The sequence below is a fragment of the Schistocerca serialis genome, chromosome 3, assembly GCF_023864345.2.
Source record: "Schistocerca serialis cubense isolate TAMUIC-IGC-003099 chromosome 3, iqSchSeri2.2, whole genome shotgun sequence".
Taxonomy (NCBI): domain Eukaryota; kingdom Metazoa; phylum Arthropoda; class Insecta; order Orthoptera; family Acrididae; genus Schistocerca; species Schistocerca serialis.
In genome coordinates, this window is record NC_064640.1 from 356335273 (window position 1) to 356407361 (window position 72089).

The following is a 72089-nucleotide window of genomic DNA, read 5'->3' on the forward strand; positions in this document are numbered from 1 at the left end:
AAGTTGAAGCTGATTTGCCCCACAGAGGCAGCTGACCTAGAGGTGGTGTCAGCTGTTGTTGGACATCCCAGAGCCAATCATAGTATGAATAAAAGTGCTGGTAGGTGCTGAGTAATGAGTATGTATAGTAACACTGCACAGCTACGGTGTGATAGGGCCCCGTCCCTAGTCATGTAGGTGACCATGAAAGTGTAGAATTGTGTCATGACATGTGGAATTTCAGCCCACCACTGTGGCAGACTGTGGTCTTGCAGCATGCTGTGCCAGCAGAATTCTAGCACCCAGTAACAAGATTTCATATTCAGCTCACCTGCCTGACTCTCAATGGGTTGTGAAGTCTGGACTGTGTTACACAAAACATCTTCCTCTTCAGGAATAGTCAGTCCTCTGAATCCCTGGCTTGTTCTAAGCCTGTTAATCATTTAAAATAACCTAACACTGTAGCATCTCTGTCCTCTGACACCATTATTTACAATTTCTACATTGAGCGCCTTCTTTCTTTGTTCACTTGATCACATGGTTTATGGAGGCTGGTAGACCCACAATTGTTCAGCACTCTGGGGCTGACACACTTGATCAGTATGTAATAGACTGGAATTTTGGGTCGACAGTTGGTTCTCTAGCATTCATAGACAGAGGTTCGGACTGGGATTAAGATGGTGCCCCAGGATTAAATTACAATTACCATGACTCTGTGCTGGTACCTGCTGCAATATTACTGAATCTATTGGAACATCTGTTCCACACTTATGTGCCCCTTTCTGTGCAGCTATATGATCAATGAGTGATGTCAGTATGGAGTGATGTAGAGGATTATCAAGAAAACACAGCAGTAAATTTGTTATGTTCAGAGTCATAGCTCTTGTTATTGTTGCTGGGAGCTGAAAAGTCAGTCCCAAGATGTCACATTTTGTACCATTCAACAGTGGCCCACTGTTCCATAGCTCTAAGCACTCTGTTCCCCTTGAACATCCCTGCTCATAGCAAGTGCTGATAACTCTAATTAGGTCACACACAGATTGTGCCCAGTAGGGTCCTGTGTTTTGGAAATATGCTTGTGCTGTGAGAATGCCTGTGGGCATCTTCTTGCTCCTGTCCCCTTGAGAAACAGCTGTATCTTGCACATCTCTGTGACAGTTTGAACCATTGTCACAAAATCACTGCACACCACCCCATTCCAGTAATACAATTTCTCTAATGCTGTACCATGTACCAACTGTGTGGGTTACTTCCTCTCCCAATGTTCCATCTAAATCTACAACCTGAAAACATTAGTAGCTATACCTCACTTACAGTATATTTATAGAGAAAAATAAGCAAACACCATCTCCCACCATTGCAAAACAATAGAAATCCCCAAATTACTATACTAACAAAACACTAGAATCAATTCAGACAACCCAAAAGATATTTCCTGCACAGCTGTTAAAATATCACAAGAATGAAATTCATCCACTAATTGCAACCACCAAATTAACATCTCAGTCAAAATACATACAAATTAAAACAAAACTCATTCATCATGTGCACATAATACATTCAGACACTCTCATTATCATGGTACATGAAGCAATAAAATATAAGCACTGCTGTTCTTGCCACAGATGAGTGAACTGTGCCTGACCAACCACTGTGTCATGTATCAACTAATGGCATCATGTGGATGTGGTATGGAGGAGCGGAGTCAACACACCTAACCCCCAGCCATTGTTGAATAAATATGGTGTCATTATGATGTGGTCGAGTATCTCCTCAGTTACTGGCATCATGAACCTGCGTGTAACCTGTTCCAGTCCTCCCACCAATGAAAATTTTCTGGCAGCATGGGGAATCAAAACCAAGTCCTCTGTATGGTAATCAATCATGCTGACTTCTCAGCTATGGAGCTGGATGTGATACATGATATGAGCTATAAAATGCATCTTATAAAACTATAAGAAAATTTAGTACACTGTCATTTCCTCTATACATTTGCTTAACTGTCTGTCTTAATGTGAAAGTGACTTGTATGCAGATTGCACAGAAGTAATCCACTCCACTTGTGTTACATTCTCCTTCCTACATCTTCCCCTTTTTTGGAAATGACACCAGTAATGGCAGTAAAGAGTCGAGTACACCCTAAGGCAGATGGATATGCCCAATATGGATGTCTCGTGTACTTGGAGGAGGTTGTAGCTTCATGTTCACTAATGAAGTATGGACCTCGGTAATAAGTGAAGAATTTGGTACCTTTCCCTCTGTGGTGTAATAGCTTGTTAACATACCAGCTGTCCTACATGGTATTCAGGTAACTTAGCATTTCATTACCCCATCCACTGAAGATGTTCTGGGGCCTTTGTATTTGCTCTTTGCACTTCTGTAAGGTTGAGCCAAATAGTAGGGGATTCTATCTTTATTTTATTTCAAAAGGTTTATTTCATTCTCTTGTTATGGTCAAGCATAAGCCAGTAGTTCCAGCTGCCTGTAATTTTCTCGTCCCATGGTCTGGCAGTAGCAAGTCACCACCGAGGTGGGCAATCTCAATCACACACCTCCCTCACGTGCTGATGAGGTAATACCACTTAGGCAAAGCTGACCAAGTCATGCTTCGGAACTTTCCATGGTGCTGCTGTGGTTTTCTCGGCTCCTGGCCAATCAGGGTGGAGGAAATCGCATGGCTGCGCTGGAGGTACCCTGCTGCCCATCAGCTGAAAACGCTCTCTGCCACGCGCCCTGTGGCTGTGAACATCATCTTCTCTTCCCGGTGCTGCGGCACCGAGGACTTTGTTTCTGTAGCTGCCAGACTTGTCCGAATGGCAGCCACCACTTTTCTTTAACTTCACCTAAGTTTGCTGCAAATTATATTTTGCCCACCACTACATCTTGGCTCGCCCTCGCCTTCCCAGGCCTGACTCATGTTGTCCATTTGAATTCACATCTGTTGGTTTTTCTGCCAATAAATGGCCTCATTTCAAGAAAAGGTGTCAGAACAATTTCTTTCAACAAATTCGCCCACCGCCTTAGCCCCTCCTAGCAGAGCCGTTCCTGCACACTTCATTCCATACCTTCTGTAAAGCTCTTGTGGAATTCCATACCTATTCTCCATTCCTCCCTACTTTAGCCTTCACTACCTCAAATAGTGAAGGCATTTTCTGGCCATATACTACCTCACAGTGTGACAGACTTGTACTCTCAGAAACCTTAGAAGAGCCTAAGATCTCCATATCAATCATTGCAAATGATTTACTAGCCTCTGTTAATCTTTGCAGTGGAATATGCTGATGGCTTAATTCAACCCACTGTGCACATGATACATGTAAAGTCTTACATCTTCTTCAAGTGTCCACTGCCAATATTGTTTTGCTATATACAGCTCCATGGTTCTTCGACCCCCATGGCTGGCTAACAAATGATCATGTACCTGTCTCAACATTTCCTTCCACAGTGTGGCTGGAATCACAAGATGGGGGTCCTTGTTTTCTTTTCTTACATAACACTCCACCATGCTGAATGAACTGTAGCTGCATAACTTGCAGTCTTCATCGGATCTTGTGCTTTCTATCACTCTGCAGCTGTGTGACCCACTCATCATAATACACAAACCTTGAGACTGAGGCCGTCTGCGTTCCCTTGTGTTCTGTCTGGTCCATGGATTACCTCAAAATTGAACTCGCTAAGCTTCAGTATCCAGTGCATCAATCTGCTTGATGGATCCTTCAAACTTAATATCCATGTCAACACCACATACCTGTTATTACTTTTAGTATACTACAATGTGAGTAACATCAAAAGTATGTTATGTCACATATGAGGCTTAAGCATTTCCTTTTTTGTTTTAGAGTAAATTCTTTACAATGTATTCAATCAATGTGAGGAATAGGCAACTGCCTGCTCTGCTCTGTCCACTTCCTAACTCAATAAACAGCTAAGCAAATTATTGCTTGCATCATATGACAATACAAATTCATTTTCATAGTTTGAAAAAATCAACACTGTACAAGATCTTAACAATTCTTTTAATTTACTGACTGCATCCCTGCACTCTGATGTACAATGACACATCATTCCTTTTCTCAGTTGGTGAGTAAGTGGCCATGCTACCTCTGCAAATTTCACATTGAACTTTCTATAACAATTCAATAAAACCAAAAACTACTATAGCTCTTCCTCAGAACACAGTGCAGAAAATCTTGCATGGCCCTTACCAACTACCATCAGTCCAGACCTCTTCATGATTAATCACATGTTTCAATACTCAGTCTTAGATGTGCTGTGCGCAACTGTCAGACACCTTCATTAACAGTAGCACTTGTTCTTCCATATCCTGAGCAAGGTCAGCAACGTCATCCAAATGTACCGTACACTTCCTTGCTTTCAAACCTTGCTAAAATCCCTGTGGCAAATGCTGAAATGTGGCTGCCACATTCTTTAATCCAAATGGCATATACCAGTATTGGTAGTTACCCATAGGAACAATAAATGCATTTTTGGCTGGTCTTCCAGTATTGCTTCTAGCTGGTGATAACCACTCTTTAAGTCCATGGTGGAGTCTATCCAAAATTATCCATAGTTTCTGCTACAGTTGAGATCAGATAAGCACCTGTAATCATGCGACTACTGAGTTATCTGTAACTAAAACAAAACTGATATGATTTTGAGCTATCCATACACACTCTTTTTTGGGGATGATCACCACAGGTGCTCCACCGGATTGATACTTTCCTCAATAATGCCCATAACTGCTGATTAATGAATTCTTCAGTAGTTGGGCTAGGCCAGTTTCAGGATAGTCTGCATTTTTGCTAGATTTCCCCCTCATCTACATCATCGTTAATGATGCCATGCAACTCTGACAGATTTTGTCCCCTCCCCCATCCTTCTGACATAGGTAAACTGCTATAAGTGCAAAATGGTGCGAAAATCAAAAGGTGGTGGGAAACTCAAAAGAGCCAAATTTTGCTACACAGTTTTCCCCCACCCCTTTGACATCACTGTGGAAGTAGGACAGTTCTCCTAAGTGCAAAATAATGGGAAAAAAATATTGTGACTCGTCCATTTGGTTCTGACTGAGACAATACAAAATGGTTTCACAATAATTTATCGATGTCTTTCAGGAGATGACTTTGTGTTTTAGATTGCTTTTATGCCTGATATGCTTTGTTGAGTTCTTGCATTCACTTCCAAAGTGCTTCTTTTTTCACTCAATTTTCTTTGATGATCTCCCCAAGGTACTTAAATTTGTGTACTTTGTTATCTTTGTATTTTATACAAATTTGTGGTGCATCACCAATTGTACTGGTCATTACTTAAGTTTTCTACAACATATTTTTAAGCTAATATGTCCTAGAATTTCTTGTACTTTATCAATTTTGGTCCTAGTAATGTGTATGTCATTTACATTTGTACTCCAATAGGCACCACGCAGTGTGTGACACCATCATTAGCCAACCTAATGTGTTTTCTTTGGATTTGGTTCATTTTGATTTATGTACAGATTTGGGTGTTAGCACAGTGCATTTGTATACAAACTGCATGGCTGGCTCAATAACTTAACATATATGCATGAAGTTCAACAAGACTGGAACAGGAAAGGGAGGTAATGACAGTGGCACGTAAAATGCCCTCCGCCACACACCTTTGGGTGGCTTGCAGAGTATAAATGTAGATGTAGATGTAGATGTAGACATGTAAACTACATGTTTTTGGGGTACTCATCCATTTCACATAAATATTTCTGGTATTTATGATGCTAATATATCATTTATCCCATATCTCTTATAGTGTATACCATAGGTTGGTTAGGAACAACAATTTAAAAAAGTTTAGAATATGCAACAATGAAAAATGATTAAGTTAAAAAATAATGTATGAAAAGGGATAAGGAAAAAATATATTATGCATTCTAAAGCTCCTTGGGCTCATTCTGATACCAGAAAACTGCCCATATAAAGTACATAGGACTAACGCTGACAGCCAAACGCTACAATAAGAATTCTTTCTTCTTAATGAGAATGAGGCAAAACAATTTTCATATCTTTGTTCGATTCTATAGAACACACCACAGCAAATCTTAACAAATAGTCCAGACACAATTATTAAATATTTTGTTTCAAAAAATGAGCAAATCAGTAATAATGGTTAGTGAGTATGGGAAAGATTAGTTTAAGAATACCATACATGGATAATCTTTATTTCAGTCTGAACATGCTAGAAAATTATATCACATGTCATTTTACACTTCATAAAAAATAATCACCACTTCAAGGTCTCTAGCAAGATCCAAATTCTTCCATCCAAACTTCATATTTTGCAATGTCTCCTGCTGATACACTTTTTTTACATCTTGTTAATGCTTCATCAAAATCCTGCATAGTTACTGGTAGATCAACATCTTCTTTCTTGATTTTCTTAATTTCTTCTGGACTCCTGCCACATATTTTATGCCTCATTGCCATAAGGGCAGCATCCCTGAGAAGAGCACACAAAACATGCATAATTACACAAAGGTTTAATTTACTGTTTCAGGATCAAGTGGGGTGGTTTTTTTAGTAACATTTCATGCATTTTATACTGAGCTCTGGAATCTATAACACATTAGAATCCATAACTCAGTACCACAACATAGGTGACATTCTGCCATTTGTGTTTGAATCCTCAGCATCAATTTGCATCTGAGTCAATACTCAAATGTCTGGTACAACTAAACTGAGCAAGCATTATTTTCTCTGATCTTGCCCGCTTCAAGTTTCTATACCATTCTGACAACAGCAATGATTGTCACTGCAAAGCACAACAGGTAATTAGTACTGGTTCATAAGCATCATGTGTCAGAAATATCAAGTGCTACAGTCTGATGTGACACCAGTTACTGTTTGTTATCACTTATTGTGTTCACTAGAGGCTGTGAGATAGACAGTGATATATTACAACTGTCCAACTGTACCATTTATTGCTATTTCATTGCATGATATACACTGCAATTTTTCACCATTTTAAATCCAATGTTTACTTAACACACAGCTTGTTGAAAAGCTATGATCTCTATCCATTGGCCTGCAATGTCATCTAAGTTGTAACCCATTGAGAATACTTATTATGTGATGAGGAAAAATTCCTTTCACTGTAGATAGAAACTGAAATTGCCAGAGAAATAGTGGAATGTGTTTTTATTTATTTATTCTAATACACATTCCATTTATCCATTATTGTGTGATCACACATGCTTGTGGAATGACTTGAAACTGTTAACTCATTTTGTATGTTTATGTCAATACAGAGTTTAAAATGTAAATTTCAGATATTACCTAAACACAGCCTTTGATTTATAAAATACAGTAACCATCTTTATAACTTACAGGACACAATGTGATTTATAAGATCTAATGAAAGAAGAAAGAGACAATAAAACAGCAAAACACAGGTAGATATGGAAAATGCTCTTACCTGTGTCTGTTAAAGAATTTGTCTAGAGAACAGAAACTTTTTCAAGATGAAACTGCTCCAGCTTACTTTTAAACATTCAGTTACTGCCTTGTAGGGATTTAATATGACTTGGAGGTGAGTTCAAGATTTTTGTGCTAGTGCATTTTACACATTTTTGCACTAGAGAAAATTCTTCAAGTTTTATTGTATGCCACATTTCCTTCTTGTGTTATGGCGATGGCAGTACTCATTCATTTATTTCATATTGAGAAGTATTGTGACGCATGAATGGCATGATCAAAAAGAGATTTTGAGAGGTAGTAATTAATATCTCTATTTGCGTCAAAAGATTAGGACATGAAATTTTTAGAGGCAGTCCACACACCACTCTGACAATCTTTCTCTGGATGATAAAGACTTCTTTCAGTATCAGTGAACTGCCGCACAAGATGAGTGACTGGAAGTAACCAAAATAAGCAGATTTTGAGACGTTGATGTCTCAGAGTTGGGAGATTATCCTTTTCAAGATTTGAAGGATGTGATGTTCACAGTTAAACCTGTTATTCATTAGTATGCCTAATTATTTCAAACAATATGCCCACTGTATCTGATGGCTCTCAAGTGCAGTGTTAATTTCTTATGGGCTTTCCTGATTAGAATGGAGGTAAATATAATTGGTTTTGATGAGGTTTATTGTCAGGGAATTTACTGTGAACCAGTTCAGAACATCTGCAAGTAATAATATGGCATTAAACTCTACATCTGTGGATGTTTTATAGTGTATCACAATGATTGTGGATAAGAAATAGCAGGTGACTGATGACAGAGTCTTGTAGGGCTCCATAATTTACCATTCCCCATTTGGACTCCAGCCCTCTTACCTACATGTTGATCCCATCTGAGATTATTTTCTCTTGTCTGTCATGTAGGTAGGATTTTAGCCTGTGGCTCAATTGTCCTCTGATTCCATACTGGCATCCATAATTCATGCTTCATACTGCGCAGAATTTTTCCTCTTTGAAAGTTAAACAAGGCTGCTTGTTGTCTGTCGGACTTATTAACTCTAATTTGTTATATGATATATGAGAAAATGATGGTTTCATGAAGTAGCTTAAATCATAACAGTGAGCAGTGATTTATTCATATAATGGTCTATTATGTTACAGAGATAAGTGTGACCTGTTGTTATTTATGAAATGAAATTACTGTGTCAACCATTAGCAGTTGGGTCACTGTTACATAAGCTGCCATGCAGCATGACTGACAGTAGTACAGAATATTCAAAGTCTTTCAGTTAATACTATTACTAATATGTTTAACTACTTTATTTAGTATTTTATTAGTGACAGTCTACATTTATAAGCAAGAATATACTGATCATTCATGTAATTTTCTGTGAGTCAACCACTGGCATAAAAACTTGATCATAACAGGGATATTACTAATTGCCTTGTGTAATGCTGAGGTAAACACAGATGGATGCCACTCATAACATGGTATTGTGATCACTGGCCTATTTATGTATGTCTCATGATGTGTGTGTTGTTCAGGTGATCTCCAAGATGCCAGTATGTTCTGGTGCATCATTTAACATAATGAAACAAGAAGCCTGATTTATTAGAGAAGATAACACATTTCTCTTACACTATTTTCTAAGGTGAATCCTGTAATGCTGAATGACATAATATGTACTGGTGTCAATGGATAAATTAGTGCACACACATGGGTGCAGAAAGACATGAGCAATCATGAATCATGAATTGTGTGCTCTCAAGCACTATTATCTCCTCCAGCACTGTTTCATTTTTCAAGCCATGTCACATCTGTGATATTCACTGGAAAATCATATTTGTCAAGTTGCTTTGGTTATCAGCTTCCCTCATTTAAATGGAAGAAAGATGGTCATAATGTTCTGCCTTATTAGTGTACTTTGATTTTCAACAAATTGTATTTTACTTACCTACATACATTACTTATGTCTGATCCTGTGTAGCCCTTAAGGCTGTCAGCAACTTTGTTAGTATCTAGAGGAGGATCAATATTTACTCCTTCTAGGCATAGTTTCACCAAGGCAGATCTTGTTTCATCTGAAACAACATGAAACATCCTGATATCAGTAATGACAATCTGTGTAAAAAAGGGTCCATTACACAAAGTCTGTGAAAGAGAAATTGGAAAGGAAGAAACTGCCACATACAAATAACATAGGATTTATTCTGTGTAATGAAGGCGAATTAATTCTCATCAGTAACACAGACTGTGTGGATACACCAAACTCTTTACAACATCCACTGTCTCTAAGTCAGTTTACGGAATGTGCTCAAATGATGCAGTGGGTTTAAGATACATAACATAGTCTTCACTTGTCCAGTAGAACAAACTCTGCATATACTCTGTGTAGAGTAATTTGTTTTCAAAATTATTTTATACGCATAACATCCTCAAGATCACTACACAAATCTTGGAAGAGAGCCAACAGCTGGATAATTTACTCCTTCCTGTGCATTGCTAGGTTTGTATAAATGTTAGGAAATGTCATTTTTCACTGTTGTATTATATTTATGAAAGATACTGCTGTTTCTGTTTCAACTGCTATTGATTAATGTCAACAAACTTCCTTTCACTGTCATTTCCTGTTGCATTTTTCACTATGAATGTACTATTTTTTGCTCCATTAAAATTTTTCTTTATTGTGGTAATGGAGGATGTCCGTGAAGAACTGTGACACGTACTCCAACTGCCAGTATTGGTGTGGCGTACACGTGGTATTATTGTACTGAAATACGTGAGTTAGGGGCTTGTGGTTGGTGAAAATTACAAAGGGATGAGCTTCTACTGATAGGCGGCAGAATTTTACTGCCTTGAACAATGCAAGCAACTCACAATCCTTAGCACTCCATGTGTGTTGCCACTCTGAAAGCTTCCATGAGAAGAAACTGAGCATCTGCCAGCTGCTGCCAATGCGCTGTTGAAGCACTGCACCTATAGCTGTCTGGCTAGCATTCATGACCACAGCCAGTTGAGCGTCGTGCACCAGGTGAGAGAGCAGTGTCACTTCTGCAAGGCTTCGTTTGAAGTTAATAGATCCTCTCTCCATTGCATACTACCAGTTAACAAGGGTCTCACCCTTCAAGGTAGGAAAAAATGGTTCAAATGGCTCTGAGCACTATGGGACTTAACATCTGTGGTCATCAGTCCCCTAGAACTTAGAACTACTTAAACCTAACTAACCTAAGGACATCACATACATCCATGCCCGAGGTAGGATTCGAACCTGCGACCGTAGCGGTCACGCAGTTCCAGACTGAAGTGCCTAGAACCGCACTGCCACACTGGCCGGCTTCAAGGTAGGACCACGTAGCACCACAGTCAGAGGTTCCAGCAATGTGGTGGCATTAGGCAGATGGCACCGATAAAAATTTATCATGTCAAGATAGTGGCGTAAGCCTTTGTGTGTCAGTGGGTGCACCTTGTTCAACATCCCCTGCACCTTACCCAGTAGTGGCTCTGAGTAAATGCCCTTGAAACTCAATTTCTGTGACCCCAAACATAATTTTTGAGGGATTAATGACTATGCCGGCCTCGCTCAGCCACTGAAAGATGGTCGTTATGTGGCAGTGATGGCATTCAGATGACTTTGAATAGATGAGGATATCAGTGAGGTACATAAAATACCACAAATATGCCTCATAAAATGCCATCCAGTAAATGCTGCTATGTCTGGGCAATATTCTGTAGACCGAATGACAAGTATAAGCTTTCAAAAAGAATGAAGGGCATTATAATTACTGTTTTCTGAATGTCTTCAGGTACCACAGGGATCTGCATGAACACCTTCGTGCAGTTAATTTTGCTAAGTATAACAGAGCCCACCAAGGCGTGGCGACAATTCTATAGGCGTGGTTTGAGGTATCGGTCTGGCACCGTTTGTGCATTTAAGGTAGGTAGTCTCCTCATGGGCATGGCACGGCCGACTTCCTTCCCCGTCCTTCTCTAATCCGATGAGACCGATGACCTCGCTGTCTGGTCTCCTTCCCCAAAACCAACCAACCAACCAATCTCCTCATGGGCACCAAAAATTATCTTTCTTTGGCACAAATTGCAAGGCAGAGGACCATTGGCTACATGGTGGACGAACAATGCACTGTCACAACACGGCCTCGAACTCAGCCTTTACTACAGCAAGTCACTCGGGTGCAAGTTGATGTGGACAGCATGAGGTTGGTGGTCCACATGTAGTCATAATGTGGTGGACTGCTGAATGTTCGACATGCCTCAGTGAACAAGGCAGACAAGTGCGCTCTGGAAATTTGTCCAGTATATCTGCATATGGTCTGGGGAACTTCACTAGTTTAACACTGAACGAGGCAGCCAGCTGTTACTGTAACTCTATTTTCAAATTTGTTGTCAAATCAGAAGGGCACTTGTAATGTCAGCTAATATGTTGTTGTGACCAAGGAAATTCGCACCCCGGATTGGTTTGTTGACATCAGCCACAACAAACTTACAAGGAAAGGTGCGACACAGTCCAGGATCCAAATTTCTGTGACAAGTGTTGTACATTTTTATTGTTGAGTTGTTTGCCACCATAAGAGATTGTCTAGGCCTTCCAGCAAGCTCTTAGCATAAATCAAGGGGAAAGAGACAGATTGGAACCTGTGCAGATGAGGTACTTCACGCTGCTAGGCCATTCCATTTTGAGGAGATGCCTGGATATTGCACTGCAGCTGGGTGAACCTAGGCCCATTTGCAGCTGGCATTTGGGTGCAAGCAGAGAGGCCGACACTTTGTCGCTTTATAGCTAAAGCAGGAATGATACCAGCAGTGCCCACTCAGCTGATGCTCTAATGTTGTCGGCTTACCACCAGAATGGCTGGTAACACGCTGATGGTGGTGGGAGCCAGATCGGTGGTATCGAAATCTGTGCCACTATGAGGACTGCTGCTCTCTGTTTGTGAGTGTGCCAACTGGTCGACCTGTGTACTGCCACCTTTGCGGCCAGGTCTCGAACTAGGTAGGGCAGGTTGGCATCTGTACTGGTGACTACGGGAGACACATATCACCACAAAGCCAAATTTGCAGGCACGGCGACAGCATTGTAGGCTGCCACGGCGGTGGTATTGGGTGTTGTTGCCGGTGCGTCACACACCCTATCAGCCAAGTCCATGACAGTGTCCAGCTGCATTTCTGTTTGTGCAGCAATGGCTGCTTGCACTTGTGCTGGAAGGCTGCGCATCCAGACAGCACGCAATAGCAAGTCTAGGACCATGTCGGACTGTGCGAGGCTCTGAAAATGGCGCAGGAACTGCGATGGCCTCCTGTCATTGCACATTGAAATAAGGAGTTCTCATAATATGCAAAGATCAGCACATTCCTCAAACTGGGGAACTATCAAGAATGGGGTTCCACAAGGGTCAGTCTTGGGTCTGTTGTTGTTCTTAATATATATTAATAACTTGCCATTCTATATTCATGAAGAGGCAAAGTTAGTTCTCTTTGCTGATGATACAAGTATAGTAATCACACCTGACAAACAAGAATTAACTGATGAAATTGTCAATAATGTCTTTCAGAAAATTACTAAGTGGTTCCTTGTAAACGGACTCTCACTGAATTTTGATAAGACACAGTAGATACACTTCCGTACAGTAAATGGTATGACGCCATTAATAAATATAGACCTTAATCAGAAGCATATAGCTATGGTAGAATACTGAAAATTTTTAGGTGTGTCCATTGATGTGAGATTAAATTGGAAGAAACACATTGATGATCTGCTGAAACGTTTGAGTTCAGCTACTTATGCAATAAGGGTCATTACAAATTTTGGTGATAAACATCTTAGTAAATTAGCTTACTACGTCTATTTTCACTCATTGCTTGCATATGGCATCATATTTTGAGGTAATTCATCACTGAGGAATAAAATATTTATTGCACAAAAGCGTGTAGTCAGAATAATAGCTGGAGTCCACCCAAGATCATCCTGCAGACATTTATTTAAGGATCTAGAGATATTCACAGTAGCTTCTCAGTATATATACTCTCTTATGAAATTTGTTATTAACAACCAAACCCAATTGAAAAGTAATAGTAGTGTGCATAACTACAATACTAGGAGAAAGGATGATCTTCACTATTCAATATTAAATATAATTTTGGCACAGAAAGGGGTGAATTATACTGCCACTAAAGTCTTTGGTCACTTACCAAATAGTATCAAAAGTCTGACAGATAACCAACAAGTATTTAAGAAGAAATTAAAGGAATTTCTGAATGACAACTCCTTCTACTCCATAGAGGAATTTTTAGATATAAATTAAGAAAAAAAAGAAAAAAACCAAACAAAAAAATTATTAAAAAAATTAAAAAAAACAAAAAATAAAAAAGTTGTTATATTAACTTAATTATGTTGTTAAATTAACTTAATTATGTCATGTATTGGAAAATTTGACTCGTTCCACATCATTACAAAATATCGTATTCATGATCCATGGAACTAGTATTAATCTAATCTAATCTAATCTAATCTAATCTCTCCTGTTGTCGCAGCAACTGATTCACCTGTTGTTCCCGCAGTGATGCAATTCACCTTATTAACTCCTCTGTTAGTCACTTATATGAAGACTATGTCGGCGTGGTGGTGATATCCCACACTTTGGCTGCATAGTCTTGATCTAGCTGGCTCATGACATGTCCAAATTTGGCGAGGTCACAGGTGATGTTGCTCATGAAAACTGCCTCCACTTGGCTGAACCACATGATTGGGCCACAGGGCCAAATGGAGGGCAGCCTAACCAAAATACACATCCTGTGCTTTCTGCCACTCCCATAAACTTGTTCTCCAGTCTCTGGTTGCGCACTAGCAGCTCAAGTATTGTCTGTTGTACACTGTCTATTGTCTTTTGCAATTCTTCCAAAGCTGTCACCTTGCTTTAGCGCCTAGTTCACGAAGTTTTGTTCGTGAACTCACTCTTCATACGCGAGGACGAAAGCGTTAGATCACTTGTGGTTCTGCATCACTCACACTGATGAAAGTTCATCACCGCGTATTTAGCGTAGCGATCGTGTTGGGGTCACCAGTGAAGCGGGAACGTGTGGGTATCGCCGCTTACATGTCAGTTGTAGAGCGATCCGACTTTACTGACACCCACGCACTTTGTTCGACGGTGTGGTAACAGGAAATTGATAAGTACACTTTCCGAAAATTATTTTGTCAAATGAGTAAATGAACAAGTGACAAAAATGAAATTGATTCGCAATGTCCATTAACCGTCGATCGCGATAATTGTCTTTGCATAACAGTTCCGCTCGAACACCGACCCCAGACGGTGTACCCTCCTCGGTGACGAGCGCGTCGTCTGGTTGTGTGAGGGCAGGAGAACAGTGGAAGCATGTCCGGAACAAAACGAATCTTTTTCTCGTGATCGTGGGGGTGCTGTGTGTTTCGCAGACATGATGAAGCAAAGGGAGAGTGAAAAACAAAGATCCGTATGAGTCTGTGGGGAGCTCGCGTTAAGCTCGACCCTCCTGATCCGCGGACTGAAATTACAGAATCTCGAAATTCGCGTCTGTACTATACGACAGCTCAGTTCGCACTGCCGTTGCTTGTTCTGCTGACTCGCATGTGTGCGTGCCACGTGGGACCGTCGTGACAGCTCTGGTCCTTTCACGCATTTTTGCGGCACCCCTTCCACAGACGCACCTGGAGCGATATTAGTTTGTTTTATTCACAGTGCATAGTTTAATTTTTGTTCCCACGTATTTCTTCGAAAAAGTGAATTGTACCTTTGTATTTTACTTTCTAGACTAGTGTTTACTATCTTAAGGTTTTTTGTATAAGTCTTAGTGCATTATCTTTGTGGGAGCCAACATTCTAGTGCAGTTTTGCCCCGTCATAAGTACTACAGTTATGTGATTCAATTTGGATCTCGTGAACACTGGAGACAGTTCTCGCATAGTCAGTGTCTGGTAGTCTCAGCAGAGCGATGTGTGTGTAGTGGGAGGGTGGGGGGGGGGTTGAAATTCACATTGGGGGGACTTCCGGTAACATGACCTCGATTCTCTGCCATGACATTTGGAGCACTGCAAAATTATCAGTACATCATCTCGCTTTCTTATCGAGTGATTTAATGTCTTCCGTATTTCATTTCGTTTCGCAGTAAACGGAAGTGGGTTTCATCGCATTGTGTTCCTGATATATGACTTCCTGTGTGTATTGCACTCTTTGAACTGCACTGTGAATAAGCTGATTGTATTCTGCTCGATTTTTGCTTGCATCTGTATTGATTGTTGGAGTAAATAATTCCATATTTGTTTTCGTTTCATATAAAACAGAAATTGGTTTTGCTGCATAGTGTTCTGTTGACATTTGCTCCTGCCTACGAATACGAATGTAAACTGCCCAGTTTAAGTGCATTTTAAGTATATTTCTCATATCCTACTTTATTTTAGTTCACATCCATTCTTCATCTTTCTCCCATTTCACCCAGTGACTTACTAATATTTTTCCCACAGTTGACCATACATTTACTATTTAAATTTACGAAAATCATCATATGTTGTCTTACAAACTTTCCTCAAAGTTATATATATTTTTTATTACAGTTCTTTATAAATCTATCCTCACTATTTATTGAATTGTTGAGGAGTGAAGATAATACTGTTTTAGAAGTTTTTGTTGGTGTGATATACCCGAAAATTGCAGGCATGTTCAACGCCACTAGAGTTTCTCACATTCATATCGTGTATCACTTTTCTTCTTCCTTGCTTTACACACTGCACAACTTCTGGGGGGTGTTTTCTTGATGGGATTGGGGAGAATAAACCAAACAAAACCTGAAAGTGTTTGCTTAAAACTCGTAAAATATCGAAAGAAATCGTGTGTGGTACTCACCACCAAACAGACCGATTTCTCAACTTTCCAATGGTATATTACATTCATGCCATCTAGTAACAGCGAAGAAGAAACACTAAGGAGGCGCTATAGCTGCTCGGTCCGTCTCACAGCTAGCAATGTAATGACGGACTTGAAACCTGTGGCTGGCTGTGAGACAGCTGTATAAGCTGTATAATCCAATGGGTTTATGGGGACCTCCATTTAGCAGCTTTTGACAGTAATGTTATTCAACTTTATTACATCTTTTCACGCAATGTGTATGTATTTCTGCATTGAACTGTGTTGCTTCTTGCCACTGACCAGGAAAGTACTTGGGCTCGAACAAACACAAATACACCAAAATCGTGTGAGAAATAATGTAAAGGTCTCTTATTGCACTATTGATACTCCCGCATCTGCAAAACTCTGCAGTCGTCCGTTAGAGGCACTGCGTATGCCATGCCGCATTGCACTCTGACCTGCCGGTACGCCAGTCGGGACCAGTAGGGACGGTGCAGCGTGCCTCTAAAGTTGCGTTTTGTGACATTATTTGTGTATTGAAGCGTCAGATGGGTCGGCGATTGATAATCAATCCTGCTAATGTATTGCGATTGGTTGAGAAGAAGTTACGAAGAACCCTTCTTCGCGAAGATGTTATTGGTGTAGAAGACGAATCATTCGCATGTTTTCTGGTGTCTATTATAGCGCAGAAATATGAGCATAAGTTAGAAACAGATACTGTTTTTACACTAACACATAATGATGATGATAGGGATGATAATGACGAACAACTCATTGCAAACGGTAGTGCTACGGCAAGTGCGGGAAGAGGCGATGGAAGCAGTGACAGTGAATACCAACCGTCTCCTAAGAAGAAGGTTAAAGTTGCAAGTATCATCACGGCGTTTGATGACAACACACTCGAGAACATGTACGATGATTATTACGTAAGAGGTTTCGACACATACGACAAGCTTCTGAAAAGATATCCTAAACTGAAGTCTAAAAGCAATATTAAAAACATACTGGATTACGTGGCAAAGAAAAGAGAAGGAAATACAGTTTTCAAAGGAAATCGTACACTGCTGTTCAAGACCATCAAGGAGCGTGTAATGGCGAAATTCGATGAAGCGCGAGAATGCGGTTCCACCGTTCATTATTGGCATTTACAACATTGGGCATTGGACGTAGCCAGAAATCTCGGGTGTACAAACTTTACAGCTTCACTAGGATTTATTACTAATTTGAAAAAGGAGTATAGGATAACATCACGCCGTATCACTATGCTCCAAGCACAAAAAGATAAGGATGACGAAGAAGAGCTGATTGAAAGAGCTCAAACGTTTGTTGCTGACGTCAATGAGCATGTCACGAGAGAAAACATCGATATTAGTTCTGTATGGAACTGTGATCAGTCAGTTCAACTATGAACTTTCTTGTGACAGAACACTATCCACGAAAGGGGAGAGAAACACTGTCGCGGTGTTGCAATCAGTTAACTGTGCAACACATACACTGCTGGCCACCGTAAATGCAACACCAAGAAAGACAAGAGGTAGCACAACAAAATTTATTTTGTAGATAACATGTTGACCAAGTATCAAATGATTACGTTTACAGACGTCTGTGACATGTGGTTCCTGCCAGAATCAGTAGCCAGAGTAGCCGCCATTGTTGGAGATCACCGCTGCCACACGTCTCGGCATTGAGTCAAAGAGACGTTGGATGTGTTCCTGGGGTACAGCAGCCCAAGCAGCTTCCACACGTTGCCAAAGATCATCTGGTGTGGCAGCTAGGGATGTAATCTGGGTCACTCGTTGAGCAACCATGGACCACATGTTTTCTATCGGCGAAAGATCCGGAGAGCGAGCCGGCCAGGGAAGCACTTCAATCTGGTTATTGACGAAGAACCTTTGAACAATGCATGCCACGTGTGGTCGCGCATTATCCTGTTGAAATACGGCTGTGGCCGAGCCCTGAAGGTAAGGAAGGACAACTGGCTCCAGCACCTCGGATATGTAGCGCCGACTATTTAAAGTACCGGCAATGCGTACTAGAGGCGTGCGAGAGTAATATCCAATACCGCCCCATACCATAATACCCGGTGCAAGACCAGTGTGGCGGTGCATAATGCAGCTGTCCAGCATCCTCTCTCCACGGTGTCTCCACACTGGAATTCGACCATCGTGGTGCTGCAGACAGAAGCGTGCCTCGTCAGTAAAGACAACGTCATTCCATTCTGCCGTCCACATCCGTCTGTCATCACACCATTGGCGACGGAGACGTCTGTGGTTCTGCGTCAATGGTAGACGAAGCAATGGACGTCTTGCGGACAGACCACTCTGCTGTAAACGGCGTCGAATGGTACACGCAGACACTGGATGATGCGTTACAGATGCAATGTGCTGTACTATGGTTCGGGATGTCACTGAGCGATCCGTGACTGCCATGCGCACAGTTTGCCTATCAGCACGTGCAGTGGTGCACCGAGGTGAATGCGATCGACCACGTCGGTCCGTCGTACCCTCCTGCACCCAACGGTCACATATCCGCATTACAGTTGTTTGGTTTCGTCCAACATGACTAGCGATTTCTCTGTATGATAATCCACAATCTCGGTAAGCCACTATCCTTCATCTGTCGAACTCGGATACTTGATCAAACGATGTTCGCTGTTGTCTACGAGGCATAACTGATCGTCTTTTGAAACAACCACAAGGTAAACACACGTGCCGAACGTACACTCGTCGAAATCGCCAAGCCTTAAATGGCGCTATGAGGTGGCGCCACAGGCGCGCATGATGTGCGTCTGCGCTGAAATTCTAATCAGTTGCATATCTCATCACTGCAATTCCACGGTGTAAATTTCACTTGATTCGGATGCTTCCTTCAGGGTGTTGCATTTACGGTGGCCAGCAGTGTAGTTACACGAGCGATGTTGCTATATCAATGGACGATTCCACGAATCCAGTGGAAAGTTTGGACCCCGCGTGTCAAGGGAAATAGAAACGCGGTGCCCTCCAAATGTCGTCGTCGATGCCAGTGTGAATGGGAAGATGACGAAACAACATCTGAAGACGTTTTTTCTGTCAGTTTTGAATCCACATTTGTCGAGAAAGTCATTAGTACTTTGTGACTCTTGGTCTGGACATAAGGATGAACGAGTACTACTGGAAGCACCTGGTGGAAAACATGTAGATTTAAAAATCATTCCGTCTAAAACTACAAAATATGCACAACCTCTGGATGTGTATTTCTTGAGGCAATATAAAATATATGCCGAGAGAATAAAACACTTCATTAAACTATGCTCCAGTAATATGCAGCCGAAATTGCACGACAGGTTCTTTATCATGAATATGCATTCTGTCATTTACAATCAGTTATCTGCGGGAGTGTACAGACCAATGTTTCGTTACGCGTGGCAGAACGCTGGCTACGATATTGGTGAATCATCCAACAACTTCAAAAGTGTCATTGACGTGGCGTTCAACACTGATATAGAATATGCAAATACGCCATGCGATCAACTTGCATTTCTTCACTGTGCGTTTTGCAGTCATTCGTATTGCTCGGAGCATTTTAATGACATTCCGCATTTACATTTATAGTTAAGATTGCTGCATTGCGTATGGCGTCTACAATTACATCTACAGTGATATCTAGAGCATGACTGCAGAGTTTTGCAGAAAAACGACGCCCACCAGCACATTCAGAGGAACATAATGGTCCTGTAACCAAACGTTCATACAGATCTGTTTGTTCGAGCCCAAGTACTTTACTGGTTGGTATGTTTTGTAATATTAGTGACAGAGTTCTTAGTTATTGTGCCATATATTATAACTAGAAAAATTATTCTACGTCGAAGTACATATTTGTACATCGGATTGTGTGCTATAGTTTGAAAATACCGCATCTAGCAAACTCTAGTTATAGAGGATTCACTAGTAGATCCAATTATGAAAGCTTGTGTGTGTGTGTGTGTGTGTGTGTGTGTTATTTCCTATCAAATTTTCACTGGTGTGGAAGGATGATTGTAGTGCATTGTATTTTCAGTAGTCCCTGTTACAGGTGTCCGTTACTACGTCCGCAAAGGATACTTAATGGCAAGAAGCAACACTATACAAAGCAGAAATACATACTTACTTCATGACCAGATGTAATAAAGCTGACTACCAATTATGTCAAAAGCTGGTAACATGGAGTATTCCATTAAATGTGAGAAGTATAAAAATGGATGCAATCTAAAGTAAAGCAGAATACTAGCAACAAACTTGTAATACCTTTAAACTGAGCAGTGCACACACAGATTAGTAAGCAGGAACAAATTTACATGAGTACATACTACACTATCCAATGAAACAGTTTCTATTTTAGTCCTACATGAAACAAAAATAAACATGAAATCAAATACTCCACATAATATTATGGATGCATGCAGAAATAAAGAAGAATATGAGCACATATTCACAATGCAATTCAAAGAGTGAAATATACACAAGAAGTATAATCAGGAACACAGTGTGATGAAATCATCCTCTCTGTATTGTCATGTCAGATGATTTTTTTTAGATTTTGCCATATGCTAAGGTACAATCATTAACACGTGTAATGTATCACGAAGCAAATACCGTCCGCACTGGCGGAATGTTACGTGATACCACGTTCTTATACGTTTGTGACTATTACAGCGCCATCTGTCACACAGCGAAAGAAGTGGTCCAACTAAAATATTCATATTTATTTATGTACTACACGAATACGTAATAAAAATGGGGGTTCCTATTTTTTAAAAAAAAACGCCGTTGATATCCGTTTGACCTATGGCAGCGCCATCTAGCGGGCCAACCATAGCGCCATCTGGTTTCCGCCTTCAAGCTAGACAAGTTTCGTTCTTTGTAGTTTTTTCGTTTGACGCTTATTTCGTGAGATATTTGGCCCGATCACGATCAATGGACCACCCTGTATATTAAAGGTTCTTTTTTTACCTTAGTATTACTTAGCATCTGGAGCTTCTATTTTTCAGCGCTGAATTGAATGTCTGGCTTTTCTGGGAGCCTGCAATTGAATGTCCAAAGTTTCTACAAGTGCGACATGCCTCTTGGGAAATTTCTTGATATTAAGTTTCTCTGTACCTCTCCAGAGTTCTTATTACACCGTCTACCATCTCATAGCAAAAGTTAAGGTCTAATGTAACAGCCTAAAGTTGGCGTGAAAGCGAAACAGTAATCTCAAATACAGGGGTTGTTACCATCAAAGGTAAGCCATCGTCGAATAGAAACCAGAAGACTTGCACTTTCCGATTGCGGAGAAGGTCCGTCAATTACTTAAAAAAAAAAAAAAAAAAAAGAAAAAAGAAAGCTGTACACTATAGTGAAAGAGCTCTTTGAATTGGAGTGCATCAGACTTTGAAGCCAGCGTGTATCATTAAGATTTTGAAACCATTTTTGCCTTCGGATGATTTCAAGGACAGTTCGCTTGATAAGTTCCAACCCTTTTGCTGACTCACTCACTTACAAAACTGGTAATACTACTTACATCTTTCATCATACTGCGAACACTAGGCAAGCTGCAGGCCTCCACGGTAGCTAGGTTTAGTTTATGTTATGCAGAATGCATAAAAGTCGCTAGAAGCAGGAGTTACTTGAATCGAAATTGTACACCACTTAACTTTCAAGACATGTTGGCATCTCCGTCATAACCTTCACATCTCAAATTGTGAACTTGAACGATTTGATCGCTTAATGCAGCACCAGTCAAGTCAATTGCAGACAGGAAGCTTATGAAATCTCCATGCACTGTGCTGTTAGTACATCGAAATACCTGATACATACACTAAATTGTCCTGCACCACTGGTATCCTATTTCGTCGCCAAGGGTAGCATAATATTTCGCTTCGTCGACTTTGGTTCAAATGGCTCTGAGCACTATGGGACTCAACTGCTGAGGTCATTAGTCCCCTAGAACTTAGAACTGGTTAAACCTAAGTAACCTAAGGACACCACAAACATCCATGCCTGAGGCAGGATTCGAACCTGCGACCGTAGCGGTCTTGCGGTTCCAGACTGCAGCGCCTTTAACCGTACGGCCATTTCGGCCGGCTTCGTCGACTTTGTTGAGTACCTTTCTTATTATGACAGAATGGTAACAATCAATCATCTAATAATGAGCTTTTTTTCTCAGATATGTAGCATTTTGCAGCGCTCTCTCTAATTTTCTTTGGAGAGATGAATCAACTGAGTCAACGCGAAATTTTAAAACGGCTTGAAATTTTCCTTGGCCGATTTCATCACTTCATCTCGGCGGCCTCTTAACGGTATATTTTGTCGATAACATAGTATAATAGTATTTACTATAGGAATCAGCCACACTCTCTTTGATTTAATCATTTTCAGTTTCTCTCCGTTTCGATTAAAATATTGGCAGCCTTTTCAGGGTTTTCATATGAACTTTTGAAATGTGTACCAGACAAAGAAACGACGCACCAAGTAGGAGTTATGTAAATTGCTCACAAATTGGTATTCATCAATGTATCGAAGGAAAATGCAAAACTGTAAACTTTGACTGCTGGTAGATGAATGTGTGACACTGCAGCACGGTTTTACTGCGCAGCTGGCAAGGAGAATAAACAGGGGACACGTCAATACTAGGACATAAAATCTTTGCGAGTTTCATTCTGTGGATTCAATTAGACAGCAACTGTACCTCGTAAATGGGCGCGCGAACAGTATACGTAGATATCAGCATTTGAGAAAGGACGTGTAGTTGTTCTGAAAGAAGCTGGTTGGAGTAATCGATGAATTGCTCGACGTTCGGATAGGAGTGATGCTACTATTCGATGATGTGGGCAGGAATGGATTAACCATGGCAGAACACGATGTCAAGAAGGAACAGACGACAGAACATGAGGACCGAGCAATCATCAGAACCACGGATTCATCATTATCATAGAAGCAACGTGCAACTGGTGCTTCATTGACCACAAGGACCATCAATAGGCGGCTCACAGAAAGGGGGATGAGCTCACGGAGCTCCTTGCACCGACTACCATTAACCTCTGTACACCAACAAGCCTGTCTGCAGTGGTGTCAGCCACTTTCTGCCTGGAGTAGAATTGTCTTCAGTGATGAGTCGCGCTTCAAACTACGCCTTGATGATCAGCAAAGACGTGTCTGGAAACGCCGCGGACAGAGTGGGATACCAACCTGACTCTCACCCGCCATACAGCCCGACAGTTAGGGGTGATGGTCTTGTGTGCCATTTCATTTCATAGCAGGACCCCTTTGGCAGTCATCGCGGCACCCTTACAGCAAAGCTGTAGGCCGACGATATTCTAGGCCTCGTTTTGTTATCCTTCACGGGAAGCCATGCTGGGCTTACATTTCACCAAGACAATTCCCTTCCGCATATAGCGAGAGTTTCTGCTGCTTATCTTCGTGCTTGCTAAACCCTACCTTGACCAGCAAGGTCGCCGGATCTTTCCCCACTTGAGAATGTTTGGAGCATTACGGGCAGGGTCCTCCAAGCACCTCGGGATTTTGACGATCTATCGCGCCAGTTAGACAGAATTTGGCATGATATCGCTGAGGAGGACATATATCAACTCTTATCAATCAGTGCTAAGCTGTGTAACTGCTTGCTTAAAGGGCCAAAGGTGGACCAATGCGTTGTTGACTTGCTAAATCTGTGAAGCGCTTTCTCTTGAATAAATCGTCCAAATGTTCTGAAACTGTAATGGTCTGTTTGTCTGTAGATGCACAGAACATCTACCGATTTCTGTCATATTCAGGATTCTTTTTCATTTTATATTAGAGTGTATTTGCAAAGTGGACGAGTGGCTAAAGATCCTAGCGCTACAGAATGCTTTCCCCTACCACCTGGACCAGAAAATAGTACGCAAGACAAACATTATGCACCATTCTGTTTTTGGCTACAGACAGTATTTCTTTAGCCAATCCAATTGAAACTTTCTTTCTTGTCTACTCTGGATATTCATAATTCGAGGTGGTTCTGAAGACTGTGTCAGATGTTAATACTTTTCCTCATCGCTAAGTGCTTTTCCTGTTACATAAGAAATATCGAAACGATTTTCAGGTCAGGTAATGTATGTACTAGCCACTCCCTATAGCACTGGGTCGGGCTCTGTTAACAGCAGCCAACAAACTGATGCTTGTACACGAAGTAGAGAATCGTGCACGATGATTCACATGGTTCAAATGGCTCTGAGCATTATGGGACTTAACTTCTGAGGTCATCAGTGTCCTAGAACTTAGAACTACTTAAACCTAACTAACCTAAGGACATCACACACATCCATGCCCGAGGCAGGATTCGAACCTGTGACCGTAGCGGTCGCGCGGTTCCAGAATGAGGCGCCTAGAAACACTCGGCCACCAGCGGCCTGCGCGCACGATGAAATCAACAACTTACCAACTAAACTAACTCTGCGGAGCTACGCTACAGGGTTATTTAAAAATAGTCAAAATACCTTTTAATGGGTTAGAATAATACTCAGCAGCTTCGAAATCCCGAAAAAAATCAGCTGCACAAAAGTTACACATCTGATAACCTACTTGACCGAAATGTATGAAATAGCTGGTGCTTTGCGCGATTTCGAAGTAGGTCCGATAGTAAAAGTTGTTCTTATGGAAGAGTACTTTAACCTGTAAAAGATTATTTACCGATTTTAGGTAAAGAACAGAATATAAAACTATGAAATTCAGAGCAGTTGCAGGCGTGCGAAGAAAGCTAGTTTAAAATGAATTAAAAACCGAAGAAACCCGATGATTTATGTTGTATTACATTATTTACATTAAGTTTCACTTCACGCTGTCCCTTGTAGGGCCAGCAGGGAGGAACGAGTGCTCAGACTCGTGTCCACAGGCAGCCACACCACACCTATCGAAAGATCAACGAAATCAACCGAACAAAAAGTCACAAACCCGACTAATCGCGTTTATATGAATTTCATTTAAAACATACAAAATAATCAGAAGGATGCACCTGATGAACGTTTGTGTTGACAATAAGAAATAGCTGGCATTGTTTTCGGGTAATATTGGTCCATTTTCGCGCGATTCAGCCTCTTCTTTTGCTGTTAAAAAAAAAAAGTAAGAAAACCACTCATTGTTTACTGCACACTACTCTCTCATATACCACGCGGGACCCCGTCGCGGGCGGCTCTGCGGCGGTAGCAGTTGGGCGTCGCTGTTGGTGCATCGCCAATGAGTAGCGTGCGAATTAAAGACTCGTTATGTAAACAGCTTCTTAAGTAATTTAAAAGTTGATAACATATTATACCTACTTAAAATCGATTACGTTAGGATAAGTAATGAAAATTGTACTAAGAAAGAAGGACAATACGAAGTATTGTATCTGGGTAGACCCAGATGCTTTTTTTTGTGTGTGGGGGGGAAGGGGGAACCTTGAGCCCCTTAACCCCCCCCCCCCCCGTGCATCCGCAACCGTTGCCACACTTTAAAAAAGTTTATTTATTTTACCACGTATGCTGGTTATTACTCCAAATGCATTTCCATGTTTTATACTGTGTGGAATTCTCTTCTAGCAGCAAGCACACGATTCGGACCAGGCGAACTGCAGTGGCCTTCGTTTCCTGGAGCTCAACCTCGTGGACAGAGCCACATATCAGGTCGAGCGTGATCGTATGGTTACTATAGCAACTAAGATGTCACCTTCTTGAGGTTTTCTGTGGAGGCGGCATGCAGTGATGTAGATGGTAATTTTATTCCCGGCTGCTTCCAGCTCAAGGCTGTAAAGCAGAGTTTGTTGTGTGTGTGGAGCACGCATAATGCATTTGGCGGTATATGTATTAAATCTGAACCCCGCTGATGATGCAGTATGTATTTTATTATTTTGTATGGCAATGAGAAAGATTCCCACAGGAAGGATATTATAAATGCTTAACGAGGCTAAGGATATTTTCCCGGCTACTTATAAAGCGTTCTCCTTCATTCTGTCCATCTCTTCTACTACGGCATCTACGGAAACACGCTTTCCTTGTCTGAAGCGTATAAAAACGTACACGAAGAATGCAGTTTCAGAAGAAAGACTTTCTTCTTTAGCGAATATTTCAATTCAGAAGGAACTTCTACTGCAGTTAATATAAACACAGCATTCTATGAAGACATCACCGACAAGTTTGCACCCTTTAAGTTCAAAATGGTTCAAATGGCTCTGAGCACTATGCGACTTAACTTCTGAGGTCATCAGTCGCCTAGAACTTAGAACTAATTAAACCTAACTAACCTAAGGACATCACACACATCCATGCCCGAGGCAGGATTCGAACCTGCGACCGTAGCGGCAGCTCGGCTCCAGACTGTAGCGCCTAGAACCGCACGGTCACTCCGGCCGGCCACCCTTAAAGGATCCAAGAATTGATTTGGAGTACAACAAAGAAATAAATTCAATTATTTAGATAAGCTTGTATGAATCTAGGTATAGTTTTCTTTCCTGATAGCTCTTCACCTAACTTTCCAGTCACGAGCCGCCACTGTTGTACAATAGGCCTAGGCTTTAGACTTGTACATGCCGAGCAAAGTTGTGAGGGATGGAAAAGTCCAGCCAAAGTTCGACAACCACGTTAGAAAGCTGTTACGAAAGCAAAGAGAGTTTGACTGCAAATTTAAAACCAGCAAAAGCCTCACACACAAACAAAAACTAGACGAACCCAAAATCAGCACAGGAGGGCCATGAATGAAGAGTTCAATGAATCTGAAAGTAAAATTCTGTTGACCGATTTGACAGAAAATCCTAAGAAGTTTTGTTCAGATACACTGTGAGCGTAATGAGAATGAAACGGAGGATGACACAGAAAAGGCGGAAATGACTTTTTCTAAAATTGTTTCACAGAGGGAAAGAGCACTGTAGTTCCTTCTTTAAATCGTGGCACAAAATGACAGATGTCGAAATAAGTGACCATGCGATAGAAAGTCTACTGGAATTACTAAACAGAAGAAAGACTAATGGATCTAATGGAATACCAATTCGATTCTACATAGAGTATGCAAACGAACTTGCCCTCTTCTAGCAGTCTACCGTAGGTCTTTGGAGAAACAAAGCGTTCCTAATGATTGAAATAAAAAAAAAAAAAACACAAGTCACTCCCATTTTCAAGAAAGGTCGTCGAACAAATACACAGAACTATAGGCCTATATCTCTGACGCCGGTCTGTTGTAGAATTTATGCTCGCGTATTATGACATCTCTGGAGACCGACAATCTCCTGTCTGTAGGAATGAAACAGCTATAATGTGAAACCCAGCTCGCTCTGTTCGTCCACGAGACCCAGAAAGTAGCAGATGGAGGCGCACAAGTGATGCCGTGTTCCTTGACTTCCTGAAGGCGTTTGACACAATTCCGTAATGCCGCTTAGTGAACAAAATATGATCATACGGAATATCACAGCAATTGCGTGACTGTAGTGACAAGTTTCTAGGAAACAGAACACATCATGTCATTCTCACTGACGAGAAATCTACAGACATAAAAGTAACTTTGGACGCAACGCAAGGAAGTGTTTTAGGACCATTACTTCTCACAGTATATATAAACGACCTAGAAGATAACGTCGGGAGTTCTGTTAGGTTGATCGTGGATGATGTTGTTATAGACAGAGAAGTCATAAAGCTAGAAAACTGTAGCAAAATTGCAGGAGGAACTGCAGAGGATCGGCGCTAGGCCTCGTACATAAACAAATGTAACATATTGCGAATACATAGAAAGACCCATTATTGTATGATTACACAAATGCAGAACAATCACTGGAAAGCGATATGCGTAGGGAGCAATCTGAAGTAGAACTGCTGCATACAGCTACTCATGGGTACGGCAGATGCCAGACAGACCCATTAGAGGAATTCTTAGGAAATGTAGTCCATCGATAAAGAAGATGACTTACAAAACACTCGTTTGACCAACACTTGAATTAATCTAAACATCTATATCTGTACTTTGCAAACCACTGCAAAGAACACGCATTGTCATTAGTCTAAGATGTGTGACAAACAGGACTAACAGAGGAAACAGAAAAGATCCAAAGAAAAGCAGATAATTTAGTTACACGTTCATTTAGTAAGCTTGAAAGTGTCAGAGATGCTCAGCCAATAGTCACAGGGACTGCGAGAGAGTAATTTTGGATCACAGTGTAGTTTACTGTTAAAATTCCAAAAGTGCATGTTCCTTGAAGAGTCAACCAATATAGTGCTTCCTCCTACGTTTAGCTCATGAAAAGACCATGAAGATAAAATCAGAAAGATTTGAGCCAACATGGAGGCTAACCAGCAAATGTTCTTCCTACGAACCATTTGTAACTGCAAGAGAAAAAGAGGGAAGTGTCACTGGTACACGAAGTACCCTCCACCAAACATGATGAGGGTGCTTGCAGAATATAGTGTAGATGTCGACAATAACCCCTCAGGTTACTTGGTGCCCTTATGACAGCTGGGTCATTTCATGGCACTCATATACTGTTCCAGTAGCAGGGGTTGATGTATGGTCTGCTGCTCAGACAGACAGCTCCACATGCTAACTCCTTACGGACTACGCGCATCTGTGTTGGCACTCCTGATGCATCGAGCTGGGTCACCTGTCAAACCACCACATGTCTAGCCACACCTGTCTTTCGTGTCTCACTATCCTATCCAAACTGTGAATAACGTAAAAGACAAATGACTTGGATCATCTCCATCTGCTTCCCAGTCTCTCTTAGTTGGTGCTCATATTTCATGTGAATGTCATAACAATGAGAAAATTGGGATTAAGGAAGCAGGCAGGTGTGTTCTGAGTCTTTCTTCTCTCACTAAATTTACAAATTTGGCGGGACAGGGTCTGAGTAATAACGGTAGAAAATTTTCTTTACCAGGGGATAAAACTCTCATAACACTGACTCATGTAAGATGTTGCCGTGACAGAGCTTGTATAATACAATTCTTCTGTTTTGACTACAAATAATGTTTCAATCACTTCTTACGCATTTCGACCACTGGGCCATCCTCAAAGGACAAAGCTATTTAAAAACAATGTTTGATCTCGGGAGCAAGAGTTGAAACACTATGTAGTTTAAGTTTTGCACAGAATGGCATTACACCATACGAGAGGCAACATGTATTAAATTTAAGTCTGATAATGTTTCTTGTAATACCTCTATTGCACATGTTTTAGCGCTTAATTTTTTAATTGCCTGCCCAGAGAGAATCTTGGAAATATATTGCATAAAAACACCGTGAGATACAGCAGCCATGTTGCTCTTCAACAACATGTACTGAGGTGACAAAAGTCGTGAGATACTACCTAATATTATACCAGACTTCCTTTGGCCTGGTGTAGTGCAGCAACTTGACATGGGATAGCCTCAACAAGTCATTGGAAGTCCCCTGCAGAAATACTGAGCCATGCTGCCACTACAGCTGTCCATATTTGCGAAAGTGTTGCCAATGCAGGATTTTGTGCACGAACTGATCTCTTGACTGTATCCTATAAAAATTCAATGGGATTCATGTCATCTGGGTGGTCAAATCATTCACCTGAATTGTCCAGAATGCTCTTCAAACCAATCGCAAAAAAATGTGGCCCAGTAACATGGTGCATTGTCACCCACAAAAATTCCATCATTGTTTGGGAATATAAAGTCCATGAATGGCTGCAAATGGTCTCGAACTAGCTACACTTAGCCATTATCAGTCAATGATTGGTTTAGTTGGACCAGAGAACCCAGTCTGTTCCATGCAAGCACAGCCCACACCATTATGGAACCATCACCAACTTGCACAGCACTTGACAACTTGGATCCATGGCTTCATGGGGTCTGCACCACATTCAAACGCTACTGTCAGCTCTTGCCGGCTGATATCGGGAATCATCGGACCAGGCCATGGTCTTCCAGACTTCTAGGATCTAATTGGCTGCCATAGCCCACTAATGCCATATTTCACCACACTGTCCCAATGAATATGTTCTTTATACATCATACATTGATTACTGTTGTTATTTCACATAGTGTTGTTCATCTGTTAGCACTGACAACCCTACGCAAACGTCACTGCCCTCAGTCATTAAGTGGATGCCATCGGCCACTGCGTTGTCCATGGTGAGAGGGGTTGCCTGAAATTTGGTATTTTCAGCACACTCGTGACACTGTGGATCTCGGAATGCTGGATTATATAACGATTTACAAAATGGAATGTCCAACGCTTCTAGCTCCAACCACCATTCCACGTTAAAAGCCTGTTAATTTCTGTTGTGTGATCATAATCACATCAGAAACATTTTCACATCAACTAGCGTAGTACAAATGACAGCTTAGCCAGTGCACTGCCCTTCTACATCTACATCTACATTTATACTCCGCAAGCAACCCAACGGTGTGTGGCGGAGGGCACTTTACGTGCCACTGTCATTACCTCCCTTTCCTGTTCCAGTCGCGTATGGTTCGGGGGAAGAACGACTGTCTGAAAGCCTCCGTGCGTGCTCTAATCTCTCTAATTTTACATTCGTGATCTCCTCAGGAGGTTTAAGTAGGGGGAAGCAATATATTCGATACCTCATCCAGAAACGCACCCTCTCGAAACCTGGCGAGCAAGCTACACCGCGATGCAGAGTGCCTCTCTTGCAGAGTCTGCCACTTGAGTTTATTAAACATCTCTGTAACGCTATCACGGTTACCAAATAACCCTGTGACGAAACGCGCCGCTCTTCTTTGGATCTTCTCTATCTCCTCCGTCAGACCGACCTGGTACGGATCCCACACTTATGAGCAATACTCAAGTATAGGTCGAACGAGTGTTTTGTAAGCCACCTCCTTTGTTGATGGACTACATTTTCTAAGCACTCTCCCAATGATTCTCAACCTGGTACCCGCCTTACCAACAATTAATTTTATATGATCATTCCACTTCAAATCGTTCCGCACGCATACTCCCAGATATTTTACAGAAGTAACTGTTACCAGTGTTTGTTCCGCTATCATATAATCATACAATAAAGGATCCTTCTTTCTATGTATTCGCAATACATTACATTTGTCTATGTTAAGGGTCAGTTGCCACTCCCTGCACCAAGTGCCTATCCGCTGCAGATCTTCCTGCATTTCGCTACAATTTTCTAATGCTGCAACTTCTCTGTATACTACAGCATCATCCGCAAAAAGCCGCATGGAACTTCCAACACTATCTACTAGGTCATTTATATATATTGTGAAAAGCAATGGTCCCATAACACTCCCCTGTGGCACGCCAGAGGTTACTTTAACGTCTGTAGACGTCTCTCCATTGATAACAACATGCTGTGTTCTGTTTGCTAAAACCTCTTCAATCCAGCCACACAGCTGGTCTGATATTCCATCGGCTCTTACTTTGTTTATCAGGCGACAGTGCGGAACTGTATCGAACGCCTTCCGGAAGTCAAGAAAAATAGCATCTACCTGGGAGCCTGTATCTAATATTTTCTGGGTCTCATGAACAAATAAAGCGAGTTGGGTCTCACACGATCACTGTTTCCGGAATCCATGTTGATTCCTACATAGTAGATTCTGGGTTTCCAAAAACGACATGATACTCAACCAAAAAACATGTTCTAAAATTCAACAACAGATCGTACTTTGTGTATGCAATACTACTACCCTCTGGACATGTGTACTGCTATCCACTGACTTTTGTCACCTCAGTGTAATAGTCCTATCTTGACAACAATCATTTATGAATAACACATTGTTATGACATAAAATTTCATGAATGGTCACATGATATTGTTGTATGCACTGGACAACACTTAGTTTCAGCAGCGCACCAGCTGGTCAGCTTATGTTCTTGTGTTGTAATTATAGTGTATTTCTTAGTTTCACTGTGCACCAATTTGTCCACTATGACTATCATGTAGAAAACATATTGGGAGGTAGTAGTGAGTATCCAAACTTTCTGGGAAAGGTTACAAAGTGGGTTATAGGTGGCACACTGTATGTAATTTGGCCAAAAAAATTTTTTTAGACAGAAAAACAAACAATGGGACAGGGTCCCATCTCTTGTCATTATGAACACAACTGCTAGGAATTATATATACTTCTAATAGAAACTGCTTTCTAAGGGACAAAGCGTTCATGTCTTTCTTACAACACATTATGAACTACCGGTATGTTTTATTTAGCACATCTGTTCACTTAGCATACCACCAGTTTCATTGTGCTGTATTGTATTGTATTTTTACTGGTCCAGATTTAACAAGCAGTAGGCCCTAAAGGTTGTACAGACAACTGAATAGGTCTATATAAGATACAGTAAAGTAATACACCAGACTTGAAGTAATTGTGGGGGAAGGGCTGCAAAACAAGTTGAGTAAAGCCAGACAGTATGTTGAAAAATTTGATGCAGTTGTGGACATTCCCACGGAGATGCAAAGCTGCAAACAAGAATGTGTACTATATATATTAGGCGTAAGAATTTCTCTCATCCTGTGTTAAGAACAAACGTTTTTCGTGTTCCACTAATGAGCGAGTACAGGGTTCGAAGTGCAGGCAGCCCAAAAAAGTCGAAAAAAAATTCAGTGTCAGAGGAAACTGCTCAGAAAAATCTATTGACCAAAAAACTGCCAATGGAAACTCATTACCACCATGTACAATACTATTAGAAGTAAAAATTGTATTAGTGCAACAAATGATGAAATTAAATGCAGTGCAGAAAACCAGACAGTGAATAAGAAAGAAGAAACATACGTACTATCAATGAGTCATGGTAGGGGACTAGCCACAGTTTACCTGATATTAAGTCAGAATATAAAGTGAATAGAATTTGAAAGCCTGGAGCTCGATTACAAGAAGTGCTGAAAAACCGTGAAACTGCAGTAAAAAGTGATGTAAACTGTGTCATAATCAGAGAAGGAAATGATGTATATAAAAATAAAAGCAGCCTTATTGAAGGAGCACTGATAACACCATACATAATTCTTATAACACACTACCATCATCTGAAAATAATATTGCTCATATAAGTAGAGCATCCCCATAAAATGATCCCATAACTCATTATTGAATGAAAATGTGCAGAAAAAACTAGTTTCTTCATTTTTAAATTACGTATGGCAGTAGGAATTGAAACATAGCCGAACTAATGCACTAAAATAATTCCAGGCCACAGTCCTCCAATTAAAGTTGTGATCCAAAACAGTGAACACTTTCTACTTCTTGTACTTCATTGTTTCAGTAGACTATTTCTGTAGCTTGTAGAGTTATATGAGATGTACTGAACTGAATGTACTCAACATAGCACAAATATCATTACATTGCATTGCATTTGTGTTAAAACAACTGATGACGTTTTCTAATCTTTCAACAGCTGCCTTTTCACTTAGGAAATTGATATTACCTCTTATTTCTACACTTATATCATCTACAGAAAATAATAAAATTTGTACTTTTTGAAACTGCAAATGAAGGATTGTTTATGTACTGGTAGATCAGAAACAACAGAGGACCCAAACTTGAACCTTACAGTACACCATGTCTGATTGGTTCTAATTCTGAATGCCTATTGTTAAGTGACTGACAGGCAACAGATACACATTGCTTTCTGTCATTCACATAAGATAAAAACCAGGAATACACATTGCTTTCTGTCATTCACATAAGATAAAAACCAGGAACCTGCTGTGTATACTACTTCATAATATTTAAGCATTTCCTTGGGAATACTATGGTTCCCTTAGCTAAGTCACAAAATTTCCCAATGGTAGTAGCTTCTATTTTACTGATTCTAGTATATTGTATACCAAGGAAAAGACTGAACATTATTTTCAGTTAATCGTATGCTGAAATGAGTGAACATCTGCTGAACTCCTTGGCATACATTTCGAGACTAAATTTACTTCAAATAGTCACACGGACGGTATATCTATAATTCTGTCACTTGTTATTTATTTGTTGGGGAAACAATGCACATATGTTTTTAAACAACTATCACTGAGTTCCTATTATGATATCTTCCACTTTCATTTAAAATAAGGTATTGATTTTAGGGTGATTCTCCCTGAGGAAGAAAAAGAAGAAGAGAGAAAAATTAAGAGGGAGAGAAAGGGGGAGGGGGGGAGCATCTGTTTGAACAAGACCAACAGGTGCACATCTGGAATTTCCATGACTAAAATACCTTATAGGCCTTATTCCACACAGTTAAATATATTAACAGTTTATTTCTCTCCATATGCAGTTACCTCTTGCATATAGAAGTAAATTATAGAAGGAATAGCCTAAGGCAACCTGTACACCAAGATAATTCTTGTCAAACATTAAAAATAGAAATACATACAACTCAACTAAATAAAATAGGGTGTACTTACAAATGTCTAGGCATCCTTTGCATGCAGATGCTTGAAGATGGACAAATAAATAAACAAACAAAAGTGTTTACAACTTATATGATCTTCTAAATTTTTTTTTTGAAAATACTGGCAATAATAAGACAGATTGGTAATTTGGAATAGTGTCTTGACCCCTTTTTTTGTGAAGTTGCAGAAAACAGAACGCTTGTCTCTCTAGGAAAAGATTAGTTGCATAAGTAAGCCAATATATTACTAATTGTAAGCTCAGCTGAACAACATTTCATTATTTTACTTTTGATTTCTTCATAACCACTTGACCATTTATTTGTAAGAGAATTAATAAAATTTGGAAACTTATTTTGGAAATGTAGGAGGATGCTGAATTTTATGTAACTTGTTTTGGAAAGTACTCTATGGAAATATTCAAACCTAATCTATCTGTTATTGGCCAAATAAATTTATGCAGAATTCCTCATTTTTTAAAGAAATTTCTCCATTTTCTGGATTCTTTTCTCCTGTCTCATTTTTTTGGTGGGTTCCAAACAGTTCTTATCTTGTTCTTTAAGGAGCTTATTTTTTATTGATAATACATACCATTTGGCACTCAGATGACTTTACTTGGACATTTACAGCACAGTTTGAAATGGGCTTTAATCCTATCATCATCCATGTCCCTTGATGACTAGTAGAGTTTTCTCGTAGTTCTGCATGATATTCTGATTACATATGTAACCCAAGGTTCAGATGCATTTAATCTGCTTCCATATTTTAATTTCTTAGGAATGCAGTTTCTATTAGTAGCCTATTACAATGTTACAGAATACATTATGTTTTTCATTAACACCAGGAATGTTGTACATATCTTTCCAGTTTGTATCTGACAATTTCTTGTCCATTTATCACCCTTGTATTTTCCAATTATTTTTATTTATGTGGTGCACTCTGATATTAAACATCAGCAATTGACTATAATATTCTGAGAGGCCATTAACTATGGGAATTTCAATAGCACTTTGTAATCTCAATGCATCTATAAAAATGTGGTCAGTAGCAGTAGTGCTCATTCCCATAATTCTTGTTGCAAATTGCATAAAGGAGCTGGATCACATAAAATGGCAAGGAACTTAAGTAAAGCTCTAGAACAGGTGTTCTCTGAAAAATTATATTTCCACATAATATTACCTTATTTTGCTTGGAAGTCAAGAAGTTTAATAATGCATCAATATTTCATAAATAATTCAAAATTAACAGATGGAGTCCTGTATGCTATTATTATTATTAACTTTCCAAGAAAATCTACTTTTGCAGCATAAGTTTTAAAACACTAATCACTGTAAAGTATATGGGTATCAGTGTTTTTATAGTTTCATGCCTTCTTAATGTAACTGGCATCTCCTCCTTTCTCCATGCTTGACCTGCAGTTATTTCTGCCCATATTCAGCATTCCTGTATCAATGGTCAAAGGATGTTCGGAAAATCATATTACATCTACATGATCTGTGTCAACCTGTTCAAGAGCCTTCATGAGGAATCCTTTCTAATCACTCACAGTCCTGAAACCCTTAGTTAGTTCTGATTTACTGATGACATATTTATGATTTAGAGACCCACTGAAGACATCCCACTGTCATTCATTCAAAATCTTAACACCGGTCTACCACCTGTTTTATATTGTCCTCCTTGGCCCCTAGAGCCACCTTCACTTCACTGATGGCCACTTTCAGACTATTTAAATTAAACCCATTACTCACCAGAAGTACATCCACTCTGCAGCTGCTACCCGTCTTATATAAAAAACATCTCACCTCCCTCCCCCATACAGACTGGCAACCAGTGGATACCAAATATTCAGTGACAAGCAATTCTTTTCCTAGGGTACTGAGGATCGTACTGAAGCATCAGCAGAGTATATCAACCCTTCCAACCCTGACTTAAACAGAACTCCTCTACCCCTATTCAGTTGTCCACCAAAATTATGCAGTATCTTTGTGTGTCCTTATGGCCATCTTGTTTTCAATCCCTTGACCTGGGTGACATTCCTGTATAAGACCCAGATGCAAGACCTGTCCTATACATCTGCCAACCATTCCTAGACCAATTCTATCACTGGCATCACTCATCACAACTAGAGCCACACATGGAAGCAGTCACAGCATATAACTATGTTGAAAGTACTATGCAGCATTCTATGTAGATATGAGCACTAAACTATCCACTCACATGAACAGATATTGTCAAACCGTGACTGAAAGTTAGCATGCTATGCAAGTGGTTGTCCTCAGCATTTGTTTTACAAGCCATGCTACTTGGATTCTTGCCAACAGCCTTAACTTTTTCTGAATGTTGTGTGTGGGAAATCTCCCTTCTACATATCGTTCATTCCAGTTAAGATTTCAATATTTGCTAACTCTTGTGCCACACTTGTCCTCCTTCTCTTCTCCCTTCATGTTATCAACTAATTTCACCAATTGTTCCCATAACATGCTCTTACTTTTCCTGTTTCCTCTATCTACTACTCCATCCTTACTCATAACTTTGAACCTTTCGATATCTCCTATATGTATCTACGAGTTTGTATTGTTACCCCAGTACTCTCCCATTTTCCTCTCTGTTTTCATCCTGGCACACCTATCCCTAACTTGACCTTGCAAAACAGTTACATGTTCCATCCCAGCACTATCCTTCATAAACCCCCCCCCCCCACCTACTGTACCATTCATCCATCTCCTCACTCTACATATATCTCTGTTCGCCCACCACTTATCCCATTTGACATCATTGCTGACCTCATTTAGATAAACAGCATTGCAATACAAGAGCCTGTGCTGAGTTGAGCATGTGCATTGGTAGTCCTAATAAAGGACATTCTCCAAAAATAAAGCATTTTTGTCTTTTATAAGCAATTACCTACTGTTCAGAATTGCTTCTATTTGGCGGGCAGTGTTCTATCCTACATACATACTATCTCTATTCCTGGATTTTCAGTTACTGATATTGCATGTACATGCACAGTTGTACATTATATGTAGATCTGAGTGTATATGTGTATTGATTTTAGGAATATAATAAGGAGAAAGTTAATATCTTTCCATCAAGTGATGCTAGAGTATGTGTAACAATTCTGTGTGTCATAGCTCAATGATTTGGGTTTAAGTACACCCCTGTGAATCAAATACACAGCTGTATGAATACCATTATTATGATGAATTATGAATGCAGATTTACCGTTTGGAAGAGGAATATATATCCTTTTCTCAAATCTTCGGCGAAATGCCTCATCAATGTTCCATGGATGGTTGGTTGCTGCTAGTACCATTATCACCTTGTTATCTGAACTGAAAAATTTTTGAGAGCACTTATGTTATTTCTGTATGATGGAGGAATTACACACACACACACACACACACACACACACACACACACACCTAAGAAATGCTCATAGACTTGATGCACGTGCAGACACATGAAAAGACAAATGGACAGGTATGATATTTACTGCACTACGGCTATAATGCCCTTTAAGACCTGATTTAAAGATTGTTATGTATCCATATTTGATCTTCAGCTGTACCCTGATCAGAAGATTTATATTTGTTATCATTGGAAGAATTATATGCAAGGTAAAAGTGAAGTTTTTGTGTGCTTGGAGGCTTTATTTAATATATGTGCAATGTAACTTGGCATTTTACATGGGGGATGCAGGAAGCAGGGAAGTAGGTATAATCCTCTCCATTACTCCTAGCACAGTGTAAAAGGTTACAGTGCACATTTTGTAGTGACAATTCTTCTTGTTAGTTTGATCACATGGTCAAAGAGAATTACATGTAGCAAAATATGCTACATTTGCATCACTGTGTAAAAAAGCTTCTTGTGTTCCAATACTGATTTAGAGATGGCTGTAGATCACACTTGAAATCAATAATTGTATAAACACATTCAGTGATTATTGTCTGGTATAATAAAAGACAGAAAAATAACTAATTTTTCCAGTCATTGCCCTCCAATTATCTTTTATTTCACAAAAGATGCGCACTGTTTACTTATTGGTTTTAACCTATATTTATTAATACATAATATATTTCCATAGAAACATTGAAATTAAAAAATGAAATCAGTTAATTAACTCAGTTCCTGCAAAATCATTTTTCTATTGTGACAACAGAAAAATTGTAACAGACTAGTACTTGAACCTGGATTTAAATTAGACTCATAAATAATAATACAGTAGTAATTTGATTAATGAATCTGTTTCGTAGTTTTCAATGTTTCCATGGATGTTAACGTCCTTGGGTTGGTGGTACAGGGTACAATGTCCATTACCCCTGTGATGCTGCTACCACGTATGCCTTGGAAGAATCTCTTGTTGTAATGTTCAGAAGAAATACAAGGGGAATAGCAATCATACTGAGGCTTTGGGTCACTCTTGGAGACATAACTGGATAGGCTTGCATAACCACAGTAACCAGATGTGTCTCAAAATTCTGATAAATATTGTCTATTCAACTCTTCTATGGTATAAATGGAATTGTCCAAAAAATATACGTCTACACACACACTCTGCCAACTACTGTGACATGCATGACAGAGGGTACTTCTCACAGTATCACACACTACAGTTTCTTCCCAGTTAATTTGCATATGCAGTGTGGGAAGAATGACTTTGTGTACGTTCCAATTAAACTAATTTTGTATTTGCAGTTGGTATATGAGTGAATCTTTTAGGCATCTGCAATACATTCCTAGATTCCATATACACTCCTGGAAATTGAAATAAGAACACCGGGAATTCATTGTCACAGGAAGGGGAAACTTTATTGACACATTCCTGGGGTCAGATACATCACATGATCACACTGACAGAATCACAGGCACATAGACACAGGCAACAGAGCATGCACAATGTCGGCACTAGTACAGTGTATATCCACCTTTCGCAGCAATGCAGGCTGCTATTCTCCCATGGAGACGATCGTAGAGATGCTGGATGTAGTCCTGTGGAACGGCTTGCCATGCCATTTCCACCTGGCGCCTCAGTTGGACCAGCGTTCGTGCTGGACGTGCAGACCGCGTGAGATGACGCTTCATCCAGTCCCAAACATGCTCAATGGGGGACAGATCTGGAGATCTTGCTGGCCAGGGTAGTTGACTTACACCTTCTAGAGCACGTTCGGTGGCACGGGATACATGCGGACGTGCATTGTTCTGTTGGAACAGCAAGTTCCCTTGCCGTTCTAGGAATGGTAGAATGATGGGTTCGATGACGGTTTGGATGTACCGTGCACTATTCAGTGTCCCCTCGACGATCACCAGTGGTGTACGGCCAGTGTAGGAGATTGCTCCCCACACCATGATGCCGGGTGTTGGCCTTGTGTGCCTCGGTCGTATGCAGTCCTGATTGTGGCGCTCACCTGCACGGCGCCAAACACGCATACGACCATCATTGGCACCAAGGCAGAAGCGACTCTCATCGCTGAAGACGACACGTCTCCATTCGTCCCTCCATTCACGCCTGTCGCGACACCACTGGAGCGGGCTGCACGATGTTGGGGCGTGAGCGGAAGACGGCCTAACGGTGTGCGGGACCGTAGCCCAGCTTCATAGAGACGGTTGCGAATGGTCCTCGCCGATACCCCAGGAGCAACAGTGTCCCTAATTTGCTGGGAAGTGGCGGTGCGGTCCCCTACGGCACTGCGTAGGATCCTACGGTCTTGGCGTGCATCCGTGCGTCGCTGCGGTCCGGTCCCAGGTCGACGGGCACGTGCACCTTCCGCCGACCACTGGCGACAACATCGATGTACTGTGGAGACCTCACGCCCCACGTGTTGAGCAATTCGGCGGTACGTCCACCCAGTCTCCCGCATGCCCACTATACGCCCTCGCTCAAAGTCCGTCAATTGCATATACGGTTCATGTCCACGCTGTCGCGGCATGCTACCAGTGTTTAAGACTGCGATGGAGCTCCGTATGCCACGGGAAACTGGCTGACACTGACGGCGGCGGTGCACAAATGCTGCGCAGCTAGCGCCATTCGACGGCCAACACCGCGGTTCCTGGTGTGTCCGCTGTGGCGTGCGTGTGATCATTGCTTGTACAGCCCTCTCGCAGTGTCCGGAGCAAGTATGGTGGGTCTGACACACCGGTGTCAATGTGTTCTTTTTTCCATTTCCAGGAGTGTATATTAATAGTTCTTGAAACTTTGTGAATAGGCTTTCACAGGATACTTGGTCTCCATTTTAAAGCATCTGCCAGTTCAAGTTTTTCAGCATTTTCGATGGTCTCCTTCAAGTCAAACAAACATGTGACCACTTGTATAAGTTCAGTATCCCCAATAAGTCCTGTTTAGTATGGTTTCCACACACTTCAACAATATTGTGCTGTGGAACACACAAGTGTTTTGGAAGCAGTCACCTTTGTAAACTGATAGCATTTTACCTAGGCCTATACATTTTCTGGCCAGTTACATTATCAGAACACATTATTACACCCACATAATAGGATGAATGGACTGACTCCAACTGTGACTGCTGCTTATGCCATTGCTGTTTCTGTTGTGTGAATATTTCTTGTTATTCATTTTGTTTGCTTCAGTTGTAAAATTAATACCGTATTTTCAGTACAGGTACTTTGTTGTTAGTGATTTTATCCTTTTTGAAGTGCTAGAAACCTGTTGCTTATTGTAATAATTAAGGAAGAATCATTCGCAATTCTTTTCACAGTTTTAAATGTTTTTTTAGTCGTAATATATTGTTCAGTTCTCGTAAAGGTTTTCTTTGCAGGGAATTGGTTTTTGCATAATTTAGCGCCAATTTTTTTGTCTCTGCATATTTCGCCATCATTTTATAGCTTCTGTCAACGGAGTTCGTCGATTTTACTTCTTAAATCTTTAACTTCATCAATGAGCATACTGATAAAAAATGTAAGTACCATCTTTGTTATTAAAATTTAGTCCTAGCTCATCTTCCATGCACAACCATATCTTCCATTTCGAATTCACATTTGCACAAGAGAAATGAAGCAGTTTTATATTTGATGCACACAATTCCTTTAAAGGAACGATTTCCACAGTAGCAAAGACCTGAAACTCTTCGACTTAACGTCTCATTTTGTTCGCTTCTGTACTCTCGAATTTCTCTGATTCTACATGTCTCTTTTCCATAAATTTTGATATTACAGTGCAGGCTAGACACGTCCTGTCACTAGATAAGTTGATTTTTTTTTTTTTTTTTTTTTTGCATGTTCAACACGTATTTGCTCATAGTTTACTTTTGTTTGGCGAGCAATTCGACTGATTGTTGGTGCTTAACGCCAAGATGGGGAAACGTTCTGCAGCTCAGAATTTTCATTTATTACATGCGAAATCTTATGTCTTATAAAGCCCACATTTTTTTCTAAATTTGTAATGCATTCTTTCAATTTGACTGTCATAATCCCCATAAATAGGCTACCTGTTTTTATGGCAGAATTGAAACTTTTAGTCCGTAGCTCGTGGTCGTGCGGTTGCGTTCTTGCTTCCCGCACCCAGGTTCCTGGGTTTGATTCCTGGCGGATCAGGGATTTTCTCTGCCTCGTAATGACTGGGTGTTGTGTGGTGTCCTTTGGTTAGTTAGGTTTAAGTAGTACTAAGTTCTAGGGAACTGATGACCATAGATGTTGAGTCCCACAGTGCTCAGAGCCATGTTTTTTTTTTTTTTTTTTTTTTTTTTCCTTGCTTGGTAGAATAGAATAGAAACTTTATTGTCTCATAACATCTAATTGTAAGTGTACAGAATAATTACAGGTATTTTGTCATTTTAAGTACCACAAAATGGTTTAAAATAATCATGTTGAAAATAAAGTAAAATTAAGAATAATTATTTACTTAAAGTACTTTTTTAGCATGAGAGAATAAAATGTAACATCAGGTACAGTTATTTGTAAGTTCTTTAAACCATGCAGAGCTTTTGTATGTTTACAAACTTTGCCATTAATTTTACTGCAATAACCAGTAGTCTCCAACTATCTCTCCATAGAGAAATGCACTAAAGACATCCAGTTGATAGATGGAAAAGTTATTCTCATTAAAATTAACCAGAAAAAATTTCAATGAAACCAGTTTTGCTACTGCACTGTATACCTCTAAATAAGACAAGCTTTGTAAATTGTCTAAGACTATTTACAACACATCCACCAGGAAAGATTGAAGAGTCACAAGACAAGCTTTGTTGGAAACCTTTGCTACAAGACAAGCTTTGTGAGAAACAACATTACCCTTTTCATCCCTTTTTTTGCCTAAAAACCCATTTTCTGTCAATAACATCACATTCATTTGGCTTACATACATAATACCATGTGATGTTTTCTTCTAGGGCTTGCAGCTCTCCTGGTTGAGCATTTTCCAATTTTTAGCTTCGCTGCAAGACATTGCTTCAGCATAGGTGCTGGGGTCTTTGTCAATCACTGCTGTCAACAGCTCTGACACATAATCCTCCAATTGATTTGGGTGTTGAATTTTCCTCCTGGATCTAAGATTGTATGTGTTCTTGTCCTCTGCATCCTCTAAAAAAATTTCTGTTTTCACTGTCTTCACTGATTTCTTGTTCTCCTCTAGGCTGACTTTTATTTTCTTCCACAACATCAGTCCTCATTTCTTCTTTCCATTCCTCTAAATCTGAAGCTTCATCTATGTTCTTTTTATCACAATGAATAGTATCTGACTATTTTACATGAACATCAGCTTTCTTCTTCCTTTTGGATACTGCTGGAGGCAAAAAATAATGTCTTGCTGCATCTCAGTTCTCTTTGTGGGAGGTATAAATATTCTGTAGCCCTTCACATCATTATCAAAACCCACAAATAAATCTATCTTGTTTTTGGGGCCTAGTTTCAGTCACTTTTCCTTGGGTATGGGGACAGACATATGCGTTTCAAATATTTTCAAATCTGCTAAGGGCAATTCTCTAACATAAAAAGCTTCAAAAGGAGTTTTACTTTCTATAGGGCTTGGACCAGTTTGATTTAATAAATAAGCCACCATGTTAACTGCTTCCACCCAGAAATGTTTGGGAATTCCTGAAATCATTGAATGAGCAGCTTTAACCAAGGTGTGCAGTTCCCTTTCAGCTTTTCCATTTTTCTGTGGAGTGTACACAACACATCTTTGATGGGCTATGCCATTTTCACTCAAAAATGTACCTAAGTCAGTACTCATAAACTCCAGTCCATTATGACCTCTTAGAACTTTAATTTTCCGACCATTTTCTCTCTCAGTGTTTGCATAAAATACCTAATCAAACATTTTACTTTATTCTCCTGTTTCATAAAAAATACTTTGTGTTAACCACAGTTGTCATCCTTCAAATGCAAAAAATATCTTGCTCCTCCAAGAAGCCGGCCGCAGTGGCCAAGCAGTTCTAGGTGCATCAGTCCGGAACCACGTGACTGCTACAGTCGCAGATTTGAATCCTGCCTCGGGCATGGATGTATGTGATGTCGTTAGGTTAGTTATATTTAAGTAGTTCTAAGTTCTAGGGGACTGATGACCTCAGATGTTAAGTTGCATAGTGCTCAGAGCCATTTGAACCAGCTCCTCCAAGCTAATGCATCTCCATGGGTCCACAGACATCTGCACGAATCAGTTCGAGTGAGGCATTAGCTCCAGAGGAACTGACAGGGAAAGCAAGTGATGTTGTTTACATACTAAACATTCTTTACAAATGTTTTCAATGAATCTCACTCCTTTATATGATAAAAATTCTTTCATGTGCGTAATGCTCTGATGTTACAATTATTTGTGCCAGACACTCAAGTTTTCAATATATATAGACAAATTGACATGTTATTACTGTCAACCACAGTGTGTGTTTCATCCACATGCATAAAAGGAACCATTGACAGTTGTGACTGTGTTCCGTTTAGTGAAAACAATGTATGCTACATTTTGTTGACATGTTTGAATAATGCACAATCTTCGCCTTTACTCTTCAAGAATTCACATTGTTCCTTGTTTGAAAGTAAACACATACCTTTGTGTAACACAGTTCTTACAGAAAAAAGATTGAATTTCAGTTCAGGAACAAAAGGCACTCCACTAAGTACTGTTTTGATAAATTTAACTCTGATCCATGCATACAGTTCCACAGTACCATGCTCAGTCACATCAAGAAGTTTACTGTCACCCACAGTAACTTTCATTGAGCTTTGCACACTGTCCAGTTTTGTAAACAGTTCTCAGCACATATGCTCGCTAGCACCTCATCCAATAATTTTCTAGGTCAACTCCTTGATTCATACACATAAAGGCATTTACATTCTGAGCCTTTTTGCCTTCCTTTGATTTCAACAGCCTGCAATCTGACTTCAAATGACATCTTTTCTTACAATAATTGCAACTTCTTAGTTCTATATTTGCTTTACTTTTGCTGTCCTTTGCGTAGTAGCTCGTCTTACCACAAGCATAACAGGTAATTTTTTATTGCCTGCTTAGACTGACTAAAGCTACCTCCGGCTGATTGTACTGATTATTTCTCTCTTCCTCAATGAGCAATCTTGAAATTAAGTCATTAAACATTTCCTTCTCAAAGAATATGGACTCCCAGGCTGAACAGAAATGTTTATATCACCCTTGCAATGACATTACCACTTTTGTTATGATCATTTTATCTGAAAGTGGTTCTCCCACTTGCTTCAATATTGTGTTGATTTTTTTGTATTTTCGACACAACGGTAACCACTGCGTCATCATCAAACTGGAGCAAGAAACACTTTTGCTGAAGTAGGTAAATACTGTGGACTCTTTTTCATACACAGTCTCAGTTTTGTCCACATGCCAGCTGATGAGTGAGTGGTGCTACCTCCATCCAGGTCACAATAAACTCCTGTGTTTTTGCGTCCTTTTCCTGCCATGTTTTACTTCTGCTTCTCTCTCCTGTGGTGACTGAGTAACAATGCTATTGGCAGTATCTAAAAGGTCTTTTCCTCTTAATATCACATCCATTTGGAATTTCTACACCACCTAATTGTCCCCTGCAGACAATATTAAATGAAACTGATGTGTAGATTGTTCCACTGTGCCACGCCAACATTATGCCGGTGACATTAAAAGTTTTGCTGTTACGCATGACACCAGGAAACAACTCTCTGCCACTACACTGAAAACAGACTTATGCACCTAGAACCATAACCTGTGATCAGGAACAGTAAATGAACCATGAAAATAAGCCCATTTGTACGGAGTTTATTGCAATGTGTAACAGCTTACAACTAATGGCAGACAACAATACAAACACAGAATAAACAGAAAATGCGAAAGCATTTAAAAATGGTAGATAACACAAATCAAAGATAAACAGTGTTGCTTCTTTAAGATATCATTAACATTGTACCATTAACAATTCTTCTGTGGGTCTGACAAATCTGTGACCATTCATACTGTCCTTACACCAAGGACAGCACAAATGGTCACAGATTTATTAGACCCATGGAAGAGCATTATAGAACTACTGCATAGCTTGAGTGTTTTTTAAGCAACCTCCTTTGTAAACAGATTATGTATTCTTAGTGTACTACCAATGAGACAAAGTCTGCCACTTACTTTATCTACAACTATGCTTAGGCAATTTCTCCATGTAATATAACTACTAATTGTTACAACCTTGTATTTGTACAAGTTGACTGATTCGAGTTGTGACTGATTGTTATTGAAGTTGATGGATACGACTTTTATCATTTTGGGAAATGCACAATTTTATATTTCTGAAAATTTAAAGCAAGATGTGAATCCTTACACCACTTTTAAATCTTATTAAGATTTATCTCAGTAACTGTGCAATTTTTTCAGGCAGTTCTTCATTACACATAAATGCATGTGTGAAAAGTTTGAGGTTAAAAGAAATGGCTCTGAGCACTATGGGACTTAACATCTAAGGTCATCAGTCCTCTAGAGTTAGAACTACTTAAACCTAGCCACCCACGGTGGCTGAGCGGTTCTAGGCGCTTCAGTCCGGATCCGTGCGACTGCTACAATCGCAGGTTCGAATCTCCTGCCTTGGGCATGGATGTGTGTGACGTCCTTAGGTTAATTAGGTTTAAGTAGTTCTAAGTTCTAGGGGACTGATGACCTCAGATGTTAAGTCCCATAGTGCTCAGAGCCATTTGAACCATTTGAACTTAAACCTAACTAACCTAAGGACATCACACACATCCATGCCCAAGGTAGGATTCGAACCTGTGACTGAAGCAGCCGCGCGCTTCTAGACTAAAGTGCCTTGAACCGCTCGGCCACAATGGTTAGTGTTTGAGGTTATTATGAGTGTTGTCTGATAGTTCATTAATATGCAACGTGAACAGCAAGCATCCCAAGAAACCTACCTATGGGTTGCCTGAAGATACTTTTACATTTGTTGATGGCTCTCTAGCCAAGATAACATGCTTCATCCTCTCCACCATGAAATCCTCAGTAAGTCATAAATTTCAATTGATATCCCACAGAATCATACTTTCGATAAGAAGTTTAGGTGAGGTACTGAGTGAAATGCTTTTCAAAATTCAAGAAATAATGCATCTGCTTGACTGCTTTGCTCCATAACTTTCCAGATATCATGTGAGAAAAGTGTGAGTTGGGTTTGCATAAACAATGCTTTTTAATCCATGCTGGTTACCTTGCAAGAGGTGATTTTGTTTGAAGTCCTAGTTATGTCTGAACTCAGAATATGTTCTAAGTTTCTATAATGATGCATGTCAATGATATTGGACATTAGTTTTGTAGATAACTTTTGCTATCCTCCTTGTAGATGGGTGAGAGCTGTGCTTTCTGCCAACTACTGGACACAGTTTTTTTTGTTTGAGAGATCTATGGTATATAATATTTTTACGAGGGGCACTAACTCAGCCACAAATTCTGTATAGAATCTAATAGGAATTCTATCAGGTCATGGAACTTCATTCAGTCTTAGCGGTTTAAATTTTTTCTTAATAGTAGTGACCCTAATATCTATATCACCAATCTTGGCAGTGGTGCAAGCATTAAATTGGGATAGTACTCCTGGAGTTCAGCATTTCTGTTTTTTAGGAGTGCTATTAACCCTGGTGCTTTGTTGCAAGTGCTTCAGCAATTGATACTGATAACTAGGACTTCTATACTTTTTTGGGTGGATAGGGGGAAGGTGGCAAGGGGAGTGCATTAATTTTGACCTTACACTGATGCTTTTACAGGTGTCATTACTCAGACAGCATGAAGAGTCAGGTAATATAAAAAAAATCTTTTGTGCACCCCACAAACCATCAACTGTCTTGGTAACAGCTTCTGATGTGTAGTGCACACCTGACACATCTAGACAGACCCTAGATTTCTCTACTCTATGGTGCAATTCTAAGAATTTGTAGCCTAACTTGTCGCAGAACCTCCAAAGTCAAAGTGATTCAAGCCGCCTTCTCAACTGAGAACCAGGGGAAATGCTGCAGAATGTATGTCTGTGAAAATGGCTATTCTTTTCAGCCTTTCCTTCCAGTCGTGGAAGGATTCAAGTATGATTTTGAAGCTTGCCTGACAAGCACTGTTTGTTCAAATATGCTCCACAATACACAGTTGTCTGTTCCTTCAATGGGTGCTGGAACGGCCTCCTCAGAATGTTGAATGGGCATACGAGTGGAGTGCGTGTGGTGATCCTTCCCATCCTTTGCTGAAATTTTTCTAAGGGTACAAGTATTCCTGTATGTTATAAGTGTCAGTGCTTAATAGACCCCATACTCTTTTAAATTTTCTCCCCTTGACATGATACACAGCAGATTCCTAAATAAGTGAAGTGAGTCTTACTGGCTCAGTTTCAGTTTCAGTGAAAGACAGAACCTTGAATTCATTGGTTGGGGGGGGGGGGGGGGGGGGTGGCTGTAAAACCTTGAGTTCTCTCTGGTCCCTGTCTCCTCTGTACAGGGCCCTGAGACCTATCACACCATCCACAATGGCGAGTAGTGATAGATCCTGTACTTGCTGTAGAGGAAACAATGGGAGGATTGTATTCGAGGTATCATTGGTATCTTTGGTACATGTTTCTCTGTAGCCCTCCAAGTACACCTGTTTGGTGCAGCTCCAGTCATCTACCAGTTGTCAGATCTGTTTCCAGCTGTCTACAAACAGTAAGTAACTCATCGCAGGCCTGAGAACAACATTCGCAGTTGAGCGTATTGTGACTCATGGAATGTTTCACAAAAGAGTAAACTTATAACTTTAAATGAAGCTTGCTGATTTGTGTTTAATTTTTGGATTTGTTATGCTACAAGTATTACAAGTGCCCATTAAGAACTGAATCAATTAACACCCAACGAAGACATTTCTATTATGACAAAAGAAAAACCTGGGATAAAATCTGCTGATTTCCTGAAAGAATTTGTTTTCTGGGGTTACACTCAATAGCAATCTCAGCTAACTAACTAAAAAATAGTGGACACATGCAGTGCACAGTCTGTTATTTTTCAGAGTGTTTTCAAACTTGTTCTTATTTTGAGTTTTAAACACCAGTGGAGTAGTTTGGCATTTTCTGTGACAGAATGAAGCACTTTTTGTTTCAAGGAAAAAATCTGGTCAGATATTCTTTAATTTATAGAGTAGCAGTTGTAGTGACCAAGAGTGCATAACAGCTGGGACACCCAAAAATCCAATACACTACCTGGGAAAATATAGGCTATATTTAATATCCCTTGTATTTACTAAAAATACATCAACACTCAACAGATTCTTGAGAGTATCAAGAAATCGGCACCCTGAATCATGTCATCTGAGAGTTTATCAGTTAAAAAAAGTCTCAGATGAGGACAGGAATCTATTTAGTGCCAAAACAGTATGCTGAGGAATGACACAATAATAAACAGTTACATTTTCTCTCTCTCTCTCTCTCTCTCTCTCTCTCTCTCTCTCTCTCTCTCTCTCTCTCTCTGTGTGTGTGTGTGTGTGTGTGTGTGTGTGTGTGCATGTTTCAGAACTGCTTATTGTATTTTATGTGCAAAATTTTCACACTGTCAGCTCATCTGGAATTCACAACAATGGCTTAGGGACTACATATGTTTCACAATCTCTGCATTATTAATCTTCCAATGTGCCTGTACCCTAACCTTTTTCTTTTCTCAGACTCTACTCAAACACTGATTGCAGTGTCAACCAACTTATATCTTCATTCACACAGGCAACACTTGTCCATATAACTTAATTAATGGATGTTTCTTTACCATTTGAAGTAAATATGGTGTTCATACCTGTTAGAATTAAGACCATCCATTTGAATCAACAGTTCTGCCTTAAATCTTCGGGAAGCTTCATGTTCTGAATCTGTACGACGTTGTGAACACAGTGAATCTGTTTCATCTATAAAAATAGTGCTTGGGGCATAAAAGTGAGCCTGAAATATAATGCATATTATTATGTAAATATCTTATTCATTGCAGCAAATTAAAATGTTCAAGTTGAAAAACTGGTATGAGTGAGACCCAGAAAACAAAATCACTTTGAAAAATTAATACAAGTATTCAATCACTATTCCAATCATATTGCCTTTTTTCTACATGTCATTATATTTTGAAATGTACATTGTGTATTTGTAATGTAGCAGTATGAGCTGTTAGCCTAGAATATACAGTATATTATAAGAAATGAGTTGATTGGCATATATTTTAGATAAACTTGGAGGATGGCATACACGTATCGTACAGCTATTACAGCACCTTCCATGACCTCCAATGGTGTGTGTCAGCCCCACATAATGCCATGCTAAAACATCAGGGAATCTCTGCCTTGCTGTACTTGATGGACAGAGTGCATTCAACCTGACTGGGTTGCCTCCATACAGGTCTCCGACGATTGTCTGGTTGAAGGCATATGCGACACTCATTGGTGAAGAGAACATGATGCCAATCCTGAGCAGTCCATTCAGCATGTTTTTGGGCCCATCTGTACCACATTTCATGGTGTCATGGTTGCAAAGATGGACCTCGCCATGGACGTTGGGAGTGAAGATGCGCATCATGCAGCCTATTGCGTGCAGTTTGAGCCGTAACATGACATCCTGTAGCTGCATGAAAAGCATTATTGCACATGGTGGCGTTGCTGTCAGGGTTCCTCTGAGCCATAATCTATAGGTAGCAGTCATCCACTGCAGTAGTAGCCCTTGGGTGGCCTGAGCGATGCATGTCATGAACAGTTCCTTTTCTCCCTGTAACTCCTCCATGTCCAAACAACATTGCTTTGGTTCACTCTGAGACTCCTGGACACTTTCCTTGTTGAGAACCCTTCCTGGCTGAAAGTAACAATGTGGACATGATCAAACTGTGGCATTGACCATCTAGGCTTGGTTGAACTACAGACAACATGAGCCGTGTACCTCCTTCCTGGTGGAATGACTGGAACTGATCGGCAGTCGGACCCCCTCCATCTAATAGTCACTGCTCGTGCGTGGTCGTTTAAATCTTCAGGCAGGTTTAGTGTCATCTCTGAACATCCAAAGGGACTGTGTCTGTGATACAATATCCACAGTCAATGACTATCTTCAGGAGTTCTGGGAACTGGGTTGACACAAAACTTTTTATGATGTGTGTAAATACCCACATCATCACATCACTCTTGAATGTTGTCAGTGTGGTGCTCTATGGATATTAGAGTATGGTCTAATTTCAGTCCTATTGAGCAAGCCTGGGATTCTACACATCATTAGACTAGTTTCCACTAGATGTGAATCATCAATCAGTAAGAGTCCATGTGGCAACTAGTCTCTTGCAAACCCCATGCCATTACAAGTGTCCACCATCATCATGGTACTGTATGTTACTAAGGAAATGTGTATCATTCCATTACTCTTCAGTGTCTATTTCATTGATGTATACATCTTCATAAACAATAAATAATGCACAGTATGTGAATGTCTAAGTACCTCCACACTTGTTCTCCTATATCTTAGTTCTTCATCGTGATCATAGATGTTAACCTCGAAACTTTATTATTAGGATTTTTGCTGTATTGTGCTTATATGCAAAGTTAACCATCTGAAATGTTAGCCTGTCATCTGAAACACCAGGAACTTTATGCCATACTTTCTAAAATGAAAGCAGCTTCTTGTACCTTTACTTATTTTCTTCAAGTGCTACTAAACACACTTAAGAGCCAAAGAAACCAATTCACCTGTCTAATATCATGTAGGCCCCCCAAAAGCATGCAGAAGTGCCACAACACAATGTGGCATGGACTTGACTAATGTCTGAAGTAGTGCTGGAAGGAATTGACACCATGAATTCTGCAGGGCTGTCCATAAATCTGTAAGAGTACAAGGGGGTGGAGATCTCTTCTGAACAGCATGTTGCAAGGCATACCAGATATGCTCAATAATGTTCATGTCTGGGGAGTTTTGTGGCCAGCAGAAGTGTTTGAACTCAGATATGTTCCTGGAGCTACTCTGTATCAATTCTGGATGTGTTGGGTGTTGTTGGAATGCACAATGGACATGAATGGATGCAGGTGATCAGACAGGATGCCTACGTACATGTGACCTGTCAGAGTTGTATCTACACATATCAGGGGTCCCATATCACTCCAACTGTACATGCCCCATACCATTACAGAGCCACCACCAGCTTGAGCAGTCCCCTGCTGACACGCAAGGTCCACGGATTTTTGAGGTTGTCTCCATACCCATAGGCGTCCATCTGCTTGATATAATTTGAAATGAGACTCCTCTGACCAGGCAACATATTTCCAATCATCAACAGTCCAATGTCGGTACTGACTGTCCTAAAGCTTTGTGTTGTGATGTTTCATTGAATGGTTCACACCAACACTTGTTGATGGCCCTGCATTGAAATCTGCAGCAATGTGCAGAAGGATTGCACTTCTATCACACTGAACAATTCTCTTCAGTCATTGTTGGTCCTGTTCTTGAAGGATCTTTTTATGGCCGCAGCAATGTTGGAGATTTGATGTTCTACCGGATTCCTGATATTCACAGTACACTCGTGAAATGGTCATACAGTAAAATCCTCACTTCATCACTACCTTGGAGATGCTGTGTCCCATTGCTCATCTGCTGACTACAACACCACATTCAAAGTCACTTAAATCTTGATAACCTGCCATTGTTGCAGCAGTAACCTATCTAACAACTGCGCCAGACACTTGTTGTCTTATATAAGTGTTTCCAACTAGAGCACTGTATTCTGCCTATTTGCATATCTCTGTACCTGAGCATGCACACTTTTACCATATTCTTTGGTGCTTCAGTGTATATTCTGTTAATTTAATAACTGAGGTTGCACACCAGGGTTGATATTTTGAACAGCAAAAGATTTTAAAATTTCTGATTTTTTTTACACATTTGTAAATGTATTACTGCATATTTTTTTTCAAACCACTAAGCCAGACATAAACATTGTGTTTATAACTCGATGTCTACTGACACATGTTATGCAAGGATGTTGTTCGTTGGGCAGGTGAACTGACAATCTCCCATGATATTCTTACCAATATTTTACTTTATCTTACAAATCTTATATTATGCAATTGAAATCAGTTAAAAATGTTACAGCTACTGGTTAGAAATAGATGTCAATGGGAATACAATAAATGAAACTCTATGTAAAAGTCTAAGCATTCAGATGGATAATAAACTGAGTTGAATCAGCATAAAGGGTAAGTTCTCCAAAAAGCTCCTATCTGTCTGCTTGGCATTTGAAAATCCCTACCACTGTGTAATCTGCAGATTGTGTTTACATACTTTCATTCAGTACTGCACTATGGTGCAGTGACATAATTTCCTGGGACAGTGCAGGAAAGGTTAAAAAAGTATTTTTTCTAAGGGCACATGCAGTTAAAATATTTTGTAAAGTTTCTAACCAAGCATTTTGCAGAATCCTCTTCATAGACTCTGGGATTTTTATACTGGTGCACCAATAAATTTACTTCCTAACATTATTTGTGGTTAATAATAAGTGCAAATTTAGACTACGCATACCTGGCTAGGGTTCAAAATGTATGTGTCAGCCATGAATGCTAGCAGTAATATTGACACAGTTCATAGTAGTTATGTTACTTTCTGAAATGACCATAGGTCTCACAGAGGTCTAGGTAAGCTTTTACATAATATCCACCACAATCAAATTATGCTACATGGTGCATGTGTCATGAAGAAATTACCATGAAAGACAGTTTTCCCTAACATGTATGAATCTGGCAGTGTAAGACGATAGATAATGTTTAAATAAACAGCAATCCTGTTACAAATATGTTAATGTAGGATATGATGTCTTTTGATTTTTCTGATACACCGAGCTGCTCACTTGGTAGGTATAGGAACTTTACCTACATATTGCTGTAAACACTGATAAATGTTTAGTCACTGCCAAAGAGTTTCAGAGGACTGTCATCTGCAACAATAATTTCACACTAAATGTTTAATTTTTTTCTCTGTTGCTATTGCCATATTGTTGAAAAATACTAAAATTTAATTTATGCTGACTAGTCTAAGCTATATGACATATCATGTTTTTACATGTCACCTAGAAAGCAAGAGCAGCTTTCTATATTCATTATCGAATGAGTTATCAAGAATGAAGTATGGATCACATCAACATTATATTCAGTTGATAAAAAGTTAGTTTCAGTATAAATTTTGTAGTCTGATCAGCCTGAAGTAATTACATGCAGAACTGTGAGTAGTATAAAATGTCTATTTTCCCTAGCTTACTATTATTCCGTGAAGAAATGAGATCTATCTGTTTGTTGAGAACGGAGAAGGTCACTCTTCCAGGTGAAGCACCATACATTAGTATTTGTGATTATGGGGCAACTATTCACAAGTCTGAGCTGCAAGAGATGGCTGTCATGTATGTGTGAGGTGTGCTTGCTTGTGTGAATGAATGTGTGTGTGTTTTCTTATTAAAAAAGGCTTTGGCCAAAATCTAAATGTGTAATAATATTTTCATTGTGCCTGTCTCCAGCTCAACATGTCATCTTTATGGTGAGTAGCAATCTATCCTTTTCTTATACAGCTGATATTTCAACCTGGTGTTTCCATTGTTTTATACATGAGTGATTTCAGTTCAATAACCTATTCTTCATTATGAATTATGGGAATATTCTGCATCTAAGAAAAAATAAGGATTTTTTAAACCAGTATGCTTAGAATACTATCAGAAATTCCTATGCGTCTTATGTGTGATTAACATATATGTATTCCCGAAGAAAAAAATTAATGTTTAAATTGATATGATTCCTAAAGTAGCAAGATTATGAAACTGTGAGACTCCAACATGTTCAGAACCCATACCATCTGTAACTTCCAACTAAAGGACAGATCTTTTACACAGATGCAAAATGTTCTACATAAATGGATAATGTCCATATAGAACACCCAACATTCCTACATTATCCTTTGTCTGAACTTCAACAATATTATGTAATCTGCCTAGCTCCTTCTGCTTTCACACCACTGACTCTGTCACACTGTTCTTCTTTTTTCTTCCTATTACTATTCCAGTCCTCCCTAACATTGGTTCTATAGACTGATATTTTTCTGAATACCTCTAAATTTTATGTGTGTAACTCACTTTTTACATTAGTATTTATTTAATTTGATATTTATTTAAATATTATGTTTTTATTTTGTTCCAGTATCCAAAGCAATATATCAGCAACCTCAAAATTATGTTTATCTTCCTGATAACCTTTTTGTTTGGGGAAACGATGTCTTACCGCTCAGCAAGTGGAAATCTCCATTTTTTTGTGTGCCTTACTGTCACTCAGTACTATTTTTAAAGGCAAATTGTGGCTGTCTCTACATAATTGCACATCATCATGAGAAACATTCATTGTCTTGCTAGTTAGTGATGATTACATGAAGTAGTAGTGGAAGGCTAACTATGTTATGTACTTAATTATGGAGACAGGAAATGGCGTATCCCATTTCAATGAAATACTACTGATAAAATTCAGCATATACAGGAGATTAAAAATGAGTATGGCTCTGGCAAGGCTGCATTGGCAAAGCATATACATGAAATTTAGAGATGAATACTGTAACTCCCAATAGCATGTCTGGTCCAAGTTAAAGTCTTTCAGAAGATTTATAACATAGAATGTAAAATTTTGGATGTTCTTTCTGTGGAAAGTTGTTAAGGAAACTTTTGAACACCGGTGTGTTATGGAATTTGGTTTTACTTTGTTGTTTTTGTACCTGTAAGGGAAAATCCACATGAGCAAGATAAGAAGCAGTAGGACACACATAGGTCTCATCATGCTTCCTCTACATATAGAACACAGGAGGAAGAGAATGGTGGTCGTGTTATGCAGTACCTGACAGCCACTAACCAGTGGCATGAAGAGTGCAGATGTCAATCAATATCCAGGGCACCTGAGGTGAGGCTATTTGCTCTCATGTCTGATGCAATGATTTAGTATTAAACTGTTCTTTTTATTAAGCAGGAGATATAAAACATAATTTCTGATACCACACATCCAAAGTGTATTTTAAATACAAAAAGTTATTCAAGCAGTAGAGAAACATTTCTCATGTACACCTTCTTCTGGTTTTTTAATACTTTCATCATATTTTCCTGAAATTTTTGATTATTCTTCAGTTGTGTTAGTAATAACATGTAACTCAACAAAATATTACTGTCTAAAATAAGTGTGTAACTGAATATTGTTCATCACCTGAAGTATTGCTTTTGCTTCGCTCAGCCCAGCAACACGGTTCCACTGCACATTAGGATTTCTATGAATGATATCCTTTTCAAGTGTCTCTACAAGATGCTGTTCATACTGGGCAGCCTGGAACACTTTTGGTGGGGTTTCATGAGAATCACTAACTTGTGAAGGTATTGCAGATGGTAATGAAGGCGGTCCCTCATTGCTCCGTCTTACAGGTTCTTGTGTTTTCACGCTCACTGCTGCTCCAGGATGTGACCGCTTTGTCAGGCATGGAGTGCGGTCCATTGAATGAGACTTCCTGGATCGGCTACAATGAAAGAAGTCAAAAGTCTTAATGAAAAATTTACTTGGTGAAATTGTAATGACTTATTGTTAAATGTGTAATGAATTTAGATATTCACTAATATAATACTATGACAACTAGCTCGAAACTGAAGTTATGGTATGCATTTTTGTTTATAAGAATTAATTATGAAGCACATTTATGATTCAAACTTTCAGAAAATATTGATGGTACTTCTTTCCTATCTTTCCACATTTTCAGTCATTGCAAAATTTGTGGTAATCAAAATTCAGACACATCTTAACCACATTTTCATTAATGAATAGCTTTCTAAACCATCTTAGAAGAGGTGATATACTGTGTGAGGGTCAATTTAAACATAGGACAATGTAACAAACTCTTAGTCAATGAAGAACCATCAAACACAGTGAAAACATGAAAGCATGTGACAGTATGGCTTCATGAATTGCCAGTAATGGAGGAGATGCATTGCAGTTTAAGAATCACTAAGTAAGAAATGGTGCTGTCCCTTAACTAAAAGTGGCTCATGTCAAAAGTGTGGCTGTGGTGGTATGCTCCTTCAGAACTACTTTTAGTAAAAAAAAAAAAAAAATCCAAACTTAGCGACATTAAAACTATATTATAAACTGTACCATACAGATATGAGTTACTGAATATTAATGACAGGATATAACCCTCTATGGTTGTGCTTAACAAGTTTGTAAGCTTCCAATACATTGTAAAATAGTGCTGTGACAATTTGTTGAATCACTTGAGCAATTGCATCTTGGGAATGTGGAAACATTTGTTTCAGCTCTTCATACTTATTATGAATGATCTTACAAAGGGTAAGCTGTGAACTTTTAAGAAATTCTACAAAAAGTGGATAATTTTGAGAAATATCTGGATAAAAAATTACTATGATAGATATTATTCCAAAACATTGTGACTATTTTCTTTAAGAATTACAAATTTGTTAACTTAGGCATTCACAAGAAAAGTTGTTTTTATATAAAATCAGCCCTACAGAATTTTATGCAAAGAAGAGTAGTGTATTTGCTTGTGTGGCACACAGAGCAGATGGAGAGGGTGGCAACAGTTACTTGAGTGGCTCCTTTAATTATACTGCAGCTGTTTTGTGCTAACAAATAGGTGAGCTACAAGAAACATTTCTGAAAATGGTAAGGTTTTGGCTTTTATCTCCATATTTGCTCTGCAGCATTATTTAAAATTGTTTCTGCGATACTAATTTTCTGTATACCTTTTATGTAGCTCTCAGAGATGAGTTGTCCATCAAGACAATGTTAGACAATAAGGAACTGTTTTCTGGACTTCCACAAAAGATAATGGTTATACAGGTCACAAGTATCTCATTATTGTGTATTTCCATGTGTCAGAAAAATGTATATACACTGCCTGACAAAAATAGTGAAGCAGCCAGTTGGGGAGGAGGGAACAAAATGAAACTTCATGGGTTGAGAGGGTATGTGATATTATTTCAGTGATTACAAGATTGGGGCAAATTTACAAAGAAGTTGACAGTAAAGTGGACCCACCTATCAGTATGACATTGCACTCTCTTTTGCCTGGCTTTATTTACTGATACAATTGTCAAGGGTGTCATAAAGCCATTGTACCCTCTCCAATGGCAAGTCATTCCTTGGTATCCTGGATACTGGCACTTTGACAGAGTTGATGTCTCAGCTGGTCCTCAGCATTTTCTATCAACAACAAATCTTGATGTTGCTAGAACAGGAATACCTCAACATCACACAGAGACTTCACAGAGGCACTTTCCATGCATGGATGAGAATTGTTCCGTTGAAAAGTAGCACCACAATACTGTAGTACGAGTGGTAGTATGCGAGAATGCAGGATGTCTGTTATGTACCATTTTGCCATCACAGTTCTGTAACCAGTACCAGCTACGATGTAAAGTCATACCCGATGGCTCTACACACCATGATGCCAAGACTAATACCACTATGCCTCTTCAAAACATTGGAAGAATGGGACATCTTCCCACGTCACTACCATGCTTGTCGACGATGATCATCTAGCCTAGCGCATAATCATGATTCATGGCAGAATACAATGTGACATCTTTCATCAGCAGTCTAGGTTCCATGTTCATGGCACGTCTCCGAACACTGCTGTTTGTGTTGTGGCGTTAATGGGAGCCTACATATGGGAAAGTAGTTCCCTAGTCTGGCTGCTTCTAATCTCTACTGAATGATGCAGGATGATACAGAACATTGCAGGGAATCCATTACTTGTTCTTGTATGGCAGGCACAGATGTGGAGGGGTTACAGTGTGCTTCATGCACTAATGAACTACGGTGGCTGTTCTACCTGTCACAGAGAATTGCAACTATAATCTTTTACACAAACACTGGTGTTTTATATGTTTGACAGCCGACCATGTCTTCTGGGTGCTTCACTGTTTTGTCAGACAGTATATATAACTACTAAGAAGCCAACATTTAATTCATCTGTAAAATCATTTCTGTAAAAAATAAATAACACTGCATAATATATTATAAAAAACTTGACCAATATGTCTTTTTATCAAATATCAAAATATCTTATATCATACCCTTGTATATTACAAATAGAGCACATACAATATTTTGATTTTATTGATCAATAATTCTGTCCACAAAGAGTTCAGCTCATGGGGAAAGATATCAGCTATCCTCATAAAAGAGCCCTATTGTCACTTTGGAATTCTGTAGATGACATAGAACTAGTAGCAGGCACTCATGTGACCATCCACCATTGACAAATCATTTCAGGCAAGTGATGTCAGTTGTACGAATCACTGCAGTAAGCTAGGTTGAGAAGGAGATGTGACAGAATGGAAAAGGAGATATTGTATTTGGATGTGCATATAACCACACTGTGACTGATGTTGCCCAGTTTGTTAGTGTATCAATGTGGAATGTCGAATGTGTTTACAGGGAATAGTGTACTATTCACAGCCAAGTAACAGCATTTTAACTATGGTCATGATAAGGTCTTAACTAACAGGGATGTCAATGATGATCAGTTTCAAACTTGCCAGGAAATGGCATCAGTGAATGCAGTTTCATCTCAATAAGTTGTGAAGGGAGTGCAATGGACATTTAGCGTAGGGTGGTACCTCACAAAAGGCCATTACTCACAAATGCACATAAATCTACTTAATGAGCCAAACAACACAGAGGAATGGAGGCACATAGTGTGGCCTGATGAGTCATAGTTTTTCCTCTTTTCATATGATACAAGGTGCTGAGTGCATTGGTGGCTCAATGAGGCATTTAAACTATAATGCACTGAGGGTGTAAGTCAGGATGGAGGTGGTCCTGTGATCTTCGAGGGATGATTTTTTTGTACCATGGCTTGAGCCCATTCATTCAGGCTACGGATGTATATTTCAGCATTCTTGCCAAACAGTTATCTTCCTTTCTTCTATATATTCATGGTGATATGTCATGGACACTACCATCTTTCATGATGGCAGCAGCTATGTTCACAGGTCTGCAAGCATATGTTCCTGGTTTGATGAACATTCAGGGACCCTATCAAACCTCAGCTTATAACAGACCAGAAAAGTTCAAACAAAAACTACCATATCACACAAGTATACCACACTGATTGAAAGAAACCGGAAAATTAATAGGTACATCTTTCTACCAAATTCTGTGACAAGGATCATTTTTCCACACAAGTGACAATATGTCATTTGCCACCCCCCCCCCCCCCTCCCATTTTTCCAGACAAGAAACATTTCATGCCCCCTTTCCCTTCTACTTCCCTTGCACGTACATTACCTGCCAAGCTGCAATTCCTTGATGAGACCTGTCAAAATAAATCTAAATCTACTGAACATGGAAATGGATTGGTTTTGCTACTAATTATGATACACTCTGTGTCAAATTTTACACAAGAGGCACCTCTAGTGTGCCTCAGCCTGGTGCTTCAAGTGGCCCTTGGACCGTAAACAGGGCCCTCCTGTGGCAACGTAGAGATTATGACTCAGAAACATCCAGACGTGACAGAAATCTATGTAATTGGGAGAGTAAATGATTTTGAATAAACTTACAAAGTTTGTGGAAGTGACCTGGTATGATAAGATATCAGTAGTATGAAAAAGGCAACACCAAGTACTAGTACTGAACTAAGTGTTATTAGTGTTCTATGCCCCACAGAAAATTGGATATAGGTAGATGAGTTAGTTTCAATTTCTACACGAGGCTACATACTGTCAGATTATTTGTGTAAAAGCAGTTATGAGACTAAAAAAGAGTAGAAATGCAAAGCTATTATAAAATTCTTTATACACAGAGATATATGCAAATACAGTTGTTGCTTACATCTATAGCTATGCAAGAAATCAACACTTCTATGTGGGAAATTCAACACTGATTTATATTGGAACTAGCAGTAATGGGGTAAGGTGGAACTATTGACTTGTTCTTATACCATTCCTGATAGTAATATACACATAGGGGACAATTTCACAAAATAGTTAATTTTGTATTCAGGTTGTATTTTATCAGAATTAATTGTTCAAAATATTGTTGCAGAAGAAGCTGAGTAGTGCAGCCGCTGTAGTGTAGTGGTTATGATACTAGACTGTTGCATGGAGGGTCGTGAGTTCAAAACTCACCTGAACTGAAACATTGCTATTCTAGAAGTATCCACAAACGGCAAGAATCATTGTACCGGAATGTTCTGTAACAGTATATATACTGTATGTGTTCCGGCTGGAGGCAGTTCACTCCGCGCTCTTGTATGTGCAAGTGCTGAATAAACCTTCGTTAAGTAAAGTTAGTGTTCGTCATTCATCTCCTAACACCTTCCTCTGCGTGACATTACTCTGGTGGAGGCGCTGGGTATTGGAACTTGTGATACCACACATTGTCGACGACACAGTGGCTCCCATCAGGCCATTTACGTGGCGAGAAACCCGAGTTTGAGGCATATTCTATAGATCCCAATCTATTAGAGACAGAAGAAGAAGATGACGTCACGATAACAGCAACTGTGTGCCATCACATGAGACATCCTTCCGGGTTCTCTGGTGACGATGGTCAAGATCCAAACAAGTGGCTGAAGGTATACGAGCTTATAGTAAAATTTAACAAATGGGATGACACCGTGTGTTTGGCTAACATATTTTTCTACTTGGAGGGCACTGCCAAGCAATGGTATGAGAACAACGAGGAGAAGTTCACAAGCTGGGAAGTATTCCAGGCGGAACTGCGCAAGTATTTTGGCGACACACAACGACAGAAGTGCAAGGCTGAAGATAAATTAAAGTGCAGGGCACAGCGTCCAGGAGAAACTACAGCATCCTACATTCAAGACGTCTTGGAGCTGTGTAAAATAGTGGATCCTCAAATGAAGGAGGAAGATAAGGTTGCACATCTCATGAAGGGTGTCGCTGAGGACATGTATCAAGCCCTACTCCTGAAGGAGGTTTCGACAGCAGACGACTTCATAAAATGGTGCTAGTATATCGAGACAATGCATCAAAAAAGAATTACACGCAAGAAGTTTGAACGGCTTCCAAGCGTCATATCGATGTCTGTGATGGAGGAAGAAACTGATTTCACAAGTGTTCGTTGTCGGATAGTGAGAGAGGAAGTTCATAAGGCATTTGGATTGCACGTCGAGCAAAAAACCGAGACGGTTCAAGAGGTCATAAGGGAGGAAGTGGAACGGACATTGAACCCAATCTCTCGTCCTTCATTTCTCTTTAAAACAATAAAAAAGTCGAGACCCAGGCGAAGTTACGTTTCTACAATGCCGCATGAGGAACCTGTTTAGGTACCAAGGAAGACTGATGTCTGGAGGACCCAGGGTAACCGACCAGTATGTTTCCACTGCGGACGACCGGGACATGTGATGCGTTATTGTCGAGAAAGGATATTTGATGGAGCCCACACCAAAAGACAGCAGAACGATCTTAGCCGTCGCCAACTCCGGGACGACGAAGATGAACAAGAAGAGGTGGGCGCCAGACGACGTAGGTCACCATCGCCGCAAGCTAGCCGCTGGAGAGGACGCTCCCCAACACGCCGATCAAGGTCCACATCGCCGTTTAGAAGCTGCAGCCGATCACCTAGCCGCCGCCACCTGGAAAACTAAAGAGTGCGACCTTCCTTGGAGGTGAGACTGTCGAAGAGAAAAATCCTCCGCCGTCGATCACTACGAAAATGATAGGAAACTACGTCGATGTCCTCATGGATGGCCAACCAGCCCAAGCTCTTGTGGACTCTGGAGCATCATAATCAGTCATTTCGGAGAAGTACCATCGCCAGTTGCAGAAAACCGTATTCGTCGACAGCAAAACATCTCTGCTGAAGGAGGCTAATGGGAAATATGTAAAACCTACAGGAAGATGTGTCATTCATGTGGGTATAAGTGGCCATACACAGCTGTTAGAATTCATCGTCTTCCAAGAGTGTAATCATGACGTCATTCTCAGATGGGACTTTCTGATAGCTTCTCAAGCAATTATAGATTGTGGTCGCTCAAAGATTATGGTAGATGAGATGAGGTACTCTGGACAGGAAGATGCGCATCCTAGTGTGTGGAGACTATGTGTGCTGGATGAAGTGATCATTCCTACAGTCAGCACTAGAAAGGTAGCTGTCATGTGTCATGCCATGCATCAACCAATGGATCTTGAGTGGACTGTAAGAGAAGCAAACCACTGGAGAATAACTTGGTCATCCCAGCCTCTGGCATCTCGTTTAAGAACGGATTCGGTGAATTGTGGATAGTTAAGTGTCGCCGAGAACCGCAGATCCTTCCAAGATGCATGTGCGTAGTAAATGCTGAGCTGTTAATTGCAGAACAGCTGAGCGTCATAGAATCTTCCCAGGCCGGGTCTGTGGGCGAAATTAGCGCTACTTTCGCGCTACCACTACGAGACAAAATCTTCTAGCTCGACTATCACCAGATCTCACTAAGGAACAACAGAAGAAGCTAACTGCCATTCTTCAAGAGTTCTCTGAATGCTTCAATCCACAGGTGAAGAGCAAATTAGGCAAATCGTCAGTGAAGCACTGGATTAGCACTGGAGACCATCAACCAATAAGCCAGAGAGCATAACGTGTGTCAGCAACGGAACGTCGAATAATTTGCGACGAAGTAGAGAAAATGATGAAGAATGACATGGTCGTGAATGACATGGTCGTGACCAGTGGTTCCTGTCAGGAAGACAGATAGCAGTTGGCGCTTTTGTGTTCATTACAGGAAGCTTAATAAAATAACTACAAAGGACCTTTACCCTCTTCCATGAATTGATGATACACCAGATTGTCTGAAAGGGGCTAAGTTTTTCTCAACCATGGACATGTACTCGGGATACTGGCAAATCGAAGTAGATAAGGCTGATCGTGAGAAAACTGCATTCATCACCCCTGAGGGCCTGTATGAATTTAAGGTAATACCGTTTGGTCTGTGTAATGCACCAGCAACTTTGGAACGAATGATGGATAATCTTCTAAGGCACCTGACGTGGACGATGTGTCTTTGTGAATTAGGTGACATTATAGTGTTCTCAGAGACATTTGATGAATTCATAAAAAGACTGAGGGCCATTCTTAAGTGCCTCCAACAAGCCAGACCGTACCAACAAGCCGAACTGAAACTTAATGCAAGAGAGTGTCCCTTGGACCAAAAGAAATCTAAATGGTAGGACACCTTGTGTCAAACGAAGGTGTACGGCCAGACCCAGAAAAGGTGAGAGCTATGACGGAATTTCCTATCCCTAAAAGTATTAGAAATGTGAGAAGCTTCCTCAGATTGTGTTCTTATTACCGTCGTTTTATCAAAGACTTTTGTATCAAAGTAAGGCCACACCAAGACTTGTTAAAAGCCGATGCTAAATTTATCTGGGGTAGTGCTCAACAAGATTCTTTCGATTTGCTGCAAAAAGCTCTGACGACTGACCCTGTACTTGATCTGTATGATGAGAGAGTACCTACAAAACTACACACAGATGCCAGTGGGTATGGGATCCGTGCTGTTGTAGTGCAGATTTCGGATGGAAAAGAGAAGGTTATAGCCTATGCGTCTAGGACACTTAAAAAAGCCGACAGAAACCACTCAACTACAGAAAGAGAATATCTTGCTGTGATTTGGCCCATGTGAAAATTTCGACAGTATCTCTACGGAAGGCCATTCACAATTGTTACAGACCATCATTCACTTTGTTGGTTGACAGATCTTAAGGATCCAACAGGACGACTCGCCAGGTGGGCACTACGACTTCAAGAATATGACATTACCATAATGTGCAAAAGTGGGATAAAACACCAATATGCCGACTGTCTCTCAAGAAGCCCTGTGCCAGACCATCAAGACTTTGATGAAGATAATGACTGTCTTGCTGCACTCTAGGATCTCTCTGCTGAGCAGAAGAAGGACGCCAAGATATCTCAAATTATGCTTCCTTAAATCGGTCAGAGGATGTGAAAGGACAATTTAAGGTAGTTAAAGGATTACTTTGCAAGAAAAACTTTGATCCGTTTTTGAAAGAGGTGGCTACCAGTGATTCCTAAACACATGCGCTTAGATGTTCTACGAAATTCCATGACACACTTGAGGCCGGACATTTAGGATTTATTAAGACATACGATAGGATCCGCAAGAGACTTTTCTGGCCGGGTTTATTTAGGAGTGTCCGTCACTATGTGTCGCACTGTAGCGAGTGCCAGAGGAGAAAGGCAGTTCCTCAGAAACCACCTGGCCGACTCACGCCAATTGCACCAGCCGAAACGCCTTTCCATCGTATTGGGCTTGACCTCCTCGGACGGACGGCAGGAGTGGCCGAGCGGTTCTAGGCGCTACAGTCTGGAGCCGCGCGACCGCTGCGGTCGCAGGTTCGAATCCTGCCTCGGGCATGGATGTGTGTGTTGTCCTTAGGTTAGTTAGGTTTAAGTAGTTCTAAGTTCTAGGGGACTGATGACCTCAGCAGTTAAGTCCCATAGTGCTCACAGCCATTTGAACCTCCTCGGACGATTTCCAACGTCTGCTTGTGACAGTAGATGGATTGTTGTTTGCACTGATTGTCTGACGCACTATGCCATTACAAAAGCCGTGAAAACAGCCGAAGCATTCAAGGTAGCCAAATTCATCGTAGAAGACATTGTATTGAAACACCGTGCCCCAAGGTCGTTAATTACGTATCGAGGGAAAGTTTTTCAATCGAATCTTGTGACAGAGATAAACTGTCGGTGCATTACTCATCACATGACGACTGCCTACCATCCGCAAACTAACGGGCTTACTGAACGCCTTAATAAGACCTTGGCCAACATGCTATCAATGTTCGTCAATGTTGAGCAGAGCAACTGGGATTAGGTGCTACTTTTCGTGACGTTTACCTACAACACCGCCAAACAAGACACCACAGGATTTACGCCATTTTTCCTGGTGCATGGGCGTGAGGCGACTACGACGATCGACACTGTGTTTCCGTTACATCCTGATGACGTGGAAGACGTCTACATCGGCCAGATAATAAACAGAGCCGAGGAAGCTCGGCAGTTAGCTAGACTCCGTACGTTGCAGGTTCAAGAAAACGATCGCCGTATGTATGACACAAGCCACCGCCCTGTTGTCTACCAGTCTGGTGACCTCGTCTGGATCTTCACTCCTGTTCGGAAGGTTGGTCACTCTGAGAAACTCCTCAGGCGCTACTTTGGCCCTTATAAGGTTGTAAGACTGTTGTCTGATGTTACGAAGTTGAAGACTTCTAACCTGACACAAGACGACGAAAGATCAGAGATACGGTCCACGCCCTTCGAATGAAGCCCTATAAGGCTCCTGCAACCCAGGGTACAGTCGAAGCTCCAGCGACAGGCAACAAGTGGAAAGGTAACAAAGATCGTAGCGGCAAGGGAAGTTATAAGAAGATCACCACCAGGGTGAACATCAGTCATCGGGAGTCAGAGTATGCAAGACCGATGACTCATTCCTGGACTAGGAGGATGTAACAGCGAGACGCTGTTCTCTTAAGGAGGGAGCAATCTCGCAGAAGAAGCCGAGTAGTGCAGTCGCTGTAGTGCAGTGGTTATGATACTAGATTGTTGCATGGAGGGTCGTGAGTTCAAAACTCACCTGAACTGAAACATTGCCATTCTAGAAGTATCCACAAATGGCAAGAATCATTATACTGGAATGTTCTGTAGCTGTATATATACCGTAAGTGTTCTGGCCAGAGGCACATCGCTCTGCGTTCTTGTATGTGCAAGTGCTGAATAAACTTTCGTTAAGTAAAGCTGGTGTTCGTCATTCATCTACTTACACCTTCCTTCAAGTGACAATATGGTTTCTAAATCAATAACAATGATACTTATATTAAATAACCTGGAAATAAAATTTCAAGAACTTGTAGAGATGGAACTTGTAAAGTGAACTAATAACTGATTTTGACTGACAGATTATTATTCAGTTTAATGCTTTCACCCTCCCCTTTTTAGAGAACATCTTTATTTCTTCTAAAATACCATATTTCCCCAAATATTTGTAATTAAAATTCTTATTTGATTTCTGATTTTTAATCAGTGGCTGTTTTCAAAATTCAGTTCCACAATTTTGTAGCTCTGATTTGTCTGAGTTCAAAAATGCCCCTCTCACTAGCAAAACTTGTTAATTTACTATTTATTCTATCTACAAAATTTGAAATTTTAGCCATTTTTTTCCCAGGATTTGCAGATCCCAATGAGTATATGTATGGTATTTACAACATAATTCTCATAATATTGTCATTTTCCTTGATAAAAAACACATAGTTAATGAGACTTCTTTGTCTGATCGTAATTTTGTGTCCACAAATTTTGCTAGTTTCCATCTATAAAGTAAAATATAACAATAAATTTTGAATTTTATTAATACACACTTCTGTAACTCACTGTGCAGAACAGTGTTCCAGTTACTCCTTGTCTAACCACCAGACACTTACATGTAAATATCTTTGTGAACTTCTTTTAGCTGACCAGTCCAGGTTAACATCTTATGGTCATGCTCAATTAAAATATACTATTGGTCAACTAAATGATTCCATCCAAATGTACTCTTATGATGTGATTCACTCTGTAGTTAATTATTATTTTACAAACATAATATAAACTGTTCATATGAACACCTACTGTGTGCAGTTTTTGTATGACAGGATATCAAATTTTCAAATTCCTCCATACGCGAACAAGCAGTTTGTCATCCTTTGCTAGCTTTTTAAATAATTTACTATGTGTGGCTTTGTCTGATGCATTTGTCAAACATTTAGAGTGTTTGATGTGTTTGAGAGAAGTTTTGATATTTGGTGTTGATGTTTCATTGTGCAGATTTAGCAAAAAAGAGATTATTACAATACATCTCACTATCATGAGTTTTTGCAACTGTGGAAACTATGATCAAGGATAAAGACAAAACAGTACCGGCAATTACCAAAAGGGTAGACGTCTTGCCTCTTTCCCAGCCATATATGGTATTATGCTGGAAGAGTTAAAAAAAAAGCAATATTTTATGCACAACACACAAGAAGGAGTGCAATAAAATAAAAAAAAATATCAAAATTCACGTCTTCTTCCAAACACCATGTATATGTTTCCACAGTGTGATATTTTAATAAACTGTTGTTAGGCAACAAACTAGATGAAAATAAATTTTTGCATACTTGTGTCTTCTTTTTCAGTGTGAGGGCCAAGTAAAAAAAAGAAAAAAAATTCCTTTAGCAAAGTTTCATAGCTATATGTCTCTCAGTTTTAACTATTTCCTGGACTAGCATCTCGTTTTCTTTTTCTTTTTTATACACAGTGTTAAAGCCAATGCAAGGAATGCTTTGTTTGCATTGGTTGCCATTCCCTCTAGAGTCAAAATACTTTGTAACATGCTATGCAACACACCTGCATCCATCATTGCCAAAGCAGTATGCACACATGCTCTTAGTTTGTATCCATCCATTGGTGGAATACTATAAACTTGTTCCTTTAGGTGTCCCCACAAATAAAAAGCTAGTGGAATAAGGTCCGGGGAACATGGAGGTCAGAATATTTGACCTCAGTGACAAATCTATTTCCATGAAAACGTTTAATTTAAATAGTTACACACATTCATTGTGAACCGTGGCTGTGCACCATCACGTTGAGACCATAGCTTTCGCCGAACACTAAGTGGGATGTTTTCCAATGAGCCAGGCAAAGTGCTGTAAAGAAACATACAATACAGGAGCACATTCAAATTTTCCAGTAATATGTAGGGGCCCAAAAGCACTCCTTCCATGATTCCAGGCCACAGATTTATGGCAAAGCGTGCCTACAAGTCATGCTTACGTGTGACATGTCGGTTGTGTTCTGACCAATAATGTCTGTTGTGGAGGTTAAAAATACCTTTGCGAGTGAAGCTAGATTTGTCTGTCCATATCACACTCTTCATAAAATGTTCATTATCTTCCACTTTTTGCAAAAGCCATTCACAAAATTGCATTCGTTGAATGAGGTCTTCTGGCCACTGGTGTTGAGTAAATGTGTAATGATACAGGTGCAATTCTTCACTAAGCAACGCTTTAACAACCAATTTTTGAAATATCTGAACTGCCTTGCAATATCATGGGTATTTCACTGAGGTGAATGGTGAATGGTATCAAGAATTGCATCCTGTGTTTGTGGAGCATGTCTAGTCCTTGAATGACACCTGTCCATTACTTGTGGACAAAGACTACTGCTTCCCTGATGACATTGCTCCAGGAGACAAAAGCATTCTTATCAGGATGTCACCTTTGAGGGTACTGTGCAGTATATGTACGAGCAGCAATAGCAGCTTGGTTATCGAATTCACCCAGTATCAAAAGCATAGTGATGTATTCATTGTTTGTCTACTCCATCTGGAAGTCACCCTACATGAACTGGACAGGACTAGTTATGGTTGTGCACAGCCCAGTTAGTGGACACATAGAACAATGTCCTGATTATTAATGATAAGAAATGATAAAGAGTAGGGAAGAAACATCTAAAAAATAAAAACGTAAACTGATGAGGATTAGAACCATAAATGTGGTTTTGATGTCCCTTCAGTCCACTCAGTGACTTCCAATGTCTGGTACAGTAGTGCAGGGTGATACACGTTCCTCTGCACATTCCAATGAACTGCGTGCCAAGGAAGAACAAACTGCATGTAGGGGTATATGTGGTTCCCGAGAATAGATGGATAACTGTGTTAATCCACTGTGTCTTCCGACATGACAAGAACACCCAGGGAAGCCATGAAGACATTCCCCAGACCGTCACATTCCCCTCTCTATCCTGGACCCACCTGACGATTGTTGCAGGGTGTTTGCTTTCAGAAGTTTGACATAATGGAGCGTAAAACTGATTTATCTGAAATGACCTTCTGTCACCACTTAGTGGATGTCCAGTGGTGCTATTGGCAAGCAAATTCCAGCCTTCGTCGCTGATGAACAGCAGTCCACATGGGTGCACCTACATCTGCATCTACATGGTTATGGTTCAAATAACACTTATGGTTGTGGCAGAAGATTAATCAAACAAAGTGCACTCTAATTCTCTATTACTCCACTCTAGAACAGCACGCATAAAAAATGAACACCTATGCATGAACCATGCACCTTCTGCAGAGACCCATACATGCACTAAATGGCCATGAGGAGATACTGTTAATAGTCCCTTGGTTCATCTTGTCAATTGCTCAACAGTTTTACATCTATTTGTCTGTACACATCTCTGCAGGCATCGTTCAGCCCTGTCATCTATAGTGCATGATGCACCACAGTTGCACCACAGATTTATAACCACTTAGCATCAGTTTTGGATATTGCAATTTTGCCATGCATGGTATGCTTTAACCATGGTGGCACGTGAACAGTTTACAAACATAGCCATTTTGGAAATGCTTCCACTCTTTTAAAATTTTAGAAAGCATTTTTGACTGGAGCACAGTGATTGGTATAAAATGTTAAAAATCAGTAGAAAACAGTCTTGATCACATTTTCAGACATTTTATTTCTTGACAACCCCTTTTAGCCCTTTCCTCGGACCATCAGGCTCAAATCCCTGTAATACAGTAATGATACATATTCAGTATAGGGGGATGAAAATATGGCTAACGACGTCTAAAATATAAGCTACAAAGTATGATGTTATGCCCAGTACGTGTGGCGGCAGACAGAATGAGATACTTTGAAGTACAGTAGTTACTACTGAATAAGGCCTGAAAGCAAATGATCGGGCCCTTTTAGACATTAGATAAATCACACCATTTCTGCACTGACAAAGATTGCGCTGTTCCTGCATACACCGACACACATTATACTCTACACTGCTAATGCTGTCACCTGCTGTCTGTAAGTGGCTATAGCACTTTGATGTCGAACGTAGGTAATGGTTACATTAGTGTGACTGGATCATGTACACTGATCCAGCCACAACATTATGACCACCTACCTAACAGCTGGTACGTCAACATTTGGCACGGATAGAGTGGCAACGTTTGACGGTACTGAAGCAATAAAGCCTTGGCAAGTCGCTGGAGGGAGCCGGCACCACATCCGTCCACATGTCACCTAATTCCCATAAACTCCAAGGATGGGGGTGACAAGCTCTGACTCCACATTCAATCACATCCCAGAAGTGTTCGATCGGGTTCAGATATGGTGAATTGAGGGCCAGCACATCAATTGGAACTAGGCACTGTATTGAACCACTCCATCACATTCCTGGCCTTGTGACATGGCGCATTATCTTGTTGAAATATGCCACTGTTGTCAGGAAACATGATCGTCATGAAGCGGTGTAAGATCCTGCTTGGCAATCATGGTGCCTTGCACAAGCTCCACTGGATCAATGAAAGCCCACGTGAATGTTCTCCTAAGCATACTGGAGCTGCCACCAGATTGTCTCCGTCCCACAGTACAGGTGTCAAGGAAATGTTCCCCTGGAAGGTGACGGATTCGTGCCCTCCCATCAGCATTGGGGTTCATCGGACCGTGCAGAGCATTACCACTGTGTCATTGTCCAGTGCTGATGATCACATGCCCATTTCAGTAGTAGTCGCTAAACTCGTGGTTAATATTTCAACACGAAAAGTAGTATACTTCGCATATTTTCATACGCTTATGTCATATGGTATTATTTTTTGGGCAAATTCTTCTGATTCAAAAAGGGTATTTTTGGCTCAAAAACGGGCTGTTCGAGCTATGTATGGTGTAAGTTCGAAAACCTCTTGTCGACCCCTATTCAATAGTCTGGGAATTTTGACATTGCCCTCACAGTATGTATTTTCTTTAATGTCGTTTGTTGTTAGCATTATTAGCTTATTCCCAAGAGTTAGCAGCTTTCACTCAGTTAATACTAGGCAGAAATCAAATCTTCATGTGGAATGCACTTCCTTGACTCTTGTGCAGAAAGGAGTGCAGTATTTTGCTGCATCCATTTTCAATAAGCTACCACAAGAACTCAAAAATCTTAGCAGTAGCCCAAACACTTTTAAGTCTAAACTGAAGAGTTTCCTCATGGCTCACTCCTTCTATTCTGTCGA

At 40.1% G+C, this 72089-nt stretch overlaps 1 protein-coding gene across 1 annotated transcript; it reads right to left on the reverse strand.

The window, feature by feature from the left end:
• Positions 1-6248: 6248 nt before the first annotated feature.
• LOC126470162 (katanin p60 ATPase-containing subunit A-like 1) lies at positions 6249-37915 on the reverse strand. The gene is made up of 3 exons (XM_050097789.1): positions 37825-37915; positions 9362-9488; positions 6249-6447 (listed from the first exon to the last, which is right to left on the reverse strand). Exons 1-3 carry the CDS (start codon positions 37913-37915, stop codon positions 6249-6251), a joined length of 417 nt encoding a protein of 138 aa, XP_049953746.1.
• Between the last annotated feature and the right edge of the window lie 34174 nt (positions 37916-72089).

What these genes read in the sequence shown, in the direction of transcription:
- LOC126470162 (XM_050097789.1), bottom strand. Translation starts at nt 37,915, where the DNA reads ATGGTACTAGCAGCAACCAACCATCCATGGAACATTGATGAGGCATTT. An exon ending in ATATATTCCTCTTCCAAACG is followed by an intron (nt 9,489 to 37,824) that starts GTAAATCTGCAT and finishes ATGTTGTTTCAG; the next exon opens with ATGAAACAAGATCTGCCTTG. An exon ending in GACATAAGTAATGTATGTAG is followed by an intron (nt 6,448 to 9,361) that starts GTAAGTAAAATA and finishes TGCTCTTCTCAG; the next exon opens with GGATGCTGCCCTTATGGCAA.